Source organism: Eschrichtius robustus, chromosome X, assembly GCF_028021215.1.
Source record: "Eschrichtius robustus isolate mEscRob2 chromosome X, mEscRob2.pri, whole genome shotgun sequence".
Classification (NCBI taxonomy): domain Eukaryota; kingdom Metazoa; phylum Chordata; class Mammalia; order Artiodactyla; family Eschrichtiidae; genus Eschrichtius; species Eschrichtius robustus.
In genome coordinates, this window is record NC_090845.1 from 11576700 (window position 1) to 11648788 (window position 72089).

Consider the following 72089-nt stretch of genomic DNA (forward strand, 5'->3'; position numbering starts at 1 on the left):
TGAGAGGGTGGTCTCTTTGGACTTCTGGAATTATCTATAGTCATCTGAACCCAAGCATCAGAGCCATTTGGATTTGGAAGATGGCCAGAAGGGGAACTGGTGATTGGTGAAGGGGGTGGTTTTTCTACTCCTTATCTGGCGGGTTGAATGCCGAACTACATACAGATTTACCAGTGTCTGAATAGTCATTCTTGGCCCCTTAGCTTATAGCCATATTAAGTGACAGCATCTTGCATGTCACTGGATTATATTCAAGAAGGTGACGAGGGGGACTCCCCTGGTGGTCCAGTGGTAAAGAATCTGCCTTCCAATGATGCAGGGGACGCGGGTTCGATCCCTGGTTGGGGAACTAAGATCCCACACGCCACGGGGCAAGTAAGCCCGCGCGCCACGACGACTGAGCCCGCGCGCCTCAACTAGAGCCCACGTGCCGCAAACTACAGAGCCCACGCGCCCCGGAGCCTGCGCGCCACAACTAGGGAAGAGAAAACCCGCCCGCCACAACTAGAGAGAAGCCCGCGCACCACATGAAGAGCCCGTGCGCCGCAACGAAAGATCCCGCATGCCACAACTAAGACCTGACGTGGCCAAAAATAAATTAAATAAATAAATAATAAACAGAGCTTTAGAAAAAGAGAAAAAAGAAGGTGACGAGGGGCATCTGAGAATTTCTCCCAGCTCCTGTCAACTACTTTCTCCTCGCCCTCTCCACAGGGAAACAAGCTGTTCCCCCTTTCGCTGCCCCTCCCCACTCTCCTCCACCAAGATTTTAAACAAAGGAATCAGAGGACGCGCATATTCAGGCAAGTAGATAAGAGAACCAGAGGTCACTGGCCTTTCAAACTAACCAGGACTCAGTGCCTTAACGATTGGCAATTCTCATCCCTGCCTCCCCATAAATAGAGAGGGAAAGGAGAATGGACACCTTAAGCAATTCTCCGTCTTTTCTAAATATAGAGATTTCTAGAACTTTTAGGGGTAAATTCACTTCTTCGATTCCTTCCTGTCTTCTCCCTTCTTGCTTTTGGACCTTCCTCTAAATTAGTGCTTCTCAAACTGTGCCCAGGAACCATCTGGAAATCTTGGCCAAATGCAGATTCGGATTCAGCAGGCCTGGGGCGGGGCCTGAGACTCTGCACACTTGGAATAGAGGATCTAAATTCCCTCAGGTGACGCTCTTGAGTGAAGCCTGTGTAACACAACCCACAGTAGCTTGAAGCACACGTGAAGCATAATATTCCATCGAATGCAGCTGTAGCCATAACAGTTCCTTCTTTCCTGAGTGCCACTGTCTCAGGCCTAGGTCCCCAAGGCAGCGTCACACGGGGTTGCCCTTGTGGCCACCCATCCTTTGACTTCCTGGAGGCCTAGAGAAGATGGGGCTGTTACCTGGTCAAAGAAATTAAACAATGAAAAAAGAAGAAAGAGGAAGCAGATGGTGAAGGATTAACTATCCAAGTGCTAAAAATGTAATTCCACGGAGAAGTTACACCCAAGAGGGAAAACGGGAAACGATCAAGGCAAAGGAAACTGGAAGCACCTTGACTTCTCCAACGGGGAATAAGTAGGTTGGGGGGGGGGGAAAAAAAAAAAAAAAAAAAAAGACACAAGAGCCATATGGAATCCTCTATTTTTTCCCTCACACCATCTGGTTTGGGATCTAAGCACAGAATGGCAACTGCACTGATTCAGGAGCCGGCAAAATCTCCAGGCAACTAGGAAAGGCGACCCCACGGCTGCGTTTGGTCCCCTCACTCCGGGGCCCGCGATGGCCTCTTTACACCATCCCACGCGAGGCCTCTGCCCCCGGCTCCAGACACACGTGGCCGCAGTGCGTGTGCCACACGGGCACATCTCCCCCAGTGATGTCCCTCCCGCACACACACAGTTACCACCACAGGTGCATGGAGACCATTTCAGGGTCTGGCAAGATGATGCTAGAGATCAAGTTCAGTGATTTTGTTTCTCCCCCCTCCGCCGAGAACGTGCTTGTTCATGGAATTCTCACCTGAAATATCACCAGCAACGTGAGAACTATTAGAGTCCTACGATCTCTCATCATACCATTCCAGAAGTCCGAAAACTCTGAAAATTAAGGGTTTTTTTCTTTTTTGGTAGGGGGAGAGGGGTCGAGCTCATCTGGCAGCAAAACCTGTTCTGCACTGAATTTCCCTGACGCCCAAACGTAACTCCAGCTCTCCAGAAAGATCCATGTGTTGGACTTGGGGGATGCACCCAGACCTTACTGGGGACGTGGCGGTGCACACGGTATGTGTGCCACGTCACTCTTCAGAAACCTCAACTCTTCTGAATTCTTAAATAAATTTGGCCCCAAAGGTTTCGGAGAGGAAATTGGAGGCTTGTATTTTTTCTTCTCAGCTGCCACTGCTGCTTAGAATGCCCATACTGACCTTTACGCTTTACCACCCAAATCCAGGAAAGATGCTTAGTTTTTTTCTTGATTTCTAACTGGGCTGGTGTCTTCCGACACATTCTTAAAATGAAGATCATTCTCCTTCTGGCAGTGCTTTCGGATAATTTGGGGACCTTCTTGTCACGTCAGCAAGTACTGTTCATTCTCTCTCTCTCTGCCATTGAATTGTGCACATTTAAGTTTGCTTTGGCAGGGGGAGCGTTTTAAAAATTGCTTTGTTGAGCTAAGTTTACATAGAAAATTCACCTGTCTTAAGCGTGCAATCCAGGGGGTTGGAGTCCATTTACAGAGTGGTGTAACCATCACCACGATCTAATTTTAAGGCATCTCCATCACTCCACAAAGGATCCCTTGTAACCACCAGCGGTCACTCCCCAAGCCGTTCTCCCCCAGCCTCTGGCAAACGCTCAGCTATCTTCTGTCTCTCTGGATTTGCCAATTCTGGATATTTCTTATCAATGGAACCCCTACGGTATTTGTTCTCGTGTGTCAGCGTTTCCTCAGCATCCTGTTTCTGAGATGCATCCGTGTCGCAGTGTGTATCGTGGGTACTTCATTCCCTTCCACTGCTGCACAGTATTCCACTGTATGGATACATGTCTAAGAGTAATTTTTAAAAAATCAAGATTCCAGAACCTTCCGTCCTTCGAAGGATCCAAAAGAACAAATGTCTGATGGCATTTCTTGCTCACCTCTTCTAACTGGCACTACACAGGCACACGCAGAGCTGGCGCCTAGTAGCCAGAGGCGGAGTGAAGGAATCCGTCACTCAAGACGTAGAACTAATTCCAAAGTCAGAGTTCATGTTAATTCACCTGAAGCCACAATTTAGGTTTTAAAGAAAAGATTTAAAAATTATTAAATGAATTACAGGTGGTCTGACTTTGTAACTCAACGTGTGTCTTACGTTGTACCTCAGGATCGCTCTTTCTAGACTTGCAGGTTCTACGTGGTCATTTCTGACGTATTCCTGCAGAAGTAAGCAAACATTTGGGAGGAATGCTGCTATGGGCTCACACAGAATTACAGCGATACTTGAAGCCTGTTGTGTTTCTCTGACCCACCACCATCCCTTTATATTCACATTTTAAGTAACTAGAAACCACTGAATTTTAGCTCACTGAGCTGCGTATGAGGATGCTTTGTGTGGACTTTGAGGATGTGGAGGGTGGGTGTGCGTATCGCTCGGCTTTCTCCCCTGCCGGGTCCCCACGTGGGCTGATGCACAGCTCACCCAGACCCAACACTCAGACGTTCCGAGAGACCAGTGCTCCTCCTGAGCAAGGAGACTGGAAACCGGACCCTGTGGACCTACCTGATGGGATGGCGCCCCCAGGTATCTGGCTCCTCATTTCATGGGCTCTGAGTTTTCCTTCTCAAAGGCAATGGACGGACGTCAAATCAGAGCGTTGCAGAGCAGTGTGGCCAGAAAGACATTTGGGGACATTGACAGCACCCTCAGAGCCCAGGCTCCTCAAATGTCCTGGCTCAGTTCTTGGTCCCATGATGGGCATGTGTAACGCCCCCCCCCCAACCCATTATTGGTTCAGATATTAGAAATTTCGTGCTTAGCCCCAAGGCATACCTCACTGTACACTGCTCCTTTTGAGAAGAGGTGAGGGGGAGGAAACAGGGAGGAGGGAGAAGAGAGAGGTGAAAGATGGGGTGGAATGGAAAGGAAGAGAGAAAAAGAAAGAGGACGAGAAAAAGTTTTAAGGGGCTAATTCCACCCCTACCCCTGGGAACAAATTAATGCATCAAGCAAAACAGAAAACAACACCAAACCGAAAGAGCTATCACAAATCATATTAAAGATAACAGTTGACTTGCTGTGCAAATTCACCCCGAGGCTGTATTTACCTGGACTGCTCAAGAGGCTAGCCCTGTCCCCCAGGGTTGGCACGGGACGGTACCGGTGGTTCTTTGAGCCTGGGTACATCCAGTGGTACCTGCCAATTTCCATTTCAGCTCTGCTGTTCACTGCCAATTTCAGGTGGCAAAGAGTCAGTGTCTCTATCTCCAGCAAAGATTCTACATCAGCATTTTAATTTATTCTTTTACCATATAGTTCAAGGAAACGGGGAGTTCACAAAATATGCTATTGAATTGCAATCTTTCAGTATCACCTTATCAACTCAGCATAATACACGGAGAACGCTAGTCTCCTCCTCCATTTTTCAATTTAAGTTGACAAAAATCACCAATATTGTCTTTTCTTTCTGTATTTTCTCCATCTCCCCCCAAGTCCCGCCCCTTAGAATGATCATTTTGGGCAGACACTATTTATAAGGAAAATCTGGCTTCTCACCATCGTAGGTTTCTTTCTGTTTATTTCACTTTCAGACCCACAGAGCACCATCATTATTGCAGCTACACAAGCGAGGGTGAATCCAGGCTTGCTATGACGGCGCCTAGTTCCAGCCTGCAAAGGATGGCCAATGACCCCCTGGTCTGCTGAACCTTGGATGAAAACTCCTGTCCTTCCACTGACATCTGCAATATTCTCTGTCACCTCATCGTATCTAAGCTCAGGACTTCAGAGTCTAGCATGTTCCAGATTAAATCCTGTTCCAATGATCTCCCAGTGTCTTTATAGAGAAAGGGCTGCTGGTCTTGGGCTTGAAGCACTGCTTCTTCCCACACGAGGTGACAAGTGGCCTCCTGGAGACTCAGCTCCTTATCTGGTAATCTGACGATATTTCTTACTTCTTAGGGGATTGGAGAGAAAAATATCCATCAACTTGCCTGACACAGAATCAGATGCTGGTAACTATTAGTTGAATTACAACCTTGAAATCCCTAAGAGACCATAAGGTCACTATGGCCAGTTTATAGCTGAGAATCCCATCAAACCTAATGACGGGTTACGTCCTCTGGGGTGCCACAAATATTCAAGGATTAAAAAAATGGTGCTGACATTGATGTGGGTAATTATTCCATCAGAAGAGCAGGTTATAATGCCCCATTGGGCACCTCAGACCACTGAGGATAAGGACTGAGCAAACTGCCATGTTGTGAGGCCAAAAAGCGATTGCCCTGACTGGGTCCACTGAAAACCTCACCAGCTGTTACGAAACCCCACCTCTGCTCTCCACAATCTCTGAAAACTCTCGAGGTATTTCCACTTGGGAAGCGGAGACCTACGTTTCTAGGTGGTGTTTTGGAGCAAACCTTCTTGGCTTCAAGGTAAAGTAAAACTGTCTTTTAGAGACACTGAAAAGACAGTTAAAGACTTTTAAAGACATTTGAAAGGGCAAAAAACGATGTGAGGACAAGATCAGAACTGCACAATGAAAGTATTTTTACTGCTGCTGGTTTTGTTGCTAAAGAACGTGATGACGACTCTAATTTACAGCGTGCTCACGGCGTGCTGGTCACCAAGCAAAGCACGTTGCACTCGTTACCTCAGGATTTTTTTTTTTTTTTTTTTTTACACAGGTCTAAAGGTTTTTGTTCTTTTTTTTTTTAATGTGTAACATAGGCAAAATTATCTAAGTCAATACATTTTTAAGGACTGTCACCTGTTCTGATTCTTTCCACCGCCAGTCACCTTAGTACCTCCAATGCTTGAGTCATAATCACGACAGCCCTTTCAAAAAGAATCTTTGCTCAGTCTACAGCTGTCATGTCAGTCAGTCCACAATTTCTTTAGTTGGGCTTCTTGGATCTCCCATGGAATACTGGACACACTTCAAAATTCCCCGCTGGTAATCTTGGGGATCCAATTTTCCGAAGCAGTTTATTTTAGGACCCTGTTTAAGGGTCAGAGGAGATGGATCTGCCTGGTCCTGAATTTCAGACGCCCTCTGAACATGCACTGAGTTCAAATCAGAGTCCCTCGTAAGCGATCACACCCTAGAACAGTTGGGATATGCCAATACCTACAAACGGAGAAGCCAAGCGCAACGGAAAGGTAAGTCACTTGCCCGCGATCACGCAGCCGGGGGGCCTGTGCGCTTGCTGTAATTTTCTACTCTTCTGCTGAGGTCTCTTTGGAGGTGAGCCGTGCTTCTGTGCCTTGTAAAGGCACCTGTCAGGTCCCAAGCTCCTGATGTTACTTCAGGGTTCTTGAAAGTTCTGAACCCTCAGCCTTTCCTGGATTCAGATTTCGGGCGAGTCTCTCTCATACATGGGTTGCGCTACATTCCCCGAAAGCGGAGAAACCCAGTGGGGCTGGTGGAAAGAACCAGAAGGAGGTCCAGTGGCCTCATGGTATGACCTGATTTCCTCTTGGTTAGAGTGGCTGTAAGCCCTCCGTGTCGACCTCAAGCAAGAGGATTCCAAGGAGCTCGATCACTTCTATCTGAAAAGTTTTCATCCTCCTTGCGAAAAATTTCTCCCTCCAAGCCCAACACACAGTTGGTGCCCAGTCAATGTCTGCTGCATAAATATTTGGTTGAATGCAGGGGAGAATCCTGGGAGCTTGTGGATCAAGCAATGGGCCTCTAGGTCCCCCACCGCCCTGACTGCACCCCAGCCAGGCCATGCAATTCAGGAGATCTTTGCACAGGATTCATCCATTCTCTGCCCGCATCTCTTCACGTAGGCAATCAGGCACAGGCTGCTTGGCACTGACAATGAAAAACCATGGACTGCCCAGCGCCAATGTGTTTTCTGAGAAAAACAGGACAGCCAAGCCCGAGACGCTCAATGCAGCATAAAACTCCTCCTCCTTCCGGAGGCGTGGAGATGGGGTCAGCAAGTGGATGGATGCTTTCCAGTTCTACTGGGAAGGCCTTTGGACAACAATTCCTCTTTAGATATGAAGGGAGAGAAAATCATGTCTATTTTATATTTCTGAGCCAAACTTAAGTAAAGACATTAAATATCAAATTATAAAATTTCAAAGAGCACAGTGTATGTTTTGTTTAAAAGGACAGGGTCCCAACGCTTAAAAGGGAGTCACATGACTGCAAGGAGAAGCCTCAGCTTCTGGGCAACCGTCAAGAAGTGGGAAAATGTACAGACCTAGGAAGATCCTGGCTTATGCCCTTCAGAGGGAAGCCTGCAAACGTTCCCCTTAGAGAGTAGAAGGGAGAGGTGGGCAGGAGACTGACCGGTATTCTGGAAGAAGCACAGAAGACTGTGACATCTCAGGTACTATTTATGGACGGGGCTGAGGTGAACGGTGGGGACTGATGGCGAGACACACAACTGGGTGGTCATCGCCAAAGTAGGTATGACAAACGATGGGGACCTGAGGAAAAGAAATCAAAATAATGCTGTGTACACTCTTTTCCCCCATTTACTCAGGTGACGTAATTTAGGGACAAGGCTGAATAACTAAACTGCAGACTAGTATGCTTTCTGCCATCTAGGAAATTATCACTGGAAGCAACTAAATGACAAAGACTGAGCTTCCTATAAAGACTATACTCACTGGGCCAGGTCTCTGAAAGCTACATCAGTCCTCCTCCATTTTTAGCTAGTACTTAAAATATTAAAGGAAGCTGTAACACCACTATAGAATATAGCAGAGGTCGGCCGATGACGGCCACCTGGTTTTGTAAATAAAGTTTGATTGCAATACAGGCACACCCATTTGTTTATCCACTATCTGTGGCTGTTTCATGCTACCCTGGTAGTTTGTTTTTTTTTTTTATTCTTATTAGTCATCCATTTTATACATATCAGCGTGTATATGTCAATCCCAATCTCCCAAATCATCACACCACCACCACCACCACCACCACCCCCCCGCCGCTTTCCCCCCTTGGTGTCCATATGTTTGTTCTCTACGTCTGTGTCTCTATTTCTGCCTTGCAAACCGGTTCATCTGTACCACCTTTCTAGGTTCCACATATATGCGTTAATATACGATATTTGTTTTTCTCTTTCTGACTTACTTCACTCTGTACGACAGTCTCTAGATCCATCCACGTCTCTACAAGTGACCCAGTTTCATTCCTTTGAGTAGTTACAACAGACTGTGTGGCCCACAGAGCCTAAATATTTACTCTTGGGCCCTTTACAGATCAAGTATGCTGACCTTTGCTATCAAAGATAGCTAGTAAGGCTTGAATATACAAAAAAAGTAATGCAATTAATCAAATCAGCCTACAAAATAGGAAAGTATTTTATTTTCTCTTATCACATGTTCTCTGGGCTAAGGGTCAAAATTCTCCTCTTGGGCATCATCAGTTCTCCTCTTGCCACAAATCAGCAAGATTATTGTTAAAACCAAGATTATACTCCACAGAATGGTCCCTCAGATGAGTTGGCACCCTTCCGCTCCTATGACGTGAGAGGACAGAGGAAGGACGATGTTTCAAAGAGGAACATTATTAAATGAATAAATAAACGAACAAATGAACACACAAGAAGGTACGTTTGTGAAGCTGGGATTGTAGCCTCTCTCTCTTAAAAGCCACCTTCTTCCTCTGTCCCACAGCCATCCTTATTCCTGGCCAACCATCTCACATGGAGGTACACTGGGTCCCGAGGAGAAAAAAGCAAGGGAGTATCTCAGAACAGTCCAATTTTTCACCAGTCCCAGTGAGGGGAAAAGTTACGTCATGGGGACACTGGCTATGTCACATGTTCTCAGATACAACAAGGCTGATAAGTCACGTTATGAAGATTATTTACTTTAAACTGGCGTGTACTTCCAAATAAGAGAGGAACACAACTTTTAACGTTACAATCTGAATTCAAGATTTCCACTCAATTTCAAGGAAGGCAAAGCTACATTTCCAGAAATGAGTCCCAATTCTTTGTCTAATGAATGAGCAAGGCCAAGTCTTTAAAAGGATGCTAATGGAAACTATAATATCTAAGGAGGAGAGAGGTACCAACTGGCTTGCTGAGATCTTCTCCACATTTAGATTTTCTAAAAAAAAAAATAATAATAAAAGCAAGCTGTATCATACCTACCACATATGTCCAGCACCATCTGGCCGGCCCCGCTTTTCTCTACAGTCTTATCCCCAGACACCCTCTCTTCAAACGTCCTCCTTGGCAGATTCTCATAGGAAAAAACTGCATCTACAACCTTCTCCACACCATATGTATGTAATCAAGTCAGAAAACGTCAATAAAAATCTCAGCATCAAATAATTCATAGATCACCAGGAAGAGTGTAACATGTTAAATGTGTCCCTCTGGGTTTTTAGCCTACAGATCATATATTCTAGAGGAGTGCTTTCCTTCCTAAACAACAATGACAAAAAGGAGGGCCAAAAGTGTACATCTTTTGCTACATTAAAAAGAAAAGAAAAAAAAAAACAAAAACCCAAACACCTAAGACAGTATACCTATTTGAGTAAAAAGATTTAAATGGATGTGTTCATTTTTTAATCAGGTCAACCATTTGAATTCATTTCTTACTTTGACTATGTCCTGTAATTTATTTTAAACTACACATTAGTCCTGATTTTCTACATTTTTCTTTTTATGTGCTTAGAAATTTAATTTGATACCTGGAGTTCTGAAATTTGTTTGAGCAATTATTCATAGGAGCTTAACTAGCCTGACTACAATTGTTTCCGTAGATTCCAATTTCCTACATAGAATAAAAATAATTTTCTTAACAGATACTTAGGGTTTTTTCCATCCGATAGAACAAGTGATTCAATTGTTTTTCTGCCTCTAGGTTACACCCTCCCAGCGATTCTCGATGCCTTGGTTTTCACAAATGAATCGACATCAAGTAAATACTGCACAGGAATAAATAGAAAGCTCACTCTCATCTCTTTATTATTGAGTCCCATGATCCAGTAGCTTTCATTTCCTCCACTTATTTCATTTCAGTTAATCTGCTCCCTCAATTCTCGACACTTTGATTTAATTTAATGCTTCCGATTTAAAAACTGTCATTTGTAATACTTTGGCATTTCTTACATCCGTCTGAGAAAACCTTCTTGCTTTCTGTAAAAATTCCTGAATAACTGCTAAATTACTTCTTGTGAATTTCGATCATCCAGTAGGGTTCCGTGACAAAAGCTATGATGAGGCTGTTTAAAGAAACAGCTCTCTTTGTCCTGCTGAAACTCCTGGGAAGTGACACCAGCTGGAAAAGTTGAGGTCAGCTTATAAAGCTAAGTTTAATTTGTATTCTTAGTAAACACTATAATAATTATCTGAAGCCATTAATCTACAAGCTACTGGGTATTAGCCACTGGGTAATAATACTCCAAATTCAGAGACAAGTATTGCCCCTACCACCAACTATGACAACAAATGGGCAAGGAAGAATAGGGGGGGGGGGGGGGGAAATACATGTGCGTTAAAACTCTGTGGGAAGTGACAAAATGTAGAGGATTCGATTTAGCAAATTAAATCCCTTGCTGAAAGGCTTAAAAGAAAAAAAGGAAAAAAAACCCCCACAGATTCACCCACTCAAGAATTATATAATGCATTCTGTGTCAAATTTGTAAATGTTAACGTCAATGAAGTAAACACTGATTTTATAAATTTAAAATTAAATCTAAAGGAATCCTGGAGGGGCAAGCAGCTACAAACACGTTTATCATTTTATGCCTCTGTGTGTGCCTTGCATGACAACGGGCGAACAAACTGGGCAAACTCCAAAGATGATACTCATGTGAGCTTTGACCCTGCGTAGCTGGCAGATGAACTTGTTCGTCTAGACGAAGCTTAGTAGAGAGGCTACCCTCCAGATCAACATTTCCGGTGGGTCACGGGGCTATCACAACCCCTGCTGCTGTGGTCAAAATCCATCCCGCGGCCTGTATTCTTACTCAAGCATGTATTATATATGTGACGGTATCTTGCAGTAACTTGGTATTTTTGAATTACTTAACAAACAGCTAGTGTTTATCCATTTTGTAATTTTTAAAGTTCCTTCAGGAATTATCTTCCGCTTCTAATTTTGTTTCTGAAACCATAGCTAACGAGTTTTCATATACAGATTGCCAGGGATGTAGTGGCAGCCTGTAGATTTCGGTATTAAATAATAAATATTTAATTGACATAAAAGAATAGCACTCCATAAGAATAAATGAAGGTGAGAACCACAAACGCGTAGTAAGGATTTTACATTGATTTTCTGCCCCTTTCTTGCTTTTGGAGAGAAAAACGAAAGGTATGTTTTTTGCGGAGACCAAAGTGGTTTTATCTGCCGCTGGCAAACACCACATTAATAAAAAGTGTGTTCTAAGCATCTGTTTTAGGGAAAAATCGCTACAACTGTGATTGGCTTCCTCACACCAATGCTATTATTGCATGATTATATCCCCCAAGCTTTGTCTCTAATCGTCACGGAAATGAGTCTTTAAACTTTTATCTCAGTTCCTCGACTTTATAAGTATTCCCAAGCGTTTCTCTTACTGCTATTTGGTCATTCATGTAAATGAAAAGAAATATACATACAAGAAAAGGCAGGGGGTTTTGGGGGGCTGGTTTTTGTTGTTATTGTTTGGGGGGGGGCGGTAGGTTTGATGCAGGGATTAAGCTCAACTACCAATTTTAGAAATCTAAGTGCTATGTACTTAATGCCACTGAATTATTCACCTAAAAATGGCTAAAATGGTACATTTTATGATCTGTATATTTTATCATACTTTAAAAAGCAATTAATTTAAAAAGTGAAACTGCTCTGTTTAGGAGAGAATGTTATTCAGGGATTGCCCTACCCAAGCACGCTGGTATGGTGAGATTCGTGAAATTGCCGTTTTTGTAGGTGTAAAATGGTTGACTATCAGCAATTTCAGACCTACATATTCTTATATAAAACATACCTGTACCTCTATCAGGGAGAATGACTATTGTTTAGTGACGGTCAGTGGATGTCAGGGTCATGGGAAATAACCCTAGCACGGGTAGCTTTTGAAATAAGAGCCACTGCAGGTACAGAATATGTTCTTGCGCCTTTACAGCAGTCTGTAACTTTGGGTGAGAGAGATAAATTACAATGCAGTGAGATGCTCTTAACCTCACACGGGCTGAGCTGATTCCACGGGGTGGCAAACCTGAATCGGTCATTATCTAGGAAAAGACAGATTAATTTTAGCTTCTATTTTCTGCCATCTTCTTACCGCAAAACACTTTACTTCTCCCCGCAAAAACCATTCCGTACGTCAAGATCAGGATGTTTTCTGAGATGCCCTTTGAGGAACAGGACCGGTGTGGATTTTCCTCCCACAAATCTCCAAGTCACAGATAGCAGACACCCCGCACCTCCCCGCCAACGCCTTCCATCAGCACTAGCCGACAGAGCTGACGTTCGTTCCCTCTCTCAAGCTCCAACTGTAAATGGTTATTACATATCAGAGTCAGGGTCTGATACACGGAAATAGCAATCGTATTCAATACGAAAATAAGAGAAATGTCCAAAATCACTACCGCATCAGCGGAACCGAAGCGTACTTAATACGCGTGCCCCTCCAGTTCCCCCTTGGCATTAGCAGGAAGCACTGCACCCCATGTCCCTGGGATATAACATGCGGAACCTAGGACCTCAGTTCGGACTCATTATAGTAATTAAAGCAGACAGTTTCCCCAATCCAGCTACCCAAGGTGACAGACTGCGGACCTCCTTCTGTGCAATACCACGTTCGGGAGAAGGGTTTGGACCAGGACTGGACCGGAGAGAGGCTGCTCTATTCACTTAACGTCAGCCTCCAGGAGAAAAACCGCCCTGAAAGCCAGGCCAGGCCATCCGGATGGTTTCAGAGCCGATTCTACACGAGACGCAAACCGGGCTACCCCTTTTTAAGCCCCCAGTGAAAAGCTTTAAACAGGCTATTGTCAGAGCCCTGGGTACCTTTTCTCTCTTGGCTTTGTTCAGTATTTTCCTCGGCTGCAGTTTCCATGGCTGGCTTCATACCATCCACCAAAAATGCTTTGCCCGCTCCCCCCCAATACACACTTCTCCCCCTCCTCTTCCTTTTCTTTTGGGCTCCCCTCCGGCTCTTATTTACACCCGCGTGATTGAGAGCTTCTGTTCTTCACTACAGAAGATTACAGTCCCTTCCAAGATGCAAAAGTCTCGTCGGCGTCAATCCCCCTCTGCCTACTGGTCCAGAAAGATAGCTGCCAAGGAGCCGGCAGCCGTACGTCACGGAGAATCCGCTTATAAAACCGCCACCGCCTGCCCGCCGGTGCCGAGTCCCCATGCGGCTCCGGGGGAGGCGGGGGGGGGGGGGGGGGGCGGGGGGTGCCGCGCCCCGACCGACAGGGCTGCGCCTCTGGCCGGCCTACGCGTGCGCTCCGGCTCCCTCCTTCCTCCTCGCCAGCTGCACCCGATGAATGCTAATTAATTCTCCCAGGAAAGAATAGATTTGTGACATCACAGCAGGGGCTGTGGAGCTGAGAGGAGAGAGCCCCCCTCCCACCACGTGACTCAGCGATCGGCCGGTGTGTGTTCCAGCAGAAAGCGTGTCTTCGCACAAGCAAACTCTTTCTTGCCCCTGGGACCCCTTGGCGGGGCATCACCGTTTGTTTTATTCCATTTACCCCTGACCCTGGCAGGATCTACTCAAAGGACTCGCCCAGGGTCTCCATTTTCTTTTTCTTTCTTTAATATGTGTCTTTCCATAAGAAGACAAATATCATACGGTATGACTTACATGTGGAATCTAAAAAATGATACAAATAAATGATTTACAAAACAGGAGGAGACTCACAGATAGAGAAAACAAACTAATGGTTACCAAAGGGGAAAGGGGAGGGGAGGGATAAATTAGGAGTTTGGGATTAACACATACACACTACCATATACAAAATAGATAACCAACAAGGCCCTAGTGTATGGCACATGGAACTATACTCAGTATCTTGTAATAACCTATAATGGAAAAGAATCTGAAAAAGAATAGATATATATATATATATATATGTATAACTGAATCACTGTGCTGTACACCTGAAACTAACAACACTGTAAATCAACTATACTTCAATTTTTTAAAATGTGTCTTTCACACAACCTCTAGCGAGCTAGCTCCACTGACTTGAACGTATAAAAGAGGGAAGAAAAAGTACATAAGGAGGAAGAGGACCCAAACATAGATTTAACAACAGCAGTGTAGCAATTCAGCAACAGAATCTATTTCCTGGTCTATAGCTAACGTATGTGATAGTAAGAGAAACTTCAGCTCAAGCCCAATTCATACAAAAGTACCCATCCCTATTTAAAAATAATGATAATATGCTTATTTTTAAATAATAATGAGCTACCAAAATAATATTATTAAAATATTAATAATATTTTGGTGACTCCTTAGAATGAAAAATCAAAACAGAGTGGTTTTTCTTATTGGATGTGGTTATTTCCATATGGAACTTTATTCCTTAGAACCCCCGAGTCAAAAGGCTGTTCTCAAGAGCGTTCTAAATGCTCAGCAGAAAGCCTGTTGTAACAACGATTTTGATTGCTGCTTTCACAAGTCTTCTTGCATCCCCAGATACTATTGGACCAATGTTCCCAGCCCATCTAAGCATATAAAGCTTTTATCGTGGATATAAGCCATGTTTCCAAGCACCGTTAATTTCTGCACCATTTTTAAAGCATTTGTCTGACCCACTTACCTTCATTGTCCCTACTTAAAAGATTTCTAGAAACTCAGCATAATACCCTCAAGGTCCATCCATGGAGACTAAGTGAAATAAGTCAGACTGAGAAATACCACCTGATTTCACTTATATGTGGAATCTAAAAAACAAACCAAACAAAATAAACAAAACCCAGACTCACAGATACAGAGAAGAGATTGGTGGCTGCCAGAGGCGAGGGGGATGCGGGGGGGGGGTGGTGAAATGGGTGAAGGAGATTAAGAAGTACAAACTTCAGTTATAACATAACAATAAGTTAAGTCACGGGGATGTAATGTACGGCATGGGAAATACAGTCAATGATATTGTATTAACTCTGTAAGGTGACAGACCTTAACTCGACTTACTGTGGTGACCATTTTGCAATGTATACAAACCTTGAATCACTATGTTGTACACCTGAGACTAACATAATATTGTATGTCAATTATACCTCAATAAAAAAAACTTCTAGAAACTCAAGTCAAATACAGGGATGACCACTGATAAGCACAGGGGGAAGGGCTCCTGATTCAGAAGAGTCCACTAATTGTTTGGGTTGGACACCCATCTTAGAAGCAAACATAAAGACAAGTCAGAGGCCACCCTCTCTTAAAAAATCCTCTCCCAAGTTTTGAGGGTCTGTTGCTCAACACTTTAAAAAAAAAAAAAGTATAAGATCCTGAATCAAAATCCTCTAACAACCTGATCTTTTAATGCATTAGTTTTAGATAATCCCCGAAAGTCTTCTGCATTCAATACCTCTGGCCCTGCTGAACCAGAAAAGATTTTGAAAACCAGTTTAGCCTGTTCCAATATTTTCTTTTCATTTTACATCTCATTTTCCACTTTAAGCATCATCCTAGGCGACCATGCCCACAATCAACTATCCCCTTAAAATACGGCCCCAGCCAACTTTATTGTCTCACGGCGAGGGGATTGAGAAGCACGGCAGCCTACGATTTCAGACTTGCAAAAAGAGATGCAGATATGATGTAACTAGCCTGCAAAGGAAAACCTGATGATATGTCCAAACACGATGGTCTTCAAACATTTTTGCAAAGACGGCTTAGATACATTCAGGCAGGAAGGTGCCTATTGCTGTTTTGTGACAGGATCGTTCTCCCTCAGCAGTTCAAGTGAGAATTAATACCAAAACAAAATTCAGTTCAACACAAAAGGGAGCAATTATGATTAGCTACGTTATCGGGTTTTATTTAAAAAGTGTAATCATTCAATCAAAAGCAAAATCATTCAATTATAGAACTGGCAGAATAGAATAATTTGGGGGGGGGGCTATTAATTAAGAATAGCGTTTTACAATGTTGGTGGAAGTGGGCAGGCAGAATATGAAAGACATTCTAAATTCAAGGGCAACTCTAGTTCTATATGAGTCATGGAAATCACGACCACTGGACAAAATATTCACAAATTCTCCAGTTGATACTTTGATCTTCTTTTCACCTTGAAAAACTATAAATAGACTCTTCATCGCTTTTGCCTCATTCACAACTTTATCGTTTTCTTTTCATTAGACAATGAGTATGACAGTCCTACAAGCTACCATTGTATCACTGTCTAAGCAGTCTGAAAACCTCACTGGTGCTTATAACAAATGATGTGAATCAGAAAAGACATGACAGAAAAATTGTTAACAGCCAGAAAGAAAACAGAGTATACACTGACAAGATTTCTAAGGTCTGCATCCATTTTTGACCAGAAAAATTGACTATGTAGAATAAATAGGATGGGAAATGTCTCCCCGAGCTGAAAAGTATTCTTTGAGCCCCACGCTTTAAGGCAGTCTGGTTGAAGGTACGAATAACTTCTGAAAGCCAAAACAGGAATAACAAATACTGATACAAACTGGATATATTAGACTGAACCATACAAGAATGCTGATACTGACTAGAAGAACGGTAGTTTTGCATGGTTCCACCAGGTAACCCGAGGGCTAACGGGACACAGAGAACCCTTCTAAACCAGGGGAATCCAATCTGGTACGAGCACTATGGTATCCCAGCAGAGGAGGGGAAGGGGAAGGGGAAGGGGAAGGGGAAGGGGAAGGGGAAGAGAATTTGGGAAAAGCTTCCCAGAACAGAGTTGGCTACCTCAGCATGGTTAGAAATCTGCCGGGTAGGCGAGCGAAACAGTAAGGGCAGGGCAGGGCAGGGCAGGGCAGGGCAGGGGAGGGGAGGGGAGGGGAGGGGAGAGTAGGGAGGGGTAGGGAAGGGAAAGATGATTCCCGGAAAAAGTGAAAAGCATACAAAAGGAAAAAGGGTCTTGTCAAAGTGTTGGGGAGCTGATTTTCTTGCCAGAGGGGCCAGAGCATACGGTGTATGTGGCAGGAGTGGGGTTGGATGGGGGAGGGAAGTGAAGGGAGATGGCTGAGCCAGTAGGCTGGGAACCAGGGAGGTTGAACACCCCGCTAATCCTGGAGGCTGGCAAACTCATTCGAAGTCTCCTTAAGGAGTACAAGCAAGAGAAGGGGAGAGTCTGAACGAGGGCATGAGGAGGAAGGGAGGATCCGGGTGACATGTGATTGGATACCTGCGCATGGAGTGGAAAAGGAGAAGGGAGAAGGGCGAGGGGCGGTGTGGAGTCTCTAGCCTGGGTGAGTGAGGAGCTCGTCAGGCTGTGAACCAATGGGGAAACCAAAGAGGAGGAGGACGTGTGGTACGAAAGCTGAGCGTGTACGGTTTCAGGGGTCCCAGGACGTCCTGCGGGAGCTGTCCAGGAGGCATTCGGGAACATAGCTCCAATGGAGAGGGGCTGACCAGAGACGAGGAGCTGGGAGCCTTTGGTGTAGAGGTAGCCCTGGGAATACAAGACGTCCAGCTCTGCTCAGACGTACCTTCCCAGGGGACCCTCCCTGACTCTCTTGCCTAAAAGAGTAGCCCTGACAGGCTGTCTCTCTTAACCTGGGTTGGCTGTTCATTATGGCCCTAACCACAATCCAACACTGATCTAGCTATTCACTCACCCATTTGTCTCCCTTCCCCTAGAATATAAGCCCCTTAAGGGCAGAAATTTTTGTCTCTTTGTCCTCTGCCGTACTACCAGCTCCTAGAACAGTCCCCAGCACGTAGTAGGTCCTCAACAAATATACTTTAAACAAACAGTTAGCAAACGACTAGGGAGAGATACAGACCACAAGGACACTGAGATTTGAATTTAAGGAACATTGACTTTTAAATAGAAAGGTAAAGGAAACACTCGAAAGGGAGGTAAAAGAGACCGAGAAGGAAAAATCAGAAAAGCCAGGGAATAAAGCCAAAGTGGGATGATGGAATGAGAAAAAGGTTCCACGAAGGGCATCAAGCTAACAGTGTCAAATAGTGTTGAATACTGTAGGAGGAGCAAAAAAGATGAGGATGGGCAAGCAGAAAGTGCCCTTTACCACCAAATAGCCACTGGAACTTCCACAAGAAGAGTTTTAGTCGAATGATGGGCACAGGAGCAAGATTCCCAAGTCTGGTCACAACCATTACTCTCAAGATACGAGGCTCTCGTGGTCCAATTGAAATTTTAATCTCGTACATAGGGCTTTGTGCCTATGCCTGTTTCTCCTGGTCCAGTATCTAACTCGTCAGGATCATTTTGATTTTTCTTCTATGATCTATTCCATTAATGATCTTCCTAGGTTTACTTTGTCTCTATCCATTCTGGTCACGTGTGTGTGTGTGTGTGTGTGCGCGCGCGCGTGCGTGTGTGTGTGTGTGTTGGGGGGGATCTCCTCACACCACCAAGGAGTTCTCTGACACCAGCAGGGTGTCCTACAATTCAACTCAAGTATGACACTACCAGGACACAGCGTCAGACCCCAGAGATTAAGGGCTCAGTCCCACAACGCTGCCGCCCCATCCCCTGCCCACTTCAGACCCCAATCTCAAAGCCAGGTTGCTCCCTGTGCTTCAGACCAGCTATACAGATGGAGGTTCCAATGACCCCCCTCTTTGAATTTGATTCATTTGCTAGAGCAGCTCCCAGAACCCACCGAAACATTTTACTTACTAGATTACTGGTTCATTATAAAAAGGACATCAAAGGATACAAATCAACAGCCGGATGAAGAGATGCACAGGGTAAGGTATGAGGAAAGGGCACAGAGCTTCCATGCCCTCTCCAGGTGCCACTTTCTCCATATCTTCACGTGTTCACCAGCCCAGCAGTTCTCCAAACCCAGTCCTTTAGGGTTTTTATGGAGGCTTCATTACGCAGGCATGACTGATTAAATGGTTGGCCATTGGTAGCGGAACTCAATCTCCAGCCCCTCTCCCCTCCCTGGAGGTCAGAGGTGGGGGACAAGGGAGGAAGGGGAGTCGGGGGCAAGACTGAGAGTTCCAACTCTAGTCACATGGCTGGTTCCAATGACAACTAGCCGGCCCCCCCCTTAGGTTCCAAAAGTCACCTCATTAACAAAAGACACCTTTATCAGTCTCCATCACGGGAAATTTCCAGTGGTTTTAGGAGCTGTGTCCCAGAAATAGGACAAAGACCAAATACGTATTTCTTATTATAAATTACAATATCAGTCTCCAAGTATAGTAAATTTGCCTTGTGTTTCTTACACAGTCCTGTGATCCAAGTAATTGATGGAAGGGTTGAACACAACAAGACCAAGATGAGAGAATCCTGTGACTGCCGCTATGGACATCATCCTGGACAGTTGACTGGTTGGTTGGTTGGTTGGTTGGTTGATTCATTCATTCATTCAACCAAGATTCATTCAGCATCTACGGCATACCAGAAACTGAGCCACTATTCTGTTATATGACTAGGATTCTTCAATCAACTGGGAATTCATCAAGTTGTCCAGTGATCTACCTACATATCCTTATCCTACTCACATAGCTGTCAATGAAGTTGGCCAAATGTGTACTTCTTTCTACTTTCAGAACTGTATTTTAGGTTTCTTCTGGTCACAGAATGACTCCTCAGTGGGGACTCATTAATCACTAAGAAAGGAGGTTTCCATACTCCTTCAAACCACAGTTGACCCTTGAACAGCACGGGGGTTAGGGGCGCCAACCCCGAGCAGTTGACAATCCACATATAACTTTATAGTCGGCCTTCTGTATACGCCGCTCCACATCTTTGCATTCAACCAACCTCGGATCGTATAATATGTATTTTGTGAAAAAAATCCACATATAAGTGGACCCGCTCAGTTCAAACCTATGTTGCTCAAAGGGTCAAGTGCAATTCCTCTGAAATTGTCACATTCCGTGAAACATTTTTTTCCCCATGTCCAGCCTCCCACTCAGCACCCAAGGACAGGGCCTCCTTCATCTCCTTTCCCTTCACCTCGTTTTCCACTCTTGGCACTGATGGTTTTCTTTCTGGATCATCTCCTTCCTCCTGGGTTTAAATGCTCCCTCCCTCCCAGCGAGCCAGCACGCCCTCGCAACTCCTCAAGCCCCTTCACTTCCCTCCAGAGGAAGGAGCTGAGACTGCACTTGTGGAAGGCATCACCTTTAGGACACCGCATAAAGGTAAGAGCTGAAATGACAAGTCAAAGTGGATGAGGTACTACATGAAAACTCTTCTCAATTGTAAAGCTCTAGAAGTATCAGCCATCATCGTAAGAGTTTCTCTTTAATGGTAGAGGTGGTTCCCAGGCAGGCCAGGGTTATCGATAACAGTGCGCACACGGGAGGCCCGTTAGCCAATCTCTTCTCAACCTCATCAGCTGTTTATGGAACGACAGGCAGTGTCCCCGTTAGGAGCTGCCGAAACAGTGACTGTTGAGTCTGGCAAAGGCCATCTGAGAGGTAATGAGCCTCTCTCTTTTGGCAAAGATGCCAGCCACTATACCTCGTTCTCAAACGGAGAGCGAGAGGATATCTTTGGCGGGAGCAGGCTCAGGCTTCACACGATGGGAACAGGTGTGGCATGAGACGGTTCCGTGGACCGGGCTGACAAGTGGGCGAGCGGCACGGGCGGTGAAGCCCACAGGTGTCTGTCCCAAAGTCAAGATCAGCATTGCTGCTTCTCTCCCACCTCTGAAATCAGGGTTGCTGAACCTCAGCACCAGTGACATCTGGGGCTGGGTAATTTCTGGATGATTCTGAGGCCGTCCTGGACATTATAGGACGAGGAGCAGCCTCCCTGGCCTCTACTCACTAGACGCCAGCAACGACACCCGAGTCTTGACAACCAAAACCATCTCCAGACATTGCCAAATGTCTCCTGCAGGGCACAATCACCCCCAGGTGAGAACCACTGCTTTAAAGCTATCTTTTCTAAGTTCCGAAGTTTCCTCTGGCTGTTGTGACAGCCTATCAGCCAATGGTTCTCAGGCCTGGCTGCACACTGGGATCATTCAGGAAGCTTTGAAAATACTGAGGCCTTGGCTTCATCCCCAGAGATCCTGGTCTGATAGAGGCGTGTAGCGGGCACAAGAGCTTTAAGATCTCCCCGGGTAATTCCAAGATGCAGTCAACTGCTATGGGCAGTGGGGACACACACAATGTGTCCTACAATGACAGTGACATAATCAGAACCGTTTTGTGACAGTTATACAAAGGGCTGGGTGATGGATGGCTAGGAGATCGGAGAGGCCAGAGTCAGGGCGACCACACTTGATCGGAGAAGAGGGGGAGATGCTATACCTAGTCGAGGTAGAAATGGAAAACCAGTGAATCCATCAAGGTGAGGGGGAGGGGATTCCGGCTTGATTCCAAGACTTCCGCTTGGATCCCTAAGAGGATGGTGAGTGCCACAGGGAACACATGGGGAGACCAGGTGATGTATTAGTCACCTAGGGCTGCCATAACAACGTACTACAAACCGGGTGCCTATCGACAACAGAATTGATTCTCTCCCAGTTCTGGAGGCTAGAAGTCCAAAATCAAGATGTCGGCAGGGCTGCGCTCCCTCAGAAGGCTCTAGGGGAGCATCCTTCCTCACCTCTTCTAGCTTCTGGTGGTTACTGGTGATCTTTGTCTTACATACAGGTACAGCATTCCGACCTCTGCCTTGGCCATCACATGGCATCTTCCCTGTGTGTCTGTGTCTCTTCTTACGAGGACACCAGTCACAGTGAAGTAGGGCCCACCCTAATTGAGTATGACCTCATCTTAATTTGATGACATTGACAAAGACCCTATTTCCAATAAGGGTACATTCAAGGTACCAGGGGTTAGGGCTTCAGCATCTTTTTCTGGGGGACGCAATTCAACCTGCAGTGGGTGAGGAGAGTCAGGGAGAAGGGCTACCAGGGCCGAGTTTGGAAATGAAGACTGGAGCATTACCGGCAGAGAGGAAGCAATTACCCTCGTGGGAATGGGTGAGATGCCAAGGGAGACGGTACAGAGGAGAAAGCCTTGGAGGAACCACCCTATTCGGGGGTTTCTAGTGGAAGGACTACTCTCCTCCAAGGATGCACAGGATGTTGGAGGAGGGGAGTCTGAGAAGGAAGAGGTGGCCCACAGTCAAGGTAGCCAGAGGGTGAGGACTCGGAGAGGCCACTGACATGGAAAATTTCCATTTCTTTACCAGCGTCGCTAGAATGATTAGAATGGAAACCGATTTATGGAGGAGCTACTGAAGGACTGGGAAGTGAAGAAGAGGAAGCGGGGGCAGCCTCCTTTCTAAAGAAATGTGCTAGTGAGGGGAAGGCAAGAGAAAGATCAGGCAGATGAAGGGGGAGAAACACAGTGAGGAAGAGAATCCCCAAAGGCTTTAGGCTGAAAAGAAGGCAGGGGTTGAAAGAGATTTAAGGAGAATCAAGTGAAGGTGGAGACATGACAGATGGAGATCACAGGAGAGGCGGAGGGCCAGCTGTGGGTAGGAGGGTGGAACATTTCTCCCTCTGACGTAGGAGTGAGGAAAGAGGAAACGGCGGGAAAAGGAAAAGTTTCTCTAAGATTTAAGGAATGTCATCTTCGAAGAGATGATGGTGGTGGCAGGGAGGTTAAAGGGCGACCTGTAAGGCAATGGGAGGGGCCCACTGTTACTTGATTTAGTTCACATCACAGCCCTAGAGGGAGGGAACATCAGCCCATTCTTCCGTGATGTCACCCGTAATGATGGGAAGCTATGACAGTTTTGGTCACAGTAAGAGAAACAGCTTGCTCTGAGTGCAGATCGCTTGGGGTCCTGAGCAGGGCTGAGTCTTCAGGAAATCAGAAACCAGAGGTAGAGCGAGGGCGATAAACAATACCCTCACTGTGGTTCCCATCACACCGGGGAGAAGTGGACCCCAACACGCTTGAACCACACTGAAAGCCAAAACACAGACAAGGACCAGATGATGGGGTTTTAAACTGGTTTTGATGAAAAAAAAAAAAAAAAAAGGGCAAGTTTCTCCTTCTTCCTGTGTACGCAAGGCATACATCAGGAGACAAGGCAGCTGATCTACTGACAATGTGCTTCCTGAAAAATTATCACATGCCGTGGGGAGCTGAGCCTCCTCATTTAAGAGTGGCGCACCATCAGTGGCTCCCCCGGGAGGGTTCCCAATTAACTCATTCACCGAGCGTGGACCAGCCAACGTGAACAAAGGCGGGTCTTCCGAGCCCCCCTGTTAGCTGTTGAACTGTGGCTACTGGGATCCCACTCACGTCTTTGGAGCAATTCCTTCTCTGTTAGCTGGAGACCCCAGGGGCTAGGGTATTCTCTTACCCAGAGGGAGCTTGTGGCTCAGCCTCAAAGCTGGGTGAACCGGGAGTGCTCTGTGAGGGATTTTCTCTACATCACTGCCAAAACCCCAACTCACGTTGTCTCCCCAGCTCTCCTCCTCTTCCTGGAAGGCACAGCCCAAAGCCCACCTCCTTTAGGGCGCCTCCTTGGTTAAATCTACCCATTTCCTCTTCCTCCCATTCTTCCCTTCGAACCATCCCTCTCTCTGTTATAAATGCAACCTCTTCGAATGGCAGCTATTTCCATTGGAAAGACGCTTAACCTGCCTTTACCTGCCTCCCCACGCACGTGGGAAGGAAGCCAGACATTTTCAAATTCAAGGTTCAATCACAAGACATCTGGGCTTTGAAAATTCTCAACAGAAGCTGGCAAATTATGGGATGAGCCTGTCAGGGCAGGGAGAAAGAGGATGGGGGCCCTTTAAACCTGAGAACTCCAGCGGCATTAAGGAGACCTTATTCTTGTCCAGGGGCTACTTGGGCTAGCTCCTCGCCCTCAACATGCAGGAGTCGCTGTCACCTCTCCCTGAAATGGAGTCCATGTGGGGATGAGTGGGTTTCTATCTGTTGGGCTGCTGGGTAAAGGTGTTGGATCACAATCCCACTCCTGGGCATATACCTGGAGAAAACCATAATTCGAAAATACACACGCACCCCAATGTTCACTGCAGCACTACTTACAACAGCCAAGACATGGAAGCAATCTAGATGTCCATTGACAGAGGAATGGATAAAGAAGATGTGGCACATATATACAACGGAATATTACTCAGCCATAGAAAAGAATGAAATAATGCCATTTGCAGCAACACAAATGGACTTAGAGATTATCATACTAAGTAAGTCAGACAGAGAAAGATAAATACCATATGATATCACTTATATGTGGAGTCTAAAAAACAATACACTTATTTACAATAATGAACTTATTTACAAAACAGAAACAGACCCACAGACGTAGGAAACAAACTTATGGTTAGCAAAGGGGAAAGAGGGGAGGAGGGATAAATTAGGATCTTGGGATTAACAGATAAACATTGTTGTACATAAAATAGATAATCAACAAGGACCTACTGTATAGCACAGGGAACTCTACTCAATATTCTACAATAACCTATATGGAAAAAGAATCTGAAAAAGAATAGATACGTATATGTATGTGTATAACTGAATCACTTTGCTGTACACCTGAAACTATCACAACGTGGTAAATCAACTATACTCCAATATAAAGTAAAACTTAAAGAACCAAAATGGCGCTGTCTCAGGCAGACATATAGACTCCCACGTCCATCTTGGGGAACCAAACCCCTCTGGGCCCACCTCCAACAGTGCCCACTTTATATTGGTCCAGGCAATGGAAAGAAGGAACAGCCCCAGGGGTGGGCGATATTTTCCCAATCTTTGTACACGCTCCTCTGCAATGATCACCAAGTCATCATACAAAGACTGTAAGCGCCAGCTACCAGGGACACCTGGCCAGTTCCCTATAAGAGCTACAGCGAAAGAGCTGGCTAGATGTGGAAGCCACGGAGCATGCTGAGGGCCGTGTCCAGGGGGCCCACCACACCCCGCTCCCCACGCCACCGGAGATGTGACAGTAGCTCAGGCGGGGTAGAGAGAGGCCAGAACTCAAGGAATGAGGGTCTCCTGTACCAACACTGCTGCAGGAACTTTAACCCATGCTCTTTCATTCTGGCCTTCATGAGGGCATTGAGAGGCAGGTAATAACCACCCCCCTTGCCTGGACAAAGGAACCAAGACCACAGGGAGCCAAAGGGACTTGGCCAAGCTGGTCAGAGGCCGAGCTGAGCACTGACTCAGGCCACCGGATGCCAAACCTGGGAACTCAAGAGTCAGGCAGCCACGACAGCGTCTAGGTGATAAGGTGCGTCAACTCAGAGAACCTGGGTCACCACCAAAGACTCACTCAGGACGGTCAAAAACACAGGGCTCCGTACATCCCTAGCTGAGGAAGGCTCTCACGTCTGTGTCCTTGCCCACCCATCCCTTCTAGGCCAGCTCCACCATTTACCAACCTTGTGATACCACGTGACCTTTCTGAGCCTCAGCTTTGTCATCTGTTGAAAGGGCTCGTAGAGGACTGCCTTCGTCAGGCTATGGTTAGGGTGGTGAAATCCTGCACACACAGCCTCAGGACAGTCGTGCCCTACGTCGTACTCATGAAGGGCTAGTATTTCTGTCTTGTAAGTTCTCCACGCTCACACCACCATCATACAGGTCCAAGGGGGAGGGAGAGAGAGGAAGGAATAGCTGGTGATCCTCCATCCTTCCAGATCCTTCCCTGTCCCTGAGGAGTTCACTTCTGTGCCCCTGTCTGGCCTGAATGGACTTCTAAGGACACTCCTTCCCTCCACATCCACCCCAGACCCCCTGCGGAGGTATGGCTTGGATACAATGTCTGTGAATAAGCTGCGAACAAATCAATGGCACTGAGATGAACAAGGCAATGGGATTAAAAAAGATGTGCCTCCAAGGGCACTCTTCAGCAAATTGTCCAAACTGGTTTCTGGAATCTACACGATGTTGCTAATACCTGGGTACTCAAGACCAAATTAGATTTGCCTCTGACGCTTATTAAAAAAAAAAAAAAAAAAAAATCACATAGAGCCCCGCCCTCAGAAGAGCCTCAAGCTTGGTTTCACATGCTGTCGTCAGTATCCTGAAGTTCTTAATAACTTGAACTCTGAACTTCTGTTCTGCAAGTGAAACCCAATGAGACAGTGGAGCACCCGTGTGAGCAGGGGAGCTATGCGCTCCCTGCCCCCTATTTGCATACAGCGTTCACAACGCCCCACGCACAGAATGCCCGTGGGCCCGCGAGGCGTGGGAAGAGTTGACCTGAGTACAAGGTAAGGATGTTCTGTCTACCACTGAGTGAGCACTGGCTCTGTCCCTTGGCGGTCATGGTGACTTGGACAACGCACGCCTGAGCCTCCGTTTCCTCATCTATAAGAAGACTGGACGGGCTTCCCTGGTGGCGCAGTGGTTGAGAGTCTGCCTGCCAACGCAGGGGACACGGGTTCGGGCCCTGGTCTGGGAAGATCCCACATGCCGCGGAGCAACTGGGCCCGTGAGCCACAACTACTGAGCCTGCGCGTCTGGAGCCTGTGCTCCGCAACAAGAGAGGCCGCGATAGTGAGAGGCCCGCGCACCGCGATGAAGAGTGGCCCCCGCACCACGATGAAGAGTGGCCCCCGCTTGCCGCAACTAGAGAAAGCCCTCGCACAGAAACGAAGACCCAACACAACTAAAAATGGCACAACTAAAACACAACTAAAAATAAATAAATAAAGTAGCTGAAAAAAAAAAAAAAAAAGAAGACTGGACAAGATGCTTTGCGAAGCCTGTCCTGGCTCGAACGTCCACCGAGCCTGAAGTGACCCAGCGTGGTTATAAGAAACAAAAGACATCAGGTAAGGAGCCCCGCAGCTCTCACCTCCATCGCTCTTCCCATTGACCTAAGTCATTCTCTTACCGTGCAGGTCGAGTCACTTTTCACCTGCTCTAACGGGCGCGTCAACACCCTGCGATGGATTCCACTGGGCTCCCGGCATTCTTTGGAGCAAGATGCCAACGACTCTTTCTTTGGAAGTATGTGGTGCAATTCAGTTTTTCTCAGCTTTGCTCTGACTAACCTGTGTCCTGTAGCCTCTCAAAGCAGTTACACGAAACTTACCTTCATACTGCTGACAGCACAAAGAAAAAGGAAACCAGTAAAACCATTACAAAAATATTTTATAATAAAATCTAGACCCTGTTAACCACTTGGAAATGTGTTTGAGAAGCAAAATGGATAAAACTTAGTGCTGGGGCTTCCCTGGTGGCTCAGTGGTTAAGAATCCACCTGGCAAGGCAGGGGACACGGGTTCGAGCCCTGGTCCGGGAAGATCCCACATGCCGCGGAGCAGCTAGGCCTGTGCGCCACAGCTACTGAGCCTGCGCTCTGGAGCCCGTGAGCCACAACTACTGAGCCCACGTGCTACAACTACTGAAGCCCGTGCGCCTAGAGCCCGTGCTCCGCAACAAGAGGAGCCACCGCAATGAGAAGCCCGCGCACCCCAACAAAGAGTAACCCCCGCTCGCCGCAACTAGAGAAAGCCTGCGCGCAGCAACAAAGACCCCGTGCAGCCAAAAAAAAAAAACAAACTAACAAACTTAGTGCTTTCCAATAGAATATACAAACATTGAAGGTCATGTTCTAATGTTTGGGGTTTTTCCAAACAGAAATCTGGCAGAAAGTTTTAATTGAAGATTGGTTGAGATCTCTTCATGGATCGGGGATTATAATTTTTAGTACAACTGAAACATACATTTGCTTACTTTATACAATTAAAAACTAGGCTACTGAAAGGCTAGCATGGGAGGACTATGGTATTTGCCAGCCCTCGAACTGCCGGTGTGGGTTGAGGTAATCCGGTCGAGCACATCGCTGTCACCTTCCGCTCCTACTGTCAACGTGACCTTCCTGAAACCAGCTACTCAGATGAAGGAGAGTGAACATCCCAGACCGGCAGTCTCACACCGAGTGATTCTGATAAACACACCAAAGCCACTGATTTACGGAAGAGTATGATTATCCAACATGTTAGCTTGACAGAATATTTCCGATTTACCAATACCTAGTCTGACGGAGTATGCGAAATTTACTTCCTGATGTTAGAATGCCTATTCTTACTAGTTCAGGGAAACACCCAGGATTCGTAGATACATAATTCAAGAGCTCTCAGATTAAAGTCCACAGAAAAATCAGTGCCTTGGTGGACCAGCGGCTGGGTGGTCCAGGGTTGGTATAAAATATGAATTGCACAAAAATGTGAGCTATGAACACATATATATGGAATCTAAGAAAAAAAAAATGGTCATGAAGAACCTAGGGGCAAGACGGGAATAAAGACACAGACCTACTAGAGAATGGACTTGAGGATATGGGGAGGGGGAAGGGTAAGCTGGGGCAAAGTCAGAGAGTGGCATGGACATATATACACTACCAAACGTAAAACAGATAGCTAGTGGGAAGCAGCCGCATTGCACAGGGAGATCAGCTCGGTGGTTTGTGACCACCTAGAGGGGTGGGATAGGGAGGGTGGGAGGGAGACGCAGGAGGGAAGAGATATGGGAACATATGTATATGTATAGCTGATTCACTTTGTTGTAGAGCAGAAGCTGACACACCATTGTAAAGCAATTATACTACAATAAAGATGTTAAAAAAATGATTTTAAGTAGATAAGAATGTGACCTATTAAAAAAGTTTAAAAATTAAAAAAAAAAAATGTGAGCTATGTCATTTAGTCTACTGCTGATGAGAACCTACACTAAAAGAGACAAAAAACCACATACTTTATATTCACATTTATTCAAATGCAATATTTTATTCAAGTGCCTCTTCTGTTTCTGTTCTGAGACAGAAATGAGGAGAAGTGGGATGAAGTCATTTAAGGCCCTTTACTGCACTAAAATAATTCATGGGCTTTGCAAGTTGGAAACCACTGGGACAACTTGAAATAACCATCCCTGCCAGGTCAGACATAAAATATCCTAGAGCAGAGAAAAGGCAGCCCACACAGAGTACATCTTAGCGATCTCACTGAAATCTATCAATACTGCTTGACGTCATTAAATCACATGCGATGACTTCTTACTGGGGAATCTACAGACTCAGAGCATCTCAGAGGAAAAGGTAAAATCTGAGGAACAACCTCTACATGGTCTCTGACGCCAGGAAAGGACAGGGGCCATGAGGCCAACCACCTGCTGGGGAGGTAGGCACAGCCAGCCCTGTGACTTGAGTTGTGTTCACCGTGACTAAATGGGAAAGCTGACAATTTTGCTGGAACGTAAAGGTTTGTCTCCAATCCCCAACAATGTACAGCAGGATCCTGAAAGGGGGTGGCCGCACGCCTGCTAGAGATAATCACTGTGAAACCAGAGAGACGCTGGAAATTGAGACAAAAACTGTACTAAATTTTGAAGGCAGACAAAATAGAATTCTCTCTGATCACCGAAAAATCACGAGATTTTTCAAGAGATGACTCAGGAACACTCTTAACAGGAAACTGTGATTTCTAGAAGCCGGCCTAGAGGAACAAGTAATACCAAATGAACCTTTCTTTTTTTATTTAAATACTTAATTTGTGGATTTAACATGTTTAAACAACAGTAAATTAGGAAAAAAACCTGCTTTCTCCCATGAACATTTTACGAATCAATTTTAGTCAAACTCTGTTCCTGCATCTTCAACTTTATTCGTTCAACCAATCAGCATCCTTGTCGCCCCAACAGCACCATTTGGAGTCATGTGTCAGTTTCCCAGAGCCCGTTACCTTTGCTTCCTTCCGCGCTGACACCCAGCGCTTCTGAAAAGTCTGTGGATGATGCTGAGCTTCGCCCAGCAGACGACAAGTACCCACCGACAGAATTCACCACCTCAGACGGGTCGGGCAGTTAAGGGTTTCTTCTGAATGGTGGCTTCATTATTTTTACATCAATGGCATTCTGTACTGCTAAAAGGAATCTATTTTCTTTAAGCTAGGAAGACCAGGGCAGGTGACTGTCATCTTCTACGCTGACCTCATGAGCCACTTGATAAAACCCTTCCTGTATTTTGGGGGGTAAGATGGTGGAAGGTTGGCAACACGCCAGCACGCTTTAAAACCCTGCGCTCATTCTGCACTTTCAATCGACAAAATTTAAGGTCACTTAATCATACACTCAAGCGGAATCAGAATGGGCTAATGTGCTTTCGTTCAAAGTGGTTACTGAATGATGGCTGTCAATTCAGAGAGGAAGGTTTCCAGGGCTGTGCCATTGGGCTTTGTCCTTGGTCTGGGCCGTGGACATGGCAATGTCACCAAGGGCCCTGAGAGAGCAGGCCACTTACCCTCATTTTACCACCAAGGCACTTAAGAAGGCAGCACAGGAGTCAAACAACCTAGAATTTCTTTACAGAAACTACAAGGAGAATTCACTGTACAGTGAACAATTTTGTTCAATTCTTGCCTAATTTTCTGGCCCTGCTCAAAATAAACATTACGCGCACACAGAGTTCTAAAGCAGGAGGAAAATTTTAAAACCGTGTAGCTCTTCTCTCCCTTTTCCAGTGTGCAATCAGGAAAGACAGGACTAAAGACTCAGGTCTCTTGACTCAGAGCCAAACATCTTGTTTTCGCGTGACGCTCAGTTATCCAAGTAAATATTCTGTTAGGATGAGGCCCAAATGCCAGATCTGCAATGCACACACTAGACAGAGATAATTCTTCCTACAATATACATTATACCTTTGCAAAAACACGTTCATGTATCTTACAAGATACCTTTTAAGAGTAAATCGTATTGGGCCAAGACCGAGTATAAGAGAGGAGACAACATAAATCTTTGGAAATCAATGCTGTTAATGTCAATTTATCTTTTTAATGAAAAGCCACTGATACACCATACCATTGGATTAAGTATCTAATGCATGCCGTGGCCTTTGCACAAGAGCTAGGAATACTCAATAAAAAGTAACTGTTACGATGAATAGGCAAGACTGGAGTGGGGTTTGAAATGCTTTTGCACGAAGGCAGTAAAGCTCCAGGATGGAGCTTGTCAAGCAGCCCCGGCCAGAGCGTAATGGATGGATAATGGTCACCTGCTCTACCCACTCTCGGAGGATTCTGGGTAATTCCCAGCTCCCAAGCTGAGATCCCACTCAGGAAAGCAGATCAAAGTGCAAGGGAGTGACGGCGGCATATGACAAGAATAGACGATACATTTATAAAAAGAAAAAGGAAGTCAGTGGACATCTCCCTGCTTGATCATTAATAACAGATTGGAACTTCTCACCAATAATTGGAGCACACGACTGTGACATGGTCCCCAGCTGAGAATGGATGCTTCAAGGGAACACGAAATGCCGCTGAAGCACTTAAAATGAGAAAGCATTAAAGAGAATCCAAGCTCTTGTTGTTAAATTGCCTAAAGGAGAAATGCCCACTAATGTTTGCAACAGCAGAAAAATAAGCACATTCTTGATTTCGGCTAATTCTTTAAATCCTCAAACGAAATATGAATTTGCAGTTTTGTTTTGTTTTGTTTTTTAAGTGCCTGGTCCTAGGCGTTTGCATATAGAGGATAAATCGAACATGGCACTGTGAAACTGAAATGTATTTAGAAAATTTCAACATTTTTAGTTCTAATTGGCCATCCTGATAATTAGCTTGCTTAAAATGTCAAAAATCTTATTTGAGGGATTGGCTGTGTGACTTTTTCTGCTGCTCTGTCAGTTTCACAGGTAAAAGTGACAGGTAATTTGTCACGTTCGTGCCAAGGAGTTGATCGGTCAATATGTTAATTAGCCAGTGTATTTACTCCTTTTAAAAAAGTAATTTGAGATTCACTTTGTTATACAGCAGAAACTAACACAACATTGTCAAGCAACTGTACTCCAATAAAGACGTTAAAATAAAATAAAATAAAAAGTAATTTGATTATTTTTCACTAATTACTGCTAATCCCAGTGGAAGTAGTCAAAGGAAATGAGATATGGATTTCAAACTCTTTAACCCCATGCTTGTTTTCGTACATTCAGTGCGGGTAAAAATAAAAATGATTTCACAGCTTAAATTATTATCACTAAAAATGATTATTTTTTTTATCATTGTGAATAAAAAGCAGTAAACCTTTGCCTGAAGTGGGAACTTTTGAACACTGCAGCCAGAACATTTCCATTCCCTTCTTTGCCCTCCTCTTCCTCACTCATCAAAAATCCAGACATCTCGTTATTTCTCCATTAAAAACATATTAAGGCTCACAGTGGGAAATACACAGAAGGTGAGGAAGGCCCATTCTTTCCTGTTTAAATACCTGCAATTTAGTGTTAACAACACCTAAAACCAATTCTAAAACTTTTAACTCAGTAACTCATTTGTTCACTTAGCACACATTTATCACGTGCCTGGGATTATGCCAGGCACTGTGGCTTCTCATTCAAGGAGCAAGAAAGCTCTTGGGGGCTTCCCTGGTGGCGCGGTCGTTGAGAGTCTGCCTGCCAATGCAGGGGACTATGGGTTCGAGCCCTGGTCTGGGAAGATCCCACATGCCACGGAGCAACTGGGCCCGTGCGCCACAACTACTGAGCCTGCGCGTCTGGAGCCTGTGCTCCGCAACAAGAGAGGCCGCGACAGTGAGAGGCCCGCGCACCGCGATGAAGAGTGGCCCCCACTTGCCGCAGCTGGAGGGAGCCCTCGCACGGAAACGAAGACCCAACACAGCCATAAATAAATAAATAAATAAATAAATAAATAAAAAGACTTGCTATTTCACTCTTTAAAAAAAAAGAAAAAGAAAATGAAATAACTTAAATTTAAAAAAAAAAAAAAAAGAAAGCTCTTGGGAGTAGAGGGACACACATTCACTTCTGAGGGACACACATTCACTTCTGAGGGACGCACATTCACTTCGGATTCAGCAAATTTTTACCTACCCGCCCCCTCCACTCTTGCGGGGGCGCTGTCATGGCAGCTGGAATCACAGGGCATCTTCCTGGGCGTAGGCCCCACGACTGATTCATTCCCCGGCGCAGGCCCGGCATCTGGTCCAGGGCAACTGTTATGAACGTTGCTGGCCACCAAGAGGTATCTGGTCCTTGGCCACCCCAAACTCACACAGCCCACAAGCCACGGGAGGGTGCAGGGGAGCCCCGGGGCAAGGATGCTGATCTTGGTGGGCTGGGGGCATGGGTGGCAAGGAAGGCTTCGTAGAAGAAACACCATCTGATTGGGTACCTGAGGGGTAAGGAGCAGGGGTTTCCCCCCTTTAGGAATTTCACAGAGTTTCTTTGGGAGTCCTAGACCGCACTGTAAAAACTAGGAGTTGAAGAGTTTCTCCACCTCGACCTGGGAAGCAAGTTACTCAGCTCCTCTGGGTCTCAGATCCTCACCTGTAGAGCTAGCCCCAGCCTGTACCCGCCTTAAAGGGACTGGGAAGACGAAAGAGAATGCAGCCAAGTGGTGAGAACAGTTCCTGGCTACAATATTAAGTGTTAAATATAGCTACTTTAGATTGAAGCTAATTGTTTACACGTGCCTGCCTATTTATTTATTTAGGCTGTGCCAGGCCTTAGTTGTTGCACTCAGGGACTTTTGTAGTTGTAGCACGTGGGCTTCTTAGTTGCCGCATGCTGACTCTTAGTTGCGGCATGCATGTGGGATCTAGCTCCCCCACCAGGGATCGAACCTGGGCCTCCTGCACTGGAAGCGCGGAGTCTTAAGCGCTGGACTCCTACACGTGCCTTTTTAAAAGCCGTCATCATATGACACTTTTCCTGTGTCGTAGCTCCACGATCTACAGGCCGCCGGAACCACCGAGAACTCCACAAGGGTTCCGTGCATCACCGAGTTTCAAATCAGGGGCAAGAAGTCTGGCTTTCAGGGCTTGCTTAGCTCTCAGTTTCATTCAACCTTTACATGCTTATAGTGAACTGGCTAAGCTCATGATCACTGCTAGTTGTGAAAAATGCTCGGCAAGACACATCCTAGCTTCCGCTCCTGGGGATGCGAATCGTGCCGCAGCTCACAGGCGTGCCAAAGCTGACTCGGGAGCGCATGCAAGACGGTACTCAGAATAACGTGGCTCTTAAACACTGATCTTATGCGACCTGTTGAGGTTAAAAAAATGTACGAAGGAAACATGTTAAACCACTGCTTTGTGATCTGTGCGCGTTTGAATGAGACAAGTCTTGGACTTGTGACCAGTAAAAGTCACTAAAAAAGGTGTCTGATCTGCTTCTTCACTATGAGAGCCTTAGCCTACTATGACTTTCATCAGAAAAAAAGATTAATGGAAGCTGTTTATAGGCTGTGATTTTAATGCTAAAGCGTGCTCACCAGACCAGCGAACAGAACCCACGAAACGGAAGACTCCCCACCTTAACTTAAGGAGGAAGCAAATGTACAGTCTTGTTAATTTAATACGTGTGTGCATCCAGGTACGTGAGCTACTTCTCTGTAGGGGTGAATGAATGAATTCCAACTCTAGTTTCTATCCACTGAAGCTCCGTGGCTGTAACTTCCCATTTTTACAACGCAGATTTCTCATGTTTTAGCTCTTCAAACTTTATCAGGAAGAGAAACAAAGACGCAATGCTTAATTTAAAAAAAAAAAAGTACGTTTAGAGACCACTGCAATAAGGACATCCTATATATTCGTTTTTCGTTTCCCATCCATATCTACTAAGTACTCAAAGCAAACCTAGAATTCAAGTAACACTCATTTTCTGGCTTCGAACGGCGGTATAAAACCATAGGACTATATGCATGGAATACACTACAGGTATAAATGACAAGTATATGAACTGCCTCCAATGAGTCATGTGAAATTTCAATCTGGAAGCACTTTTGCAACCAAATGGCTGTTTGGTAACGCCTGTGTTATTCTTCAGTTATAAAATTCACACGTTTAAAAAACTAACTGCCCTAAAATGTGTCCACAAGGAATTAAACCAATGCACTTCCCTGCCTAAAAATCAGCCAGTCGGAGTAAAAGGAAAATGTTTTTCCTTTTGTGGAAGGAGCCACTGCACACCCGGATACCGTCATCTCATTGTACAGAGATCCTGGCTCACTTTGCCACGTAAAAAAATCAAAGTTCAATGCCTCGAACTTGAGCCACACAACTAGTGATCCAAGGGGAGAGCCGAGTGAGTAAGTGAAGACTCGACAAAGATGAACACGACCCAAATGGTATTACACCGTGCAGACGGGCTATGAGAGCCCAAGTATCTAGATCACGCTTCCATCAGAGCCTTGGCATAATAAAGTTTTTGCTGCCATTTCAAAACACTGATTTCTTTTTTTCTCTTGGCTACGGTGTAGACGTCTAGGAGGTGGAAGGTTCCCCCCTCCCCCCAGTCCCTTGCATTTCATAATTTTCAGCACACCGCCTCCCTGGGAGGCGGGGGGCGGGGGCGGGGGCGGGGGCGGGGCGGCGGGGCCAGTGAGCCCACTGGGACCCACTCAGCTCGGGGGCCCGCACACCCCAGGGGCGTCAGGGTGCCTGGAGTGGCCGCCGCCGGCTTCAGCCCCTTTCTCTGGGCACAATAAGAGCCCTGCCACCTCCCCCTCTCTTTATCATCAGTCATATCTCACCTATGACAGGCTCAAAAAAGACTCCGAGGGGAAGTATGCCTCAAATTAGCATATTTCTCCCCTCCACACAATAGAGGCTTTTAAGCTGCTGCTCTTAAAAAGCAGCGGAGAGAGGGGAGGAGGGGAAAAGCCACGCTGTTCTTAGCAACAGTATCTGAATGTAACGATGTGCCTCCCTCAAAGAGGCTGGTGTGCTTTTCCATTTTCTTAAAGTGAGCCTCTTCTCCGAGGGCCTCAAAACTTATTACAAAATATTTACCGGGCCACTGAGTAATCCGCATCTGCCCTCTTACTAAATTACAATTAAACTCTTTGATTAAAAAATAATAATTATCCCAAAATTCCTCCTCCAAGCTGGCTATGGAGCGTGACATCTCCCTTTCTCCCAGAGAAATTGACGCCATGAAGAGATCTGGTTATTGTAAAAACTTATTAAGGGGGAATCCTCCAAGGGGACACCCTTGCCATGTTTATTTATACGTTTCCAATCACCACTAATAAAAAGAAGAAAAAAGACTGAAAGGCATCGTGGATGCTCCGACTGCCCTAGACTTGACGAGGCCCATCACTTCACATCACCCGACCTCGGAGGCTGTCCCCGTCACCTTTGTCTTGGCTAACGGAGACTCTTAAAGCTGCAACAGGCGCTGCGGCCAACCAGACTGGAACGTTTGAAAGGTCATAGAAACATCAATCTAGCAAATCTCTAAGCGGCCGGCAAAAGAAATGATGAGTGTTCCGTGCCACTACACAGTAATTCTCCGAAAGACAGAGTCTCGTCTCAACTCGAGGCAGGAGAAATGAAGATTTCTCTGGCTCAGAATGAATTCTTTGCCCTTTAATAGTAACCCAGCACCATCAGGGATAACTTGAAATGACTCCCTTCCTCCCGCAAACTCCACTTCCTTCCCTAGGGCCAGGTGGGTGGTTTTCAAGGTCCCCCCCACCACCACCCCGGGGAGACTCGGAGCGTTAGAGCTCTCCCCAGGGTCAGGATGGAGCCGGGTGCCAGCTTGGGCTAAGCCTGGCTCATGGGGCGGCCCTCCTGCCAAAAATGACATCGGGGGCCATCTGCTTCGCCTCCCAACCATGCCCCACAGAGCTATGGTAAGTCTCCGGCCTTTATCAGATGCCTAAACATTGCTCCTGCCTTCAGGTCTGCGTCCCTCACTCTGGGACCAAAGTGCGTCTGTGAGCACGCGATCCAGTCCCCGGTCACTGATCCTGAGTCAGCCTGTCTCTCTGTTTTCTCGAACTGGACCCCCCAAACCCTCGGCTCCCACCTCCACCTTGCTTTCTCATGTACAGCACAGGCCCCAGCCCCTTTTTCTCTGTTAACTGATGCTTCTCTGGCCTGGAGGGTTTCTCAGTTTGGGCCTTTCCTAATACCAGGCCTTCAAGCCCGACTTAAAAACCAGTGTTCAAAACAATAGCTTAATTCTCTGTAATCGGAATCTGTAGACCCAATGCAGTCAAGTCAAAATCCTGGCAAGCCTTTTGGTGGCTATCAGCGAGCAGATTCTAGAGTTCTTACGGAAAGGCAAAGAAACGGGGACAGCCAGAATCATTCTGAAAAAGAAGAACAAAGTCAGAGGACTCGCAGTACCCTATTTCAAGACTTACTATAAAGCGACGTCAATCAAGGCAACGTGCTTTTGACAAAAGGGCAAACACATAGGTCAGTGGAACAGAACAGAGAGCCCAGAAATAGACCCGCACATATACAGTCAACGGACTTCTGCCAAAGGTAACTTGACTGAGAAAGGCTATTCTTTTCAACAAATGGTGCTGGAATAATCGGATGTCCATAGGCCAAAATGTGAGCTTAGACACACACCTTAAAAAAAAAAATTAACTCAAAATGGATCATAGGCCAAAATGTAAAACTGTAAAACTCGTAGAGGAAAATACAGGAGAAAATCTGCACGATTTGGGGTTTGGTGATGTGTGTTTAGAGACAGCACTAAAAGCACGATCCACGAATGAGAAAAGTGCCAAGGTAGACTTCAAAATGAGAGCTTAAGAAAGCAGGTCAGAGTTGGTTTAAAAGTTTTTAAAGACATTTGCTCCATCAGAGCTAATGAGTTTATGGGAAATACCTCCTTCTGGAGGACACCACCGCAGGCTCGGCCCTGGTGTCCTCCTCTGTGACCCCCAGTGACCTGAGCTGCCCTGCTCTCTGAAGCCCCGGCACTTCCTCTCCCACTGTGGGCTATGCTAATGCTTTAAGCGTGATCTCCCGGCCTGGCCCAGGACTCTGGGGGCTGGTGCCAAGTCTGAAACTTCCTGGTGGCCCCCCCCTCCCCCGGGTCCTCACTCGGTGCCTGGTACGTAGTAGGCACACAATAAATATTTTTTTAAAAACCCACAACACTGACAAACATTCAGACAAACAACGGCCACTATGGAGAACAGTATGGAGGTTCCTTAAAAAACTAAAAATAGAGCTACCATGACCCAGCAATCCCACTACTGGGCATATACCCCGAGAAAACCATAATTCAAAAAGAGTCATGTACCTCAATGTTCACTGCAGCACTGTTTACAATAGCCAGGACATGGAAGCAACCTAAGTGTCCATCGACAGATGAAGGGATAAAGAAGATGCGGCACATATATGCAATGGAATACTACTCAGCCATAAAAGAGAATGAAATAATGCCATTTGCAGCAACATAGATGGACCTAGAGATGATCATAAGACAGAGTGAAGTAAGACAGAGGACAAATACCATATGATATAACATATAGGTGGAATCTAAAATATGATACAAATGAACTTATGGACAAAACAGAAACAGACTCACAGACATAGAAAACAAGCCAAAGGGGCAAGGTGGGGGATAAATTAGGAGTTTGGGATGAACAGATACACACTACTGTATACAAAATAGATAACCAAGGACCTACTGTATAGCACGGGGAACTCTACTCAACATCTTGTGATAACCTATAATGGAAAAGAATCTAGAAAAGAACAGATATACGTATTTGTATAACTGAATCACTGTGCTGTACAGCTGAAACTAATGCAACATTGTAAATCAACTATACTTTAATTTAAAAAAATTTTTTGATAAAATAAAAAATAAAACCCCACAACACTGACAAACATTCAGCCCAACATTGCTGGGCTCCTACTTCTGGTCAGGCACTGCCTAGAGACACCTGCCCATGTAAGAAGGAATCCCTTCTCCCCCGGAGGGCACTCTCCTATTCTATTTATGATCTGACTGTGAATGTTTCCGAGGCTCGGTTGGGTGCCCAGTCTCTTTCTCATGGGGTCACCCTTTCTAATAGATTCAAATGCTCTCTGTAGGTTGAAACCCTTCCATTCTAAATTTTAGGCCATCATTTCTTTTCTAAGCACCAGGGGCTCATTTACAACACACACCACACATACGTGTATATATGGATATACATTCACATATATGTACATATATACACAGACGAAGAGAAGGATGAAGTTCTGGTGGGGATGGGGAAGATGAATTCAACTTAGAATATTTTAGATTTAGAAGGCTGTAACATATTTAAGTGAAAGCATGCAGATGTATAATGTGTGCGTGTGTACTGTATACGTGCACACATAATATATACATCTATATGTGCTTGAACACACATATACACATGCACTCACAAACACCTGACATATAGACATGCATACACATGTACCTATGTACATATGTATACACATATAAACATACATCGTGCACAAATGCAGGTATATACATGCATGCACAGGACACACCCACAAACACACGTGGTGTGTGCGCACATACATGTGTCCCATGTACACACAATACATGTTTACACATACACATATTTTCACTTAAATATTTCACATCCTTCTAAACTCAAAATATGCTAAGTTGAATTCATCTTGTCCACCCCCATCTGATGCCACCCCCTCACTCTTCCCAATGCTCTCCTTCCCGTCATCAGGAAGCATCACCCCATCTCAACAACCTAAAATCTTCAGGCATTCAGAATTCCAGCTCCTCCATTTACCAGCTAAGTCACTTTGGGAAGTATTTAACTTCTACCTCTCTGGACATCCATGTCTACATCTGTAAAATGGTCATACTGTATTCCCACTTCACTGTATTGTTTGGGACAGTCATTCAAATTCCATAAAATCCTTCTACGTGCAATATACACACACATACTCTCTTCTCTCTCTAAAATACATATAAGTTGGCTATGACTTCTCCACGCTGGGTTAGGTACCAGATATATTTGTGTGTGTGTTTGTGTGTGTGTGTGTGTGTGTGTGTGTGTGTGCGTGTATGTAGTTCAAATCTGTCCTTTCCCCTTTATCCAATCTCTCCCGGCCTCTGGCTTGGATGGTAACCATGGCTGTCCAGCTGGTTACCAACCTCTACAATCTCCCATCTCAAGTCCCAGATCAAGGCTTATTGGTCTGAAATGAACAACTTCCATTGAGTGGTTCCCACAATCTACAGTAGAACCCCTGCCTACTAGATTAGATTGGCTCTCACAGACCCATGGGGATCGCCCTCCTGGAAATCAAATCATCCATGCTCACTCTCCAGGATCTTCTTGGTTCCCCCACGTGTACCTTCTTGCCTCTGCTTCTTGGACCACTTTCCTCCTCCCATTTCCCTCTGCTCATCCACTTGTTCTAATTCTATTCATTTTCAAGGTATAACTCAAGAGCTGTAGCTTGTGGGGAACCCTCCCCATGATTCGGTTCTCACTATATCTCACGTCTACGTCCCCCTCATTGACCACATTATGACATTCTTTTTCTCCTAAGTGTCCATCTGCTTTTTTTCCACAAAGGCTTTGACCTCTGATGGGACAGAGACCACACACATTACTTCTCTGGTGCCACGCCAAAGCACCTAGCCTAGGTTGAGAAAAACGTGGTCACGTTCTATGAGAACCTAATTTTTCAAATAATAATTACTAGGATATTGGCAATGCTTATCTCCAGTGGCTTTTAAAATAAGAGTACCATTTTTCTGTCTTAAAGAAATAAAAATGGACCACATAGCACCACCTCTTTTAAAAAATTGGTAAGTAAACAGCCTTTCACTACCAGAGAGGGAACACTTGGCAAAGTATATTATTAAGTGTAAATTTACATATCGAATATATTACATTGGTAGGGCTCAATCTGTAGAAACACCAAGTGGTTTTCATTTTCCACCAACAGTTTGTGCAGCCCAGGGGCTCAAAATGACCTCGATGTTGAACAGGAGGCACATCCATCTGCCAGCAGTAATTGTTTTATTGACCTGATTAAAGAACAACTATTTCCATGGACAAAGAGATCTATCCAAACACATCAGCCTGAGGCACACAATGGCAGTAATTAGAGATGCATATTTCCCTAATTAAAATATGAGTCAATGGGCGGAACATAAATTGATGGATTACTAACATTTACTCAACATATTTCTTTCACTGGTTAAAATGTATGATTAGGCCAAAACCCATGTTTAAAAAAAACAGCTTAATTGGAGATATTATTGCCATACCACATAATTCACCCATATGAAAGTATGCAATTCAATAGTTTTTAGTTTATTCCTCCCTTTCCACTTGTTTCAATTCTACGGCTGCAACTGGCAACACGATCTAATTTTGAAAATTTTGGTCACCCCTACGAGAAACTCTGATCCCATTGGCAGTCAGTCCCCTTTCCTCCCAGCCCTACCCCGCTCGCCAACTCCGGCTCTAAGCAATCTCTAATCTACTTTTCCTATCTATAAATTTGCCTGTTCTGGACTTAGATATATGGTCCTTTGTAATTGGCTTCTTCCTTTCTTTTTACGGAAGTATAGTTGATTTAAAATGTTGTGTTAGTTTCAGGTATACAGCCAAGTAATTCAGTGTGTGTGTGTGTGTGTGTGTGTGTGCGTGCGCGTGTGTGTGCGTGCGCGCGTGCGTGCGTGCGCGCGTGCGCGCGTGTATAATATATTCTTTTTCAGATTCTTTTCCCTTATAGGTTATTACAAAATGTTGAGTATAGTTCCCTGTGCTATACAGTAGGTCCTTGTTGGTTACCTATTTTATATATAGTAGTGTGTATATGTTACTCCCAAATTCCTGATTTATCCCGCCGCCCTTTTTTTTTCTTAAACTAACTTTTTCGTCTTTAACTAACCATCTTTCCTAGTACTGACTCACACTTTTTAAGGCAAATGTCAGTACTGTGGTGGGTCACCACCACACACAGTAATCGCTCATTTCTTGGCCTCATCACACGCACGCACAACAAGGTGAGCGTTTTCTCTGAACGACACCAGTGAGACGACCACTAATGGACGAAGACGGGCAGATGGCCTGGCTGCTCTGTCAATATGTCTATTTGCACTGAGCGTTTTTGCCCAGGATTTGTCATGTTTCCATACGTTAAATATATAAACATGGTACTCTAAATCCCAAATCCCCAAATCGGTAATAATATAAAGATGAGACCTTATGAAACGATCTGAGATGAGCGAAAATACCACCTTACGTGTCTGCAAACATTCTTCCACACAACTTGCTGCCCAACTTTTGAGTGTTGAACAGAGAAATTTGGCAGAAAATCAGTTAAGAGAGCAATAAGGCAATTAAAAAAAATCCAAACAATTTTTAATATAATTAAGTATTCAGAGACCAAATTTTAACATTTACCAATGAGTTTCTCTCTCCAAGTCTACTTTAAACAAATAAGGATTCTTGTTCTTTATGGATTCACTGTATTATTTCTAAATGCAAGGCATAAATATCCCATCTAAACTCCAACGCAACATTGATCCCACCTCTATTTTTGCACAGTTTGAATACATGAATTATGATTCTATTCAGCCTCCTTTCTTGCCATCACTCAGGCCCTCACAATATCCATTTCTTTACAGAAAATGAAAGTGTTTGCTAATCCATTAGCCTCTCTGCTATAAGTGGATTAATGCTGGTGCATTAGAAAATGGCTCCTATATATCACGTCAGGTGAGTCATTACAATATTGGACTTTATAATAAAGCCAAAAAGGCCCTCCAAGTTACAGCTTTAACACTTGCTTAATACCAAGGTTCTTTTTCAAGCAATTTTACGAATACTGTGATTTAAATATTAATTGGCTTTTAAAAATTCTGGTATTTCTTCAATCATACTTGTTTCAAGACACAGAAGGTGAAGTACAGAATTAACACCTACATTTTCTTTCTACATTCTAAGGCCTGACACCACATGAATATTCTACGGCCATTACAAAGATATTAAGGGACCTATCTGACAAAACTAAATGTGAGAATGAAATATCACTTCACTTTCCCAAAACTAGAATAGCCATAATCAAAAAGATAATGACAAGTGTTGGTGAGGCTAAGGAGAAACCGGAACCCTCATACACTGCCTGCTGCCAAGAATATAAATGGTGCAGCCACTCTGGGCAACAATATGGAAGTATCTCAAAAAGTTAAACAGCATTATCCATATGACAATTCTACTGCAAAGTATACACCCAAGAAAAACTCACACATGAAAGTTCATAGCAGCACCAGTTATAACCGCTAAAAATTACAAACAGCCCAAGTGTCCATCAACTGGTAAACAGATAAAGAAAATGTGGCCCATCCATACAGTGGAATACTATTTGGCAATAAAAGCAAAGTAATGATACATGCTTCAACATGTATGAACCTCAAGAACATTATGTTCAGTGAAAAAAGCCAGACATAGAAGAATATATATTATTCACTCCATTTATATAAAATGTTCAGGAAAGGGAAACAGAAAGTTGATTAGTGGTTCCCCAGGGAACCTGGGACTGGGGATGGGAACAGGGATTAATTGTAAATAAGGTCAAGGGATCTTCTGGGGTGATGGAAATGTTCTAAAATTGGATGGTAGTGGTGGCCATACAACTTGGCAAATTTACTAAGAGTCATTTAATTGTCTTTAAAACTGGTGAACTTGATGGTGTGCAAATTATACAATCCAGTTGTTTAAAAAAACAGATGTGGGAGAAATAGTCAGGAAGCAGGTACAGCTATTCAGGTCAGAGATGATCACGGCCTGGACCAGGTAGGAATGAAATTAAGAAGAAGCCAGACTCATCAAAAGAAGCTGAGAAGACAGAACTATCAGGACTTCCACGATGCCCGTCCTCACCCACTCTGGCATTCTGTGAACTCATACGGCACCCACACTCGGTCCCATTCATTGTGACAGAATCACACACTGCTTTACAGCATCAGGTGACTGTTTTGTGAATACCATCACTGCCTGGAGGCCAGATGTGTACATGGGCGCACCGTAAGTACTCACCAAAAAATGAGTGGTGCAACAACGGAACATAATCAGCCTCAGGCTGAACATCACTGATTTTTCTGGATTATATTAACAATCATCATAACATCAAGACAATAAAACTAAAGGGAATTCCCTGGCGGTCCAGTGGTTAGGACTCGTTGCTTTTGCTGCAGGGGACACGGGTTCGATCCCTGGTCGGGGAACTAAGATCCCGCAAGCCAGATGGCACGGCCAAAAAAAAAAAACAAAGAGACAATACAACTAGAAATTACCTTCACATGGGAATTCCTAAAGTCATCACCACACTAGTACAGTAAATATTTTAGGCTTTGTCAGCCACGTGGTCTCTGTTCCACCTACTCCATCCACTCTGCCCTTGTAGCACAAAAACAGCCGTAAACAACAGGGAAAAGAATGGGAGTGGCTTGGTGCCAAATTATTTTTTTAACTTACAGAAACAGGGGGCTAACTTGTGGGCCACGGTCGAAGTAAGCAAAGGGAAAAGCAAAGTTGAAGAATGTAAAATGTTCCTTATTTTCACTTCTAATAGCATGACTTTGATCTACCTCATCTATGCTGCCTCCTGTCGGCCCTTTCCAGTTTCCAATTAATTTGAAAACATTAGTAGGCAATACAATGACATGGCTGAAAAATCAGAGCAATATAAGGACCTGCACATGGAGAATTCTCACTTCTCCAGCCTCTACTGACTGTATTACTTACCCCCATACAGGGCACCACTTCTAACAGTTAAAGCATAAACACACACACCTCCCACCTTTCCTTTGCAAAAAGTAGTGTACGATATCTACTGTCCCATATCTTGTTTTTCATTTAATACACACAAGAAATCTTTCTACATATCAATGTACAACTTCCTCGTCCTTTTTTCCAGCTGCGTAGTACTTCCTAGTGTGCGACCCCTGGAGATTTAGCCGGCCCTCTGCAGGCAGAAGATGGTTTCTGACCTTTGGCTATTACAAGTCAGTCCTGAGGGAAGAAGAGAAGGAAAAACTGGTCCGTCCATGGTTTTGTCCAGGTAGGTGTAGAGCTACAGCATACATTTCCAGAAGTGAGATTCTGGGTCAAGGGGGCAATGAATTTCTGATTTTGATAGACTGATAACATGTCCTCAAAAAGGGTTGGTCCACGTTTGCACTCCCACCAGCAGCACATGGGAGTGCCTTCTACCCTAATTTTCGTTCGCAAAAAGCAGAAAAACTGCTTTAAATAGTCGCTTAGGTTTCTGTGCCCCCAAGACCACACCTATGTTCAGAGATTCACTAGAAGGACTCAGGGGCCTCAGCAGCCAGCTGTACTCACGGTTACAATTTCTTACAGCCACACAGACCATAAGGGAATAAGACACACGTGGCGTCTGGAGAAATCCACACGCAGGCGTCCTTACTCTCTCTCTATCCCATGAAGGGTCACACGGGGCGTACTCTGCCCTCAGTGACAAAAATACGACAGGTATGAGATGCTTCTGCCAGGGCAACTGTTAGAAAGACTCCGGCTGGCCACAAAGGCACCTTGGGCCTGGGCAGAGTGAAATCCCAGCCTCCGGGAAGGCAAGCGGGTGTTAAGCAGAAGCCATCTGTTTGGACAGTCTACGCACCCTGATCCAGCCTCATCGGTTAGGGCCAAGTTTCGCATCCACGTAGGGAACTGTTCACCAGCCAAGCTCCCAGACACCAGCCAAGGGCCAACCTCGCAAGCAGGCCTCGTTCAGGAGAGCAGTATCAGGCCCACTAGGTTAACTCCTTTCTGCACCGTCTCACGGGCTGCGATGCTCTCAGGTAAGTTAACCGGCTAGCTTGAAACTCTCCGGCCAGTGGCCGGAAGTGGATGTGGCTACTGGCGTACTCTGGCTCAGAGGGACGAGTTCTGACTGGTCGGCTGCTTGCCCTGAACCACTTCCCATCATTCGAACCCCGATGGAGCACTCCAGTCGCTGCTGCTGGAAAATGTGCCCGGCATGACAAAACTGTCTCCTAACAAACTTACTCTTTATGTCACGCTGCTTCTCTGAAAAAAAATGACCCCATTCTTTCATTCTATAGAACTACAAAGAGCCAAAAAAGGAACTGAGGGCTGGTGCTGGCTTCATAGATTTTCATGAAAGAAAGACTGTACTAGCTCAGGAAGCAAGCAGACTACGGAATGAATTTCTTTTGGTTTACAACTGCTGAGATTGAAATCTACAGATTCCTTAACAGGAGATTTCTCTCTGTAGCGTGTATTTTCTAATGATTCTATGAAAGCACACATTTTCTAATGCAGTCTACCTGTGTACCTTTAAAATAAATCCTAAAACTAAATGCTTCAGAGCTTAATAGTAGAAAGGCTTGTAAGAGGTTCCCCGCTAAACCTTCTAACAGTCCCACTTTAAAGTTAGTCGTTAGCTGAAATGGAATCTACACAAATAAAATGCAGAAATGAGACACATACCCCTCACTCCATTTTTACAAAATGGATAAACCCATGCAACCGGATGCCAGATTTTTAAAAATATATCTACTAGCACCCAAGACCCCGTCCTTCCTGTGCCCCTAACACCGCTCTTCAAAGCTAGCCACTGCCCTGACTTTTAACACCACCGATACGTTTGCTCAGTTTTGACTTTTATACAAATGGAAACACATGGAATGTTCTCTCCTGTTTGGCTTCTTTCGTTTTACAACTTGCTTGTGGGATTCATCTACGTTGCTGTGCACTGTAGTAGTTTATTACTTACTCTCACTGCTGTATCGAAATCCACTGCATGAATATGCCACAGTTTTATTTATCCTGTCTACTGCTGAAGGACATTTGGATTGTTTCTAGTTTGGGGCTATTATGAAAAGTTCCGGGTGTTCATTTTCCAAATGCTGGTAAAAATTTTTTAAATTGATGAATAATAGGCATACATCAGGTACACAAATCGTAAGCATATAACCTGATGGGTTTTACACACGCACACACACACACCTTTGTAACCAAACCCAAGGGCAAGGCATACAATACTTCCATCACCCTGAAGGCTCCCTGAGATTGCCTCAATCTTAAATCACTTCAAAGAGACGAGCGACCGACCACCCATCTTTTAACCCACTGCGCATGCTCCACTGAGGAAGTGCAGTGAATATGATCAAGCAGTGAATTCGACTTCAGGCTCTGTCATTTGCCTGTGACCTTGCAAAGGTCACTCTTGGCCTCTGTTTCATCATCTGCAAATGAGGAGATGGAGCTAGTTGGATCCCGGGGCCCCGCGCAGCTACAAAAGTCTACACATCAAATAAAACCACAGCCTTCCCTGCCTGTCCCTCGTTCCTGAACCCAAATCCTCTTTGCTCTCTCATCCTGGAGATGGCTCAGTCAACACGAGGAGCACTTAATCACCATTCCCCACTGAATAACTCTCGAGGTGCTTACATATCATCATCACACCATGCCTCAGCCTTCTTTTCCTCAGGTTGAATAACTACAGCTCTTTGATTCTTCCCATACTGGCTCTTCTCCAAGTCTTCGTGGCTCGCTTTGGAACATTTTCTAATTCTCCACATGCCTCCAGAAACTAAAGAGCCCCAACAGGATATGATATTTTAGGAACGCTGACCAAATTGATGGAGGAGACGGAAGCCTGGACCATGAATACGGCCTCCAGAGCCTTCGTCTTCAGTGTGAGCTGGGACCAGCGGCCACATCATCACCTGGGCACCCAGCACAACTGCAAAGGTTCGAGCTCATCCCCAGACACCCCCGAATCACAGTCTGCATTTTCACGAAACACCCAGGTGATCCTATGAACAGTGAAGTTTGGAAAGCAAAGGATGCTCTATTTAAAAGTAAATCTGAACTCACCTAGTGCACTGTGATAACCTAAACGGGAGGGAAGCCCAAAAGGGAGGGGATATCTGTATGTGTATGGCTGATACATTTTGTTGTGCAGTGGAGGCTAACACAACATTGTAAAGCAGCCATACTCCAATAAAAATTAATTAAAAAAAATAAATATAGTCACCCCTTGGAAAAAAATTAAAAAAAAAAAAAATCTGGAGAAGTGATGATTTACTGGTTAAGTGTTCAGAGAATCATGCTTTGTATTAAAGTTAGACTGAGGATCACTCTAAATTTTAAATGATTGTTCAGATTGCTTTTTAAGCATAAAAAGATGGCAGCCCATTAAAATCATGATCTATCTTCATAAAAACAATAGAAGTCATGAATATCAGTTGACATGGTGCAAATAAAGACATCTTCACAGATATTCAAGAAAAGTGTAGGTAACCCTTCCCCAAAAGGTCAGAAAATTAAGGTACATCCATGTTTACTAAATAATTAGCCTCTATTTTGTAAAGCATAGAAATCACAATTCTCAGATCAGTGTATCAGAAGAACACGAATGCTTCTGAATTCTTGTAATCTGTATTTTGATTCAGGATCATACAGTGCATTGTGAAAGACTTTACTTAGAATATTTATGAATGTAACATACGCTAATAAAATTGAATGGTTTTTATCATGGTTTAAAAAAAAAGTAAATCTTGAGAAGAGATGATTTACTGGTTTCTACCGCTTCTATAACACATGACCAACCAACTTCAGGGCTTAAAACAATACAAATTCTTCTCTTAAAGCTCCAGAGGCCAGAAGTCCCAAATCAGTTTTATGGGCTTAAGTCAAGGTGTTAGAAGGGCTGCTTCCTTTTGAAGGCTCTAAGGGGACAATTTCCTGGTTTTCTTCAGCTTTTGTTCTAGTTTAACATCGTTCTGCCATTATCGTCCCCCCCGCAAAACAAAACTGTAACCTGGGAGCATTTACAATAATTAGTGAGGGGCTTTGGTGCTTGGGTTTTTCTCCTTTTCTGGGGAACTGGATGAATTGTTGAGTGCTAATGAAATTCGGAGACTTCTAGCAGTGGTTGAACCAGGCACAGTGCGGGCAGACGCGTTGAGCTTCCCACTGTGCTGCAGTACAAGCCTCCCGGCTGTTATGTTTACCATCGTTTTAGTGTCAAGTTCACCAGTTTTAAAGACAATTAAATGACCAGGACCACTGTGATCACATTGGGCCACCTGAATAATCTCCCCATCTCAAGATCCTTAATTATGTCTGCAAAGTCTCTTTTGCCATATAAGGTAATACATTCACAGGTTCCAGGGATTATGACCTGGGCGTGGGAGGTTGGAGGGAGCGGGCATTATTCAGCCTATCGCAGATGAGGAGAAAGAGAAATGGGATAGCACAAGGCAGTAATTATTAGCCAGCATCGCTTATCAATGATCATTTATATGGGTAAAAGAATCTGACGCAAAGAAGTCAAACAAAAATATAGAAAACTTCCATGCAGTATATAACTTTGCATCTTAATATGCAGCAATAAAGGACCCATGGTTTCAGGCCCACAAAGTCTGCACTTTACTCGCTCGTAGAATCACAGCATCTTAGACTTGGAAGAGACCTTGATAGTGGAACGCTTCCGTATAGTACGAAGAAAACTGAGGTATTGGCAGACTAGTGCCCTCCAACAGTAGAGACGAGAATTTGACCCACGTTTTACACAACCCAAAGCTACCTTTTTATAATATTTTAAGAAAGGCTGCGGTTTGTTTTATTGACCAGCATCTAACTGATCTTTTGCTAACTGCATGTTATCTCAAAACTGAAACCAACTAAATTCATTAGTTCAATCAGCACAGCAGTAGGCGCTAGGATACACAAAGATACAAACTTCCTGGCTCTTCCTGGAGGTCACACTACTGGGGAGACACACAAGTAAGCAAGATGTGATGTCGTAAGCACACAGTATGAGCAATGCTGTGATGGGATTCATTCATGGTTTCGTTCATCCACCACACTGACTGCCTTCCATGTGCCAGAAACCTAAAAAGTACCAGGAGGCACAGAGCGCAGAGGACCCGACTGGCACCGCGTGCATTGACAATTCCAGTGATGTGTGTACCTCAAAGAAGTTGTTGAAGCAAGGGGGAGGCCCCTTTCTTGAAGGTCTGAAAACACCCCATCTTGCGTAAGAAGTGAGTACATCTGTGCTTGTGAAAAGGCATGCCACTGCTTCAGCTCTCTAGGAAACTACACAAAAAGTATCCTCCTTTTCCTCTTTCAGCATTAAATATTTGTGCCTTTTCATCCCCCTTAAGAATAATTTTCTTTCTTTTTTTGTTCTTTCAACGCCTTCCCATCCACCTCTCATCCTTCTGCCTGCTCCTGTCTCTCAAGTTCATGATTATTTAAGATTACCATCAGCGGTACGCTGGTACACGGATAACACCGGGGGGTAGGGGGGACCTGGATCTGTATAGCATTTGTCCTTGTCCCCAGTGTAAACACTCCCGCCACGGCCAACCTTAAGCTACCAATGTCAATCTGGGTCTTCCCAGCACGCTCCAGTCCGGCCAGTTTCGAGTATATATGGTGACCTCCACGCCTCTCTTCAAATTATTTCCAGCATAGTCTATCCAACCCTTTCAAGTCTTATCTCTGGCAGGGACCCTCCTTGGCTACTGCAATCTCCACTCAACTCTCTCCCCTCTTTCCGATCCGCCCCAATACTTATCTGCACCTCACACCTTGAATTCTATTTGCTCATGGGATTTCTTGATGGTTTCGTGTGCATGAACTGTCTGGAACCTCCCTACAATCTGGGTAAGAATGAAGACTAGCATCGGTCCCTGTGGCGTCATGCTTTGTCTCTTTCACGACAGACAGGCATACGGTAAGCACTCAACAGCACCTGCTTTATTTCTCCTTGGAAATAATCTAAACAGTTCCCCAAACTGGATCTGTGTTCAAACCCATTCACCCCAGTTTCAAAATACAAGAAAATCTAGTATCATACAGCCTTACAATTTGCGGCAAGTGTGCTTTTTAGCTTTAAGATATAATTTACATATGTTAAACTTCACCTATTTTTTACGTGTGCAGTTTGATGAAATTTAGTAATTGTATGCAGTTGTGTAATGACCACAATCAAGACAGAGACGGTTCCTCCACTTTGCAAAGTTTCCTGGTACCTTTCTGCAGCTGATCTTCTCCCACCACTGGCAACCACAGATCTACTTTTTGTTGCTACAGTTTGGCTTTTCCAGAATATCACGTAAATGAAATCATACAGTATGTTTGCATCTGGCTTTTTTCACTTAGCATAACGTTTGAGACTCTTTCCTATTGTTGTGTGTATCCACAGGTCTGTCCTTTTGGTTGCTAAGTAGTGTTCCGTAGTATGGATATACCGCAGTTTGTTTGGTTTTATTTTAAATCCATTTACCAGCTGAAACAACATTTGAGTTGTTTCCAGTTTGGGGCTATTGTGAAAAATGCCGCTGTGAACATTCACGTGTAAGTCTTTGTGTAAGCAGTTTCTTTTCACAGCTAATTTATTTACCTCTTTGAGTTTTTTATATAGCAGGCATCATTATAGATGTATTATGCCTACCATCTCATTTAATGCTAACATCAACCCCAAGGGATGGCTACTTATAGTTTATCTTTAAAAAATAATGAAGTAAGTTGCACCCATTCACACAGCTAGGAAGTGGAGGAGCCAGAATTTGAATGCTGCTATCCCATGAGGTCATAGGGCATAGATGAGTTAATACATATAAAGTGCTTATTAGAAAAAGTAAGCATTCAATAAATGTTAGCTATTATAACTACACTCTTGGCCACATATGCTTCTACCACCCACAGGGTATTCAATAGTGTTTGAAACTAGATCTGTACAGCTACTGAAATAAATGTATGCCTGCCAGTTGCATCAGCCCTGTCATTGCCTCACTCCTCTTTTCTTCCCTATCCGCCATTCCAGTCCCACATTTAAAAAGAAATCCATGTCTCATCACCTCAGCAAATGATATTACATCATAGCAACAACGGAAACATCATTCAGGGCTAACACGCGCTAAGACAAATAGTTCACAGTGAGTTGAAAGAAAAGCTCTGTGAGTTGCCCAGGTGATTTTTATATAGGAAGGAATTTTAGAAGACTAGATTATCCTCACTAGTTTTTTTCTTCCATCATCGACCTCCTCTTTTTTCCTCCCCTTAGTTATTGCAGTTTTATGGCTTTTAAGAACAGAGCACAAACATGTGACAGAAACTTTGGTGGGAAGAGTAAAATATGACTGTCATGTGAAATATACAGGAATCTTACAACACTTTGGCATAGTGAAAGATTGACTATAAAAGATGGCTCCTGTGTGGAGTCCAACCAAGGCAAAGCACTTGTTACAATTTCAGAAGAAGCTTTTTAAATAAAAAAGACGGTCACATAAGATAAGCTCTGGTGAAAACCCTGTAGGGAGGTTTCCCAGTATCTTTGCTCCTGATGTGGTAATTATCCTCTCTCATCCTTTCCATGCTGTCAAGGAGCCATTTTGGCAACTGTAAAATTATTCCCTTGTGAACAGGAGACCATTAACACAGTCAAACCCTGAACATATTTATGTCTGCTTTTAAATAAGGAGGTTGTTTTTTTTTTTTTTCATACTCTTTGTTAAAAATAATTCAGACAAAAATTCAACTGTTGATCATTTTTTCTAATACTATTTTGGCTCTCAACACTTTGGCAGTCACACTGATATGTTTTGTTATTGAAAAAGTCAATAATGAACACTGGGCTTTCAAATTGACTCTCAGGACTCAATATTGTACTTAAATAAGAAAAACCTGTTTTGGGCTCTTGGTCCCAAAATTCAACTAATTTGTTAATTGCAAAACTGACCTAGACAGATCCAATTAACAAAAGTAATATATGCAGGACTTCCCTGGTGGCGCAGTGGTTAAGAATCTGCCTGCCAATGCAGGGGACACAGGTTCAATCCCTGGTCCGGGAAGATTCCACATGCCGCAGAGCAACTAAGCCCATGCACCACAACTACTGAAGCCCGCGCACCCTAGGGCCCAAGTGCCGCAACTACTGAGCCCACATGCCGCAACTACTAAAACCTGTGTGCCTAGAGCCCATGCTCTGCAACAAGAGAAGCCACTGCAATGAGAAGCCCACGCACTGCAACAAAGAGTAGCCCCTGCTCACTGCAACTAGAGAAAGCCCGCGCACAGCAACGAAGACCCAACACAGCCAAAATAAACACACAAGCAGATAATTTAAAAAATTTTTTTTAAAAAGTAATATATGCAGATGGTAACAAAACTCAAAACAAATAAGGGTACATAGTAAAAGTAAATCCCTCAGCATGGGCTTCATGGAAGCTATGAATCCCTGCAAAACTATAGGCAAACTCTACATACATTTGTAGAGATACTTTTTAGGGGGAGGGAATTTGTAAGTTTTCAACAGATTCTTAGGTGGTCTAGGACCCAGGAATGGTGAGAACCAATAGACTGGTTCATCTGGCTTAGGACAGCTCAGTGGGCTTGAATCTTAGGGTCAAAGAGGTGTGTGTAGTGGGGAGAGGAGCAGAGTCACGGACTCATTTCTCAAGGCAGTAGATAAGGCAAAAATGCCACCAAGTTAAAACCACAAAGTCTATCAAGTGGGTCTTGGTCCTTGGAAGTGCAAAAGCCAAAAGGAAACTTCTGTTTGCCTTCGGCTGTGGCCTCCCTTTCCTGGGGGCAGGGTAGTCAAGATCCAGGCTGAATGAGGGGGAAGACAATGGGGGAAAACCCTGGCACTTCTCCCTTCTCTGCTGAGGTCACATGCCATCATGGGAGAGGTCACTGTACATCTCACAGGACCAGCTGCAGTCAGTGAACGTTTCTTCTGATGAAGACAGCAGAGGCCTCGGCAATCTTGGCTGCAGCTTAGAACTCCTCCCCCGGTTTCTGCTTTAAATCCCCAACACCATCTTCCTAACATTAAATGCTAACTGCAACATAGCAGGCAGGTACAATACAAATAATATGAAGTGGGGCTTCCCTGGTGGCGCAGTGGTTAAGAATCCGCCTGCCAAGGCAGGGGACACGGGTTCGAGCCCTGGTCCGGGAAGGTCCCACATGACACAGAGCAACTAAGCCCGTGCGCCACAACTACTGAGCCTGTGCTCTAGAGACCGCGTGCCACAGCTACTGAGCCCGCGTGCCACAACTACTGAAGCACGTGCACCTAGAGCCCGTGCTCCACAACAAGAGAAGCCACCACAATGAGAAGCCCGCGCACCGCAACAAAGAGTAGCCCCCGCTCTCCGCAACAAGAGAAAGCTCGTGCGCAGCAACGAAGACCCAAGGCAGACAAAAATAAATAAAAAAAAATTTATTAAAAAAAGAAATAATATGAAGCAATAATAATAAATAAAAGTACATTTTAGAGCTTTTGGAAAACACCCAGTGAGCCAAGTATTATGACTGTTCTCCCCAAAGAGCTGTCTCTTTCACTTCTGACTTCAATGGTGAAAATAATAGTTTAAAAATTGGTATAACCATTGAAAGCCATATAGCCTTGAAGTCATCTCCCCTCTCCCACACCCTCAAGCCCACCAATACTTTGCATCTTGGATAGGCAGCAAGCAGAACCTTCAGGAACAGTATCCTTCTCAGTTCTGCTGGGATGACAAGGGATCTTGCACATTTTGACATATTACATAGAGTTTCACCAAACCATCCTCCAGGGGCAATCTTTGAAAAATAAACAGCAAAAGATTTAGAAAATTTTACACCGTCTTAGAACGTCTCATTTCTGGAAAAGAACAAATGGCCTAGCCACATGCTACATCCACTTGAAATTAAAGTTTAATGCACCCCATTCTGCTGGCTCATGCCATAGTAACTCTTCCCACCTCCTACGAAAGTGGTAGATTACAGTCCCACAATGCACAGAGGTTTCAAAAATAGACAGTCAGACTCAGTGGAAACTTTGTTTGAAGACACCAGGGATTCAGCCCCAGAGAAAACCACAAAAGCTGTAACACCACAAGCAAAAATAAGCTTGTAGTAGTTATTCAGACGCCAAACTGTCAATTGTGCGACCTCTTTCTATGCTGGCTGCTACCCAGGGCTCATTATGAGAAAGGTTGTTCTTTCTCGCTCCCAAATGAATGCGGCTTTTGAACGGACTTTTCTAGTTACATCTGGTCCCAGCGCCGATGGATTATTTTAACCATCATCGCCTAATGGGAAACTCACTCACTTTCTTCCCAGAGAAAGAGCTGCCTTGTATAATTATAGTGGTTTTCAAAACGCCAGGATGTGTGGGGTTTTGAAAAGGAAAGAGAGAGCCTTTGGCAAAACAACACAGAAATAATTTCCCTCTGGTCCATCCTTGTTCCTTTTCTTAAGTTTGCAGTGAAATGGTGAGAGAAACCAGAAAGAAAGACTCAACGTTTCCTTTCATCTTTTGGATCATATGTGATAACCAAATTAATATTTTTCCCAAAGCAATTCTTTCTGGTACCTGTTTCATTATATTCAGAATTGATAACAAGTGACAGCAGCATGTGGCCCATTTATTTCTGGAGAGCAGTGAGAGGTCAGTGGAGGCAGGAGAAAAAGTTGCCAACGTTGTATCAATAAAGTTACATTTAAAAGGCCATCTGTTGCTCGACTCTCCACTCTCATAGTCAAAGGAACGTGGCAAGTCAGCAAGAGACTTGACAACTCTGAAAGAAATCGATGTTGACCCTTAACCTTCTGCCCAGCTCTCCAAGGACATGCCCGGTAAGGTAAATAGATCACTGAAGCGGATCTGCAGAGCATCTTATTCAGCAGAAAAGCAGGGGAGCTGATAAATTCTGAATCACCTTCCCGGGCAATGCTGTTAATTCCCTCCTATAGAAAGCAGACGGGGGGGGGGGGGCGGGGGGGGGCGGTTAGGGGGGCTGCTATACTAGACCGAATGCCAACCCCCTTGGGAGCTAAGTGGGTGAAGCGAAGGGACTCTTGAGAGAAAGTGGCTACGTCTTCGCACATTGAGGGGCGGCACACGGGGCACAGTGAAGGGAAGGGTCCCGGCCTTCAGGTTTTCCAAAGGTTCAGAAAACGGCCAATTTGATTCCACGGTCAAGAGTTTCCAAAGGAAGACGGTTTTAGAGGACTGGGACAATCTCAGAGCTGATATTCTGGTAATATACTCGTCAACTAGCCCCAGAAGAAGTGAAAGAGGAACAGGGGAGTTGGAAGGGTTTATGGGAATCTCCCTCCCCACGCAGTGTCTATGAAAGACAGAGAGAAGGGCCTGTATTAAAGGATGAACGAGAACTTTGGAGGAGAAAGTCAGAAAGGTGAGCTCCAGAGTATCTAAGTGCAGGTGATGAAACACAGCAAAGGTCACGTGGTGAAAAGGCCAGGAGGTGGCTGCTTTGCTACAAAGAGCAGAAAAAGGAAAAGTCACTCAACCCTACATGTCGCCAAATGTAAGTTCAATTCTGTTTCCTCAAGTGAATTCTAAGCAATTCTTCAGAATTCCTAAAAGGCAGCTAGTAAAGTTACCGGCTTACCAGGGGGTTGTAAAGATCAAATGCACACGAGGGCACTTTGTAAACAATGAAGCTGGTCATGACATCATGATCAAAAAGGGCAGAGAGGTCGTGGGCTAAATCCGTGGGCTGATGTTTCAATTCCAACAGGTACAAGAAAAACCTGATTATCTCCTCAACTGCATTTTGCTGCTGACGTCTTGGCCAAGAACAATGACCTTCAGCCAGGAAAGAGTACGAAAAACTCCTAGGAAGAGAGAACTGAAGACCCAAATCAATTAGTAGAAGATATTCTAAAGGAATTTAAGCATTACAGTGAAGACACATTACATGCCAGGGACTTGGAGACCTAGAGAAAAAATAGCTACACCCTCCTCTGTAATAGCAACGGAGTCGACGAAAGGCACTGGCAATTTTCCAAAGAGAAAAAGAAGATATATGGCTTTAAAACCATGGGTTCCTGAATTTGATACACATCCTAGTCAAGAGTCTAGAAGAGATTATTAAAGAATGTCTTGTGCACACTTAGGAGAGGATGCAGTGATTACCAGATGTAAGAAGATTAGCCTCTCTTCCTGTTTTTTTCTAAGGTAATTAAATTATTAGGCTGAGGGAATTTTCCAGACACAAACTATCTGGATATGGCAAGGCACTTGGTAAAGGTCTTTCAGACTGCCAGTTGTTCACAAGAAAATTTGGAAGAATCGACCTTTAGTGACGTTGATTTCCCACAGACCTCAGGCAGCGTCCAGTGACTGGAGTGGTGTGGGGCTGGCCCTTCTGCTACTGAAGCACATTCATCCGCGGCTCAGCAAAGTTACTGACGCCCACTTGGTTAAGTCTGTAGGTGATAGGAAACTAGGAAGTGAGGCCAACCCACTCCCTCTTGTCACGATGACAAAAATCATCAGATGCCAAAAGGAACTTGACAAAACGAGACTCTGAAAAGGTTAAGTGTCATGGGAGACAAATGTCACATCCTAAATTTAGGTCTTAGGAACCAAATCCATGATTCCAAGGGGGGGGGGCGGTGAGAGGAGGTGGCAGTGGGCCAGGCTCATGCATCAGCAACACATAAAAAGGGACTGAAGGGGTTCGGTGAGATAAATGTCAACTTGAGCCCAATAACACGTTCACTCAAAAAGGCCAATTAGAGCTTATACGCTGAATGACCAAAAACGTGAAAGCAAGATGGTATCTGTTGTTTGGGGTGCAGTTCTGGATGCTGTACTTCTAGGGAAACTATAGGAGTCCAGTAAGTGGGTGGAAGGGCTGGTGGAAAGATTAGAAATTATGCTGCCAAGTACCAAGCACAGCGCCTCATTCTGAACGCCTAGATTCTGTGAAATGGCTCCATTTCGAATCTAGGTATGAAATCAGATTACTGAGGAAGATTCAAGTTGGGCATAGAATTTTCCAGAAAGTGAAAAGTCCTCCATGGACACTGAAATAGAGTGAGGGTGTGTGTATGTGGGGTGTGCGCGCGCACGCACGCACGCGTGTGTGTGTATAGGTACTCCTAGCAGAAGAGTTATTTAAATGATGGGAGGAAATGCTTTGTATTAAAAATAACTTTTAGAGAACAGTCCCTGACAACTGCTGGATTTCAAAAATAAAAAGTCAACACCTCGGCAAAAAGTTGACAGTTTACTCAGTTTCTGAGTTTGGAAGGTAATCTCCACAAGTGAATTGAAATCAGATCCAAAACCAGGCTTGGGTTTTTCTTGCATTTCCTTATTTCCCCTAACTTTGGCTAATGGAAGATGAATTAGATATGTAAATCAGCTCTCACTAAAAGTGAAATACAGGATCTTAGTCATCTCTTCTTAGATAAAATTGTCTATTGTTGGTTATTAACTAGCCTACATATAAAAGAATAACTTTTAAAATGTGATGGTTGCATAAGAGTTTTCCTTTACCCGTTGGGTCAAATGAGGGGAAATTCCATGGCACAGAATAAAATGTATGCTGTTTCCACAGAAAAGATTCTGTTTCCACAAAATTTGGCAACAGCATTGTTGGACAACTAATATCTTTCTTTTCTCACACTTATTCAATAAAGTGATTCATTGTGAAGGTCCCTGAAGTGGTAGCTACTGATTTGGACCTAACATAAACCCCATTTTTTTCCTTTCTGGGATCCTGGGGTCATTGCTTGCCTTGATTCAAAAGACGTCTCCAAGTGGTTAATGTAAGTAAACAATACTGCATGGGATGCTTTGGAGAAGATGTAAACACTTTATCCCAAGAGTTATCTCCTGGAGCAACAGATGCATAGAAGGTGGGAGGGTCAGGGGAAATTCTACTCTAGGATTTGACCAAAAGCCATCAGCGTAATCTCCAAAAGATATTAGGTGTCCATCCACTGATGAACGGGTACACTAAATGTGATACATATCCACACAACGGAGTATTACTGGGCCACAAAAAGGAATGAAGTACTGATACATGCTACAACATGGGTGAACCTCGAAAACATTATGCTAAATGAAAGAAGCCAGACCCAAAAGATCACATATGGTGCCGTTTAAAATACTGATAAATGTCCAGAATAGGACACGAACAGAAAATGACCTATAGAGACAGAAAGCAGATTAGTTGGTTGCTTAAGGCCAGGGGAGTGAGTTGGGGATAAAGTCAAGTGACAGCTAATGGGTATACTTTTTTTTTTTTTAGGGGGACAAAAATGTTCTAAAATTAGATTGTGGTGACGGCTGCACAACTCTGAATATTCTAAAACACTGTGAATTGTGCACTTTAAATGGGTGAACTGTACAGTATGTGAAGTATATATCACTAAAGCTGTTAAAAAAAAAAATTAGGGAGCAGTGATAAAAATGAGCCATCACTGTGTCATCTGTGGTTATCCAGTTGGGTTACTACGTTGAGTTAATTGTCTCCCCTTGGGCTTCTTTACTCTCCCTTCCAGCACACCCTGTTCAGTGACATTGCAATTACTTGCTATCCCTTTATTTATAATTTATTTTTAACCACACTTTTTGGCAGGGGATTGGGATAACTTTAAGCCAAAATATGGCAGAGAGGTTCCATGTAGCCTTCACCCAGTGTCTCCTTATGTTAACGACTTACATAACTACAGAACATTTATCAAAACTAAAAAAAACTAACCTCGATACAGTGCGATTAACTACAAGTACAGAACTTTGGGGGATTTTGTCAGTTTTCCCACTAATACTCTTTTTCGGTTCCAGGATCCAATCCAGGATCTCACACTGCATTTAGCTGTCACGTCTCCTTGGTCGCCCTCCATCTGTGACAGTTCCTCAGTCTTTCTCTGTTCTGCATGACCTTGACTCTTTTGAAGGGTAGTGGTCACGTGTTTTGTAGAATGGCCCTCAGTTAGATTTGTCTGAGGTTATGCATTACTGGGAAGGAAACCAGAGAAGCCGTAACCTTTTGCCAAGTGCCAGAGAGAACGTGAGGCTCTAGGGCAGCGACGCGCACTCCTGTCTGCAAAGCAAGATGGCCGTTTATTTATTTATTTATTTATTGGCTGCATTGGGTCTTCGTTGCTGCGCACGGGCTTTCTCTAGTTGCGGCGAGTGGGGGCTGCTCTTCGTTGCGGTGCGCGGGCTTCTCCTTGCAGTGGCTTCTCTTGTTGCGGAGCACGGGCTCTAGGCACACGGGCTTCAGTAGTTGTGGCACACGGGCTCAGTAGTTGTGGCTCGTGGGCTCTAGAGCGCAGGCTCAGTAGTTGTGGCTCACGGGCTTAGTTGCTCCGCAGCATGTGGGATCTTCCCGGACCAGGGCTCGAACCCGTGTCCCCTGCCTTGGCAGGCGGATTCTTAACCACTGAGCCACCAGGGAAGTCCTCCTTCGATTTTCTTAACGCTCAACCTTTTATGAAGTCTTGTTTGAGCAGCTAGCTTACTCCGTGAGCTCCTGATGGAACTGGTTTGGGGCGGGGCCTGGGCATCTGGCAGATTTTTAACCCTTCCCAGGGGTGGCTAATGTGAGGCAGGACTGAGAATCGCTGGGATAGACTCGAGCCTGGCTTCTCAAAATGTGGTCCTCGGACTGGCAGCGTCGGTTTCACCCGGGGGCCTGTGAGAAATGCAGAAACTCACGTCTTGTCACGGACCCACTGAAGCAGAGTCCCAGGTGGTCTGTCTGCACGGTAAAGTTTGAGAGGTATTGAGAGCCGCTCTGTACCACAGAGATCCACATGGCTGTTGAAATTAATTACTATTAAATAAAAATTCAGTCAGTTCCTCAGTTGCATGAGCCCCACTGCAAATGTTCAGCCACAAATGACCCGTGGCTACCATATCAGGCAGCAGAGACCGAGAACATTTCCATCATGGCAGAAAGTTCTGTTGGACAACACTGGGCTAGAGTGGTGAATCAGCAGTAGCTCCTGGTATCCTAGGGAGGGTCCATGTCAAGGAACGGAGGTGGAGGCTCCTGGGTCCAGCTGTTCCTCCAGGTGTGGCAGTCCCCCCTCATCCTTGGAAAACAGGTTTCCTTCTAGATATAATTAATCAAGATGGAGAAAGCCAAGGTGGCGCAGCCTTTGGGCAAGACAATGAGGAATGTGATTTTGATCTGTGGAATTCCATATGCCTGTGGGACATCCTACTAGAAGAGAGGCCCTGGGGAGGAGGGTTGAGTACATGACCATGTATCACTTTTGAGAGTGACGGGAGACACTGCCAATACTGATTCCAAGACAACAGGCATGAACTGGGACTTTGTAGGCCAACCAGGATATATGGCCACTGAGGCTGAAGGTGCGAGAGAGGACAGGGCTAGAACTGTGAGCGTGGAGTCACCAACATACAGATGGAAGAACACGGTGTGGATGGGATGGCCCAGCTGGGTCCGCAGAACAAGGGAAAGAGACGATCAAGCAGAGACCGCTCGCATTAAGGGGGCGGGCGGAGCAGGAGGGCTCTCAGAGAGGGCTGAAATCAGCGACCAGAGACGGGACAAAGAGTCAGGAGGGGGGAGGATCCCAGAAGTCAATAGGGGGAAGAAGTTCAAAGGGGAGGCAAGGAAGGAGAGGCAGTAACAATTGAACATGATCTTGGAGGAGGTACACGGCAAGGCTGGGACTAGGTGGGCCAAGAGAGCCCCAACCCAGAGCGTACACGACCCCCTAACATTTTGCACCCTGGGCACCTCACCCTGGTGAAGGGGGTGGGACTCTTCTGAAACGCGTGGAGGAGCGCTGACGCAGAGAAATGTGGAGGTAGAGCAGCAAGAAACAGGGTGTGCGCTCTGCTCGGCGGAATTAGGGTTTGGAGGTCTGGCAGAGGAAGAAAACCTATGGCCCGATTCCTAAGGGGAACAGTGTAGGGAATTTGGAGTAAGTAGCCCTGAGGGCTCGGCGACTAGCAGGCACGTTCCCTGCTTTCCATTTGAAAACCATGAAGTTAAAGAAGCTAAATGCTTCGCCCCCCCCAGGAGTGAGGTGTCGCTCAGACGCAAGCATGGAGCTTCCAGCATGGGCACCAAGTGGCCTGAGTCCCAGCGCTCAGGCTCAAAATGGGCTCCATCACTTACCAGTTGGGTAAACTTAGGACATGGGTGTATCGTCTCCATGTCTCTGTTCCCTGATGCTTAAAAAATGGATAACAGGGTTTCCCTTTGGGGTGATGAAAACGTTTTGGAACTAGATAGAGCTGGTGGTTGTTCAACATTGTGAATATACTAAATGTCATTGGATTGAATGGTTAATGTTATGTGAATTTCATCTCACTTTTTTAAAAAAGGGCTGACTACTGACTTCATAGGGTGGTCCTGGGGTGAAGTGGGTCAGGCAATCCACATTAAGCAAAGACAACACAGTCTGACACACAGTAAGCCCTCCAATGAGACTGATCACGATTATATCATCGGCCAGCTGCTTCATTCCATGTAAGTGCCATGAAAACGCGCTTAAGGGATCTAGACCACTCAAGTGTCTCAATTTTTCCCTAATGAGTGATAAAAACCCAAACATTTACAGTTAAAAATGCATTTCCTCTTAGAAATGTATCAAAGTATCCAGTCCTCCACATTTTCCATCATCGAAATAGCAAGTTGCCATTTCATTACGCTGTATTTCGTCTTTTAAAAATTAAATACAGCATAAAAAAAAAAAAAGACTGGGCTCCTTTAAATAAGAAAAAGCACTGTGTCATCTTTTTTTACCCTGAGCAACACCACCAGAGAATACTTAATAGTATATATTGTGTAAAAAGACACATTTCAAATTGAGCTGCCAGTGATTTACAATGGATATATTAATACTATTTTTATCCAAAAAGAATGGGATTAAGAAAGACATTATGAAGCAGTCAAAAGCTTTGTTTCAACAGTTTGTAAACAGATGCAAATAAAGATTGAAGCTTCCATATCTAAGAATAAATCAGAAAATTTCATAAACAAAAGCCGACATTTCTCTGGGGCTTAAGGGAAAAAAATTACCAAAAAAAGAGAATGGATGTTAGCGAAAATTAATACAATCAATGGCCTATCCCTTGGTCATTAGATTTAACAGATATGCATCAAGCATCGAGTATACACAACACATTCTGGAAGGTGCTAGGGGACACACGAACTGGTGGGCAACTTTGAATGCTGGAGGCTCATGGGTAATTCCTGCAAGGCTGGTGTAGGAGGTGGTGACACTGGTCCAGCCTCGGAAATGACAATGTATGGCAGAGGGCAAGAGCTTATGCGCTGTTGAAAAATTAACTTATACACTGTTGTAGGCTGAATTTTGTCCCAACAAAAATACATGCTCAGGTCCTAACCTCCAGTACCTGTGAATGTGACCTCACTCAGAAATAAGGGTCTTTGCAAATGAAATCAAGTCAAGATGAGGTCATACTTGATTAGGGTGGGCCCTAACCTGATGACTGGTATTCTTCTAAATAGTGGGAAATTTGGACACAGAGGAGAGATACAGGGAAAATGTGAAGGTAGAGGCGGAAATTGGAATGATGCTTCCACGAGCCAAGGAATGCCAGGGATTGTGGGCAACACCAGAAAGTAGGACAGAGGCATGAAACAGATTCTCCCTCAGAGCCTTCAGTAGGAACCAACGCTGCTGATACCTTGGTTTTAGACTTCTAGACCATGGAACTGTGAGAGAATAAAGTTCTGTTGTTTAAGCCACCCTGTTTGTTGTACTTTGTTACGGCAGCCCTAGGAAACGAATTTAAGTGCCATGTTGCGCGTGCCTTCTTCAGGCACAGACTCTATAGTCAGACATTTTGACCTTGCCACGCAAGAGTTGCATGGCCTTGAGCCAGGGGCTAAAAAAAAAAAAAAAAAATCTCTCCGTGCCTCAGTTTCCCTGTTTTCAAGTGGGGATAATAATAGGATCCGCCTCACATGGTCGTCAGGAAGATTAAATGAGATCAAAGTCGTGAAGGCAGTATGAATGCTATTATCGTTATTCTGGAATTAAAAAATTTTACCCTACATGTATAACAACCCCCTTTCCCTCTTTGGCCTACTTTTAAATTCTCTGACATTTTAGTATTTCAAACATGGTAGAATCTACGATGCCTCTATTTCAATGAAAACCTGAGCTTCATGAACAACAGAATCAAATCTATTTTTGTCATCTCCAGTTGTTACTAGAATAGCCCAACAATAGAAAGGCAAAAATAGTAACAAGTGCCTTTGAGCGCAGAGAACATGTGTCCATCTCCGTCCTTGAGAGGCTGCAGTTGGGTGCTTGGTAGAGGGACACACATCTTCGAAGCCGAAAGAAATAGGGCAGAGGCAAATGAAGATACGAAAAGGCAAAAGTAAAGTTTCTTGAGGCAGAGCTGAACGAGAGGCCTTTGTGGGACACACGAGTCAGCAGAAGCTGCAGGGAACCACCAGGAAAAGAAATCGCAGTGGAGGCGAGTCCTAACATGGATTTGAAAGAGGATGGACGTATATGGTGGAGGAGGACTGGCGTGCACAGAAGGCCATGGGCAGTTCCTCAATACGCGAAACATCAAATTACCACGTGACCCAGCAACTCCACTCCTAGGTGTATAGCCCCCCAAAATAAAAACAGGTGTTCAAACAAAAACTTATACACACATGTTCATGGCAGCACTCTTCCCAAGAGCCAAAAGGTGGAAATAACCTAAATGTCCATCAACCGATTAATGGATAAACAAAATATACGATGGAACAGCATTCACCCATAAAAAGGAACAAAGTACTGATACATGCGACAACGCGCATGAACACTGAAAACACGCCAAGTGAAAGAAGGCAGATACAAAAGGCCACATGTTGTATGAGTCCATTTAAATGAAATATCCCAAATAGGCAAATTCATAGAGACAGAAATCAAATTCATGGTTGCCAGGAGCTGAGGGGAGAGGGAGACGGAGAGCGGGTAGAGGGTTTTTTTGGGGGTGATGAAAATGTTCTAGAACTAGACAGTGGTGATGTTTGCACAACATTATGAATGTATTACTCGCCACTGAATTGTATACTTTAAAATGGCTAGATGGAAAATTTTACGTTATATATATTTTTTACCATAAAATAAAAATAAATTAAATGAAAGGAATAAAAAGAAGATTCCACAAGAACAACAACAAAAAGCCATGGTGAGTGTGACAGGGTGATGTGTTGTGTGGAAATAAGAGAACTAATAGTAATTCGTTTGTCACCGAGATGGGATGAACTTGGTACAACACCTAAGGCAATTTTTTTTATATCAAAGATCAAAAGAAAAGCCATAAGCAACACCCTCAAAGCTCTACACAGTTTGAACCTACAGGTTGGGTCCTACACTACTTCTGGATCACTCATAAGGGTATTAATAACTCTTCAGGTCACTGATAAATTGTTATTGACTGGTTATTCATCAAGGGACACACACGGGTGAACATACAGGTGTCTACATCTTCGTCTTCAAAATTTTAAGTCTCACTTGTTCAAAATTTCTACCTGCAAATGTTCTCTGAGGAATGCCCATAGGTCCTGTGTTCCCAGCATAACTGGTCACCCAGGAGTGGTACCCAAAACCCTAAGTAGGTCCTGTCGCAGGGAACTTGAAGCTGTTTCTCAGAAACATTAGGGAACGAGATACCAGCAGCGTGCAGGGCAGATGGTGGGATGGATCCAGCCAGATGGTCAAGGGTGGTTTGGAACAATCTACCGCTTGTGAAGATGGCCTGCTGCTGACTCTGGAGGCATAAGGAACCTTCTGCAAGCCTGTGCAAGCTCCTCACAGCACATCCATCTATCTCAACACTGGGGACAGCGGACAAGAGAACAGCTGTTTCTCAGGGGAACCCAGCCTCCGTTACAGAGTGCCATATGGCCGACTTGAGTGGGCGTGTTGTCCAGCAACGTCCGAGATGACATCATGCACATACCATGATGCTATGTCACCCCTTCTCCAGTGCCTGGAATAATGGACAAGCCACTGGGGTAATTTGCGATCACCATCTCAACTCCCGAGCTGGGGGGCGAGTCTGGGGTTCCTATGAGTACACGGGCAAGACCATTTTCTGGGTCACCCAATTTCCAGCTGTGTCTCAGGGCCACTGCAAGGCCTGGGTCATAGGGCAGCAGAGGACACTTCCCCGGCCATATCCTCCCACCAAGCAGCCCCGTGCTGCACCCACACAGCTGAAGATCCACTGGCAAATGCATACCGGCTAGGACTGTACATGATTATATTGGCTTTCTGTCCAAGTAAGTAATGCTTTCCATCTAGAAGGGGGATGTGTCCTTCAGAAGTTGAAGAGTGGATTGGGATATGGAACAGAACAAATGTAACAAGATCAACATTCTTTAAAATGTAAATGATGTCCCACCAAAGAGCAACCAGAGCATGTGAACTTGACAGGGATGCTGAGGTAGAGCGCTTCCTTAGGGCGCCTGGTGAAGAGAAGAGTTTGGGAGTGGGTGGGCTGTTACCAGTAAAGCTCCTAGCGTCCAAGTTATTTCTCCAGTGCGGTACTAAGAAACAGATAATTGTTTCAGAAACTATATTTCCGGCCATCTGGGTCCTTTGATTCACTTGATTGTGTATAATATTTTTTAAATCATTTCACCACATTTGCTTCATCTCTTTTTTCTAAAGACATTTCACAACTGAATATTTCAGTATGTACAATCCCCCAAATGCACATTTTCCTACATAACCACAATACTATTATCACCCCTACACAAGTTTAACAACAGCTGCTTAATATCATGCGAGACCTGTACACATTCAAATTTTGCTAACTGTCCTCTCCCAAATGTCATTCACAGTTGGTTTGACCGGACCAGGACTTGACAAGAGCCTGGATGTGAGACAGAAGCAAATCTAGAAAACAGAGAGAGAGAAAAAAAAAAAAAAATCAAATGAAGCACACACACTTTTGTGGATTTTTTTTTTTCTAGCCAGGGTTTAAAGCAGAGGGGAAAATAGGCACAGATTATTTGGGGCAGGAAAGGTTGTTCCCTCCCCGCTTCCACTCACAAATGCTCTGATTATCCCTCAATCTCCCTAACAGCATGGGGCCGGGGTGGGGAGGGCATGGAACCAGCCGCCAGCGGGGGTGTCAAAGAAACAGAGCAGAGGGGTCAGGGATGAGAAGGAAGGATTTAAGTAATTTTTAAAAGAACCAATGTAGAGACTTTGGGAATACACACACACACACACAAAAGTGCTGGAAGATTTCAGACACTCACAAAAGATCACCAGCATTTACTGAAGAGCAGCTCTGTGTCAGATATTTTCACAAATATCTCATTTAATTCTCAAGGAGATCCATCAGGAATTTCTTACTACCCTCATTATACAGATAAAGAAATTGAGGCTGTAAGGAAGTTCAGTGGCCTGCTGTATAGGCGGAATCATGGCTCCCCACCACTACCACCACCCAAAGATGTCCCCATCCTAATCCCTGGAACGTGTGAATAGGTTCAGTTCCAAGGCAAAGCAGGGGGGTAGGGTTACAGATAGAATTAAGGTTGCTAATCAGCTGACCTGAAAATAGGGAGAGTAGTTTGGATGATCAGGTGGGCTCAGTGTAATCACAGGCTCCTTAAATGTGGAGGGGGGAGGCAAGAGAGGTCACTCCCAGACCCCATTAAAGCCATTGCTGGCTTTGAAAATGGAAGAAGATGGCCACAAGCCAAGGAATGGGGGCAGCTTCTAGAAAATGGAAAGGGCAAAGAAATGGGTTTCCCCCTAGAGCCTCTAGAAAGGAACATGGCCCTGGTGATACCCTGGCTGTAGCCCACTGAGATCCCTGCTGGACTTCTGACAAAGAGGTAGATGGACTTTTTATAGTGTGCTTAAGCTAAAATAGTCAGCTGCTTTCCTTAAGCAGTGCTTTGGTCTGAATGTTTGTCCCCCACAAATTCGTATGTTGAAATCCTAACCCCCGAGGTGATGGTATTAGGAGATGGGGCCTTTGGACGGTGCTTAAGTCATGAGGGTGGAGTCCTCATGAATGGGATTAGCGCCCTTATAAAGAGGCTCCGAAAAGATCCCTCCCCCTTCCACCATGCGAGGACACAGCAAGGAGACAGCCCTCTAGGAACCAGGCAGTGGGCCCTCACTAGACACCAAACCTGCTGGCACCTTGATCTTGGAATTTCCAGCCTCCAGAACTGTGAGAAATTAATTTCTGTTATCTATTGCTAACCGAATACCACTGAATGACCCAGTCCACACCACAGGCAACAGAGGAAGCAAGTCAAGTGCTACCTGAATTCCTGCTCCACAAAGCTGTGAGACAGAAGAAAGTGGTATCAGTATCAGCCACCCAGTCTATGGTATTCCGTTAGAGCAGCCCAAATGGACCAAGACAAGCAGATAATTTATAACCAAGTATAAGATTCATGTACAAACAGGTTGGCTGGTGGCATGATCCACCCAGGGATTAAAAACTCATAGAGGGAAGCTGCAGTGTAGACAGACCACCCGTAGGCAATTGAGAATCCGGTTTTTAAAATCAAATACAGTGCTGCTGGTTGTTCCCAGTAGGAACTTTTTATCAGGACCGCCAGAGGCTTCTACCCATTTACACTGTAAAATTCAGCTCAGGGAGGACGTACTTACATCAGTTCTACAACTCTGAAAATTCTGATAAGCAGCCAGTTCAGAAACCTTGTCAATATTACCCCCATGCAGTAGCATACAATAAGAAGAACCTAAATAAAACACGAATAGCCTAAAACACAAAGAGCTGGATTCAAACCCTTGGATCCAAAAGCCACCCAAATGCTCAAGATGGACTTTAAAAGATTACCCTGAAAAGGAATGGGGCTCTGCTCCTCAGCCACTTGACAATATTCATTCCGGGCAACCATCTCTAGCAGCAAAAACCAGTGGTTCCCTCGATTTTGACAGGTGTGTCACCTGGAGGGCTTGTTAAAACATTGCTGGGCCCTTCCAGAGTGTCTGATTCAACAGATCTGCTGGGACGGGGGCCCGGGAATTTGCATTTCCAGCAAGTTCCCCGGTGATGATGATGATGATGATGATGATGATGATGATGGTCTGGGAACCACACTTTGCAAACCACTAGTATAAATCCATCATCCCTACCGAAAAATGAGCTTCACTTCGGGGGGAATCAAAGCCAGCCTCTTGTTTACCCAGAACAGAGTCCGGCCATTTGAATGGCTAGTGGCAATTTTCACTTCTGTGAGGGTTTCTTTTCCCTCTCTTGCAAAGCACACAAAAGACCTCTGCTGACACACCCACTGGTTCTCCTAGGAATGTGCCAGCATGTACCTGGTCACGTCCTAGCCTGAAGGGCAGACCACGTTAGGGTAAAGGCCTCACCACACACCTTTACAGGCAGAAAATGATACTTTTCGGAACCCAGGGCTGGCAGATGAGGTGGCTGCAGGGGAGCCGGCTGTGCTCAAAGTCAGGGATGGAGAGCTGGGCCTGATCTCTGAAATGCTCTTGTCCATTTCCCTGCTCGTCTGCTACCGCCTGTTTCCCTTCACAGAACTGCCAGATGTCGAGAGCAGGCCTCTTGTTCGCCTCGATCACCACGATGTTCCCAACAACACAAACTCTAACTGGAACGCAGAAAACACTCAGTAAATAGTTATCGAATGAATAGATAAGCCAGTCCAAAGTGAGACATGGGGGTAGTAACAGAGCAACTTTTCAATGAGGATGATGATCACTTAAGACCTGACGCTATGACAGCACTATTCACAACAGCCAAGACATGGAAACAACCTAAATGTCCATCGCCAGATGAATGGATAAAAAAGGTGTGGTACACATATACAATGGAATACTACTCAGCCATGAAAAAGAATGAAATAATGCCATTTGCAGCAACATGGATGGATCTAGAGATTATCATACGAAGTGAAGAAAGCCAGAAAAAGAAAGATAAATACCATATGATATCGCTTATATGTGGAATCTAAAATATGACACAAGTGAACCTATGAAACAGAAACAGACTCACGGACATAGACAAGAGGGAGGGGGGGTGGGAGAGGGATGGAGTGGGAGTTTGGGATTAGCAGATGCAAACTATTATATATAGGATGGATAAACAACAACGTCCTACTGTATAACACGGGGAACTACATTCCATATCCTGTGATAAACCATAATGGAAAAGAATATGAAAAAGAATGTATGGATATATGTATCCATCTATCTATCTATCTATATATATACACGTACATGTATGTATAACTGAATCACTTTGCTGTACAGCAGAAATTAACACAACATTGTAAATCAACTATACTTCAATAAAATAAATTTTTAAAAAACAGCTAATGCTATGATACAATAGCTCACCGCTTAGGACAAAGTCCTTTAGGTCTATTAGCTTATTTAATCCTCACAAACCTAGGAGCTGGTTACTACTACTAGCCTGAGCCTTCAGGTGACGAAACCTAGGCCTGAAGAGGAATTTGCCCAAGATCACAAAGCCAGCAAGTGGGATTCGAACCCAGGCACTGTAGCTACAGAGATCGTGTTCTTAACACGGAAGGACAATCCATCTGCCTTCCAATGTCACCGGAATCTGTCTTTTTCACAAGTGCAAACTGAAAGAAGATGCCTTTCCAGTTCTCACAGAAACATTTCATTTTATTTATTTATTTTTTTGCCGTGCCGCTCGGCATGCAGGATCTTAGTGCCCCGACCAGGGGTCGAACCCACAGCCCCTGCAGTGGAAGTCTGGAGTCTTAACCACTGGACCGCCAGGTAAGTCCCCAGAAACATTTTAGAGATTAGTTGTCTCCCACCATGGTCTTCAGATGAAAACAAAGATTTATGGGCAGAGTGGTTTAGTTCCTAAGACCAACTGTTGAAGTTTTCTATCACATTTCTTCTCCAAGAGTTCCTTTTTTCTGTGTGCAAGTCATCTTTCTAAATCAGGGCCAGAATCTTGGTTAGTTACCCATCTCTCACTATCTGAGCTTAGGAATGAAGATGGAGAGCTGTGCTGTCCAATACAGTAGCCACTGGCCACATGTCACCACTGAGAAGGGTTGAAACTGTAAAATTCACACGGGACTTCAAAAAGACCTAGTGTGAAAAATAATGTAAAATATCTCAACTCTTTATATTGGTTACACGTTGAAATAACATTTTGGATATACGGGGTTAAATAAAAAATGTTATTATTTTTTCACCTGTTTATCCTCTCAAATAATTTGTAATAGCCTGTTAAAAATGACATAGTGGTTCACATTATAGTTCTATTGTGCAGTGCTGGTCTAGAATATTCTACAATAGTTCTTATTGGACAACATCTCTAGAGTAGTTTTCCATGTTGGAAATGCACATTTTCTTTTTTTATATATAAACAGTTGATTTTATATTACTCAGTTTTCCTGACTCATGGCTACAATTTTGGAAAGAAAGAGACTGTATCTATTTGCATTTGTCTGTATGATTATGTATGTCTTTTTTTAGAATAGTTTTCCATGTTGGAAATGCATATTTTCTTAATCAGGTTCTTTCTAGAAACAAATAATCAGAGTCCTCTAGATTCTAAATGTCACAAGGATTCACCAGGCCTCCTTCAACTTAGCCGAATGCACAAAGCTAACAAATCTGATGTTCTACACTTTATTCTCCTATTTCAAGAGTAGTGCATTTAGTGACCATATAGCAATTCTGCCTTGTTCTGAAATAGATTGAAATGTTTATAAGGTCCTATCAACCAATAATGCACAACTCCCTCAAGATTCCGTAGATCTCACCTCGTCTTTCTTTACTCGCATTAGAAGATTCTGGAAACACGGTGTAAGAAGAAATAACAAGCATTCTCCATTTTCTTAACACATTTTCCCTTGAGAGCTACAAAATGATGCAGCATGACATTAAGTGGGCCGAGTGTTCCCATAGATGTTAGATAACTGAGCCTGGGTTCCTGTCCAAGGATCCAAATCAAAGAGAAAGAGGCGCGTAAATAAATGTGACAGAAGGAAATAATACAACCTCTAGCCTGCACAAGTATTTAAAATAGGAGAGGAGGATTCATGTAGTAGATGGACCCAGAGGAGGCCACACCAGAGCATTTGGCCTGCCCCAAAATTTATATGAGGGGAAACAGGAACCTAAGGGAAGGGAAGGGCTAGGAAAACAACATTTGTTGTGTATCCACATGCATTTGGCTTCCGGAGAAATCCAGCAACCTGTTAGTACCTGAGTCTTGTTCCTAAACTCTGCATTCCCGGCCAGGGCATTTTTGGTTTTAGTATTTTAAATAAAAACCCATTTTAATCCACATTAATCCATGAAACAAATCTCACACATGCT